The sequence below is a fragment of the Mobula hypostoma genome, chromosome 26, assembly GCF_963921235.1.
Source record: "Mobula hypostoma chromosome 26, sMobHyp1.1, whole genome shotgun sequence".
Classification (NCBI taxonomy): domain Eukaryota; kingdom Metazoa; phylum Chordata; class Chondrichthyes; order Myliobatiformes; family Myliobatidae; genus Mobula; species Mobula hypostoma.
In genome coordinates, this window is record NC_086122.1 from 32,138,222 (window position 1) to 32,200,328 (window position 62,107).

The following is a 62,107-nucleotide window of genomic DNA, read 5'->3' on the forward strand; positions in this document are numbered from 1 at the left end:
TATGATTTATAATTTTAATTTTTAGTATTTACTATCGATTTGTAATCTAGGGAGCAGGAAGCGCAAAATCAAATATCGCTATGATGATTGTATGTTCTAGTATCAATTGTTTGGCGACAATAAAGTATAAAGTATACATTAAACACAGCAACTGCTTTTGAACTAGGGAATAGTAATGCTTATACTTGTGCCATTGAGTGTAAAGGAAAGCTATCCTTCTTAAATTTATTGATGGTTTATTTTCTGTGTGAATGAAGCCCAACAGCAATTCAACTTGCCATTGGAAAGCCTTAAAGACTTGCTCTGCCCCTCTCTCTCTAGTGATGCAAACGTAAAACACCACAGTGTATTAAAGCTGAAGGTCAAAAGTAGCAAAGAGTGATTAATAATGGAACTTAGTCCTCATGACAAATAAAAATGCTGTAAGTACATAAAACTATTTTAATCTGCGCAAAGCCAAATAGGTTTGATTTTACACAAGCATTAATATTTTCTTAGCATCCCGGACGATGTTTTCATTTCTTTCTTACTTCGAGCTTTCCCATAGATTTCAACATAATTTTTACTTAAATAAACCTTCACTGCACAAAGGTCATGATGTTAATTTATTAATAATATTGAGTAATTTTAAGAATGTTGATTTTTCCATTATAGTCACAATTTAAGTCTAATATTAATAATAAAAACAGAAAATAATCAGAAGGGATGAGAAAAATAGTTAATGTTGCAGATCAAAGATTCTTTGTCAGATTGAGTTTCACAAGTCAAATATTCCTTTTGTGAACATGATAGTCTAACAGTTTACAATACATTATTCCATCTATCCTGTTACTAAAAAGGCAAGTTTTTTGGTGAAAACTGGTAGTTTTTGATATAAAGTGAATTGTTAAAAGGTTGATTTTCAAAGTTCAAAGTACATTTATTATCAGGGTATGTAACAGAGTACAACCTTAAGATTCATCTTCTTGCAGACAGCCATGAAACAAAGAAACCCCTCCCCCCCCAAGCAATAAGACCATCTGATGTGCGAAAAAAGAACAAATCACGCAAACAGCAAAGAGCGATCAAATAACACATGTTCTTTCAACGGGTTCCATTGGGTTTCTGTTGCTGCCTGCAAGAAGATGAATCTCAAGGTTGTATATAGTATACATACTTCGATAATAAATGTACTTTGAACACATTTTTCAACAAAGCATTAAACATCAAACCACAGAGTCCCCCAAAAGCTATGAGCCACCAAAGCGAGCTGAAAATGATTAACAGAATAGTTATCCACAATAAAAATTATAAATTTTGAGAATAATTTCATGAAGTATACAGGACATAGACTGAACTATCTGTGAATTCATACCAGGTCCGCCAAATGGAGCAAAAATTGTTTGCAAATATCAAGTACCCATTCCTTCAATGTGATTTATTAAGTCTGCGGACATTTTGCGAGGTCTGTCACATCCTAACATTGTGCAAATTCCTAACTATCCATGATAAAAGGAGAACACAAGCTACCCAAAATGCTGCTTTCAAGGATACGTTCAAAATGAGATCAATTCTCTTTGGTATGAAGGCTTCTCTTTCTCAGTTCCAAGTACTGCATCCAAACGTGCTGTTTCATGTTTCGAGAGGCAGCTGGTTTACACCTATTGCCTGCCTAATGAGACAGATCCAAGGAACAGATTCACTTTGTAACCAACACAAAACACTGGAGGAACTCAGGCGGTCAGGCGGCATCTATGAAAATGAATAAACAGTCGGTGTTTCGAGCCGAGACCTTTCATCAGGACTGGAAAAGGAGGAGGAAGATGCCAGAATAAAATGGTGGGGGGAGAGGAAAGAGGGAAAGCTAGAAGGTGATAGGTGAAGCCAGGTGGGTGGAAAAGGTGAATGGTTGGAGAAGAAGGTATCTAATAGGAGAGGAGAGTGGACCACAGGAGAAAGGGAAGGAGGGGGCACCAGGGGCAGGTGATGGGCATGTCAGGAGAAGTGGTAAGATGCCAGAGAGGGGAATAAAAGAAGAGGGAAGGGGGATGGGGAGGAAAAAAAATTACCAGGACCAGAAGAAAAAAATTGAAGTTTGTGCCATCGGCCTGGAGGCTACCCAGGTGGAATATGAGGATTTGCTCCTTCATCCTGAGTGTGGCCTCATCTTGGTAGATGAGGAGGTCATGGACAGACATGTCAGAATGTGAATGGGGATTGGACTTGAAATGGTTGGCCGGTGGGAAATTCCACTTTTGGCGGATGGAATGGAGGTACTTAATGATAAGGCGCTATTAACGGGGTTGCACTTGTAAATCTACAGAACTTACTGAAATAGCATAGTGATAGGTCAATTAATCAGTAAATAAATTAATAACTAACCCTTCAGCCTAATGAGACCATGAAATGATAGTGTATCCATCTACACTAATCCCATTTAATTCTTCCCATGTTCCATTCAATGCTTTACAGAGCCCCAACCACCCACTCACATCACATAAACATGGGGTCACTTTCCAATGGCCAGTTAAACTACCAACCCACAAGCCTTTTGAGATATGGGAGGAAGGCAGAATGAAGGAAACCTACACAGCTACAGGGACAAACTCCACACAAACATCATCAGAAGTCGGGATCGAACCAGGGCCCCTATCGTCAGCAAGCCCGGCATTCAAGGCCTTGTGTTTGATGTCCTCACTCATTGTCACTGGCAAGTCCTGGGGTCGGTACCCAAGATCAAAGCCCGAAGGTCAATCGGAAGCCCGGAAATTGGGGCCAGATGGACGGTGACAGAAGTCTGCCAATCCCTGCAAGTCCACTGGGGAAGTCAAAGGCCCATTTGTCTGCAAGGCCAAGCCCACTGGAGGATGGAAGTTGAAGACAGCCTGTACTGGGGTTGGAGAACTGTGTATGTGAGTGATTGGGGGGGGGGGGAATGGAACGGGGTTTGTTTTGCTATTGTTATTTTGTTGCTTGCTGTGTTCTGTGTTGTTCTACTGAACATTATGGGCATGCTACACTGGTGCGGGAATGTGCGGCAATACTTGCGGGCTGCCCTCAGTACATCCTCGAGCGTGTTGGTTGTTAACACGGACAAACCTTTTCACTGTATGGTTCAATGTACATGCAATAAATAAATCTGAATCTGGATCAAACCTGGACAGTTGGTGCTATGAGGTAGCAGTTCCACTTGCTCCAGACTGTACCACTCCAAGAGAACTTACTTGAATCGAGAAGTTTCCTGTCATTGTGAACTTTTAATGGCAACTTTCTTCCCATGGCTCGCCACTTTTTAACGACAGGTCATGGATATTTAATACTTTCCTGGTTGGCTAGAGGCTCCCAGCAAAGCCTAAAGATGTGCAAACCCTAATAAGTATACTTAAAATATCATCAATGCTATATCTACTGTATTTTAAAATTAATTCCACAGGATTTGTTGCTGCTGTTTTTCAGTTTATTACAGCTATTTATCACTCCTGTAAATAGATCTCCTAAGTAGTAACAGAACTTTCTCTAGGTCCACTTCATGTTTTTTTTAAATAACTTACTGCCCATTATGCCATTGGCACTTAGGGCAACAATGCAAGTCCTCCATCTCTGGCGGTGTTCGGGGCTTGCTTCATCATGTCAGTAGTTTCCTCTCGGTTTTCACTACTGTCAGCCGTGCAAGTCCCGGGTGGAGACTCAGGAATACCGTCACACTCAGATGTAGAAGGATTCTTCATTGCTGTTTCAGTAACAATTTTATTTTACCAGTCAGGGTTGTTATCCTGGAGCAGAACCCCCGAACCTGGAGGACCGATGGACCACTCTTAGTCTGGCCTCTACCCTTTGACCTGTTTGGCAGGGGTGACCCTACCAAGAGCCAAAGCATAAAGCCCTGACTCCAGCCAACGTAGCTCTCCGGCTCATTGAGGCACACAAACCTCCGGATCCAGTGACAAGGTTGTAGTCCTCTCGGAGTTTTTTTTAAATAACAGTTTGAAATTCTTTGGAATTAGGCAGGTGACTTTTAATAATGCACTTAACCCACAGAGATTCGCTGTCACAAAGTAAGCTCACAACCAGCACGTTATCGACAAGAAATATCCCGGTATCTTGCAGGAAATGAGGCTTTAAAACAATCTCCATTCACCATATGCTGCTTCTTTTAGAAACAGCTGATTACATTGAAGAAGCTTATCAATTAAATTTGAGATAATAAGAACTTCATTACATGATAATGTGCATGCAAGTCGGGCAATCAATTAAGTAGATTGTAAAATTGGTTCTTGGAATCTCTTTAATCAGAACAGTAAATTTAATTGAAAACACAACAGCGGCCCACATACATTCTTGGTTCAGTTCAATGTTCTAAGCTGATCTTGTCCAGATTACAAATGGATATTATTATTGGGCCCAGTACCAAATGGAAACGCCAAGGGGTCCTACCCTTCTTTTCTGCACAGTGTTACATGTCATTAGTGGGCAAAGCAGAAATCATGTCAAAATAAGATTGTGCTGATTAAGGCTATATTTATTTATTTTCAGATACTGCGTAGTATAGGTCCTTCTGGCAATTCGAGCCGTGCTGCCACTGATTTAACCCCAACCTAACCACAGGACAATTTACAATGACCAACTGACTTACTAGTTGGTATGTCTTTAGACTGCAGGTGGAAACCAGAGCACCCAGAGGAAACCTACGCGCACACGGGAAGGCGCGTACAAACTTGCTTGCAGAGGACGCCGGATCTGAACTGCGCACTCCGATGCCCCGAGCCGTAATAGCATCACGGTAACCGCTGCACTACCGTGGCGACCCTGAACATCCCGCAAAGAACCAGTCGATAACAAACGCAGAATTATAATCACAAGACCATAACCCGACAAAAGAATTAAAAGGAGGGATGAGTGAAGAATTTAAGATAAAATCACACCTAAAATTTTAGTAAACAGTTTTCGTAACAATATCAAAGAATGAGCCATGGCTTAAAAAACTAGAATGTGACAGAGACAAAACTTAGCTACTTCCTTTTAGAGAAACCAAGCACACACTTAAGGTATCCTATTGAACTTACTTATATTAATCCCACTGGCTTCACTAGGAAATAAATTATCTTTTTTATATAGTAGGCAACGGGATGTCCACTTGAAAGCAGTTGCCTCGTGTTATACATATATAGATTAAATTTCAAAGACATTAATAGGCTCCAACATTAGTATTAATACAGGCTCCATATAGGAATGCTGTGGTTACCTCCATACTACTTCAAAATTCAACAAGTTTATGGCTTAACCTTTACCTCAAGCTACCACTTTCCATCCTCCATTACCCCCCTTCCCAAGTTTCTTGCATATTCAATCACCTACCCACCTCCCTTCTGAGCATCTGCAGCCCTCTGAGGTAGACAATTCCAGAGATTCGACTCACCACCATCCAAAGTGGTCTACCCCTTATTCTTAAGATCATGACCCCTCATTCTAGACTTCTCAATCAGGAGAAACACCTTCCTCCTTAGAACTTCCTTAGTCTCATTTTCCAGATCTCTAGGGATTTATGATTGAGCATAATAAATGTGTAGATTTGGGCGGAGTTAGGATGCTCAGTGGTTGCCTCTTCTATCTCATCTGTGAAAACAGTTTAAATTCCTCCCTTTAATGCTTCGTTTTTTTTTTCTTTTCAAGGCGGTTGGGGTTCTATCGACTTCCTGGTCTGCTAGTGGCATTTCAACGCTTTTATTTGTACAGCGGGTTTGTTCCCATTCCTGGAGCTCGTCGGCCAACTGTTCTCCAACAGTCTCCAGGCGCGGCTTGGAAAATGGCGCCTGGGGAATGCGGCCCTGCGCAGCTCTGGGACGACCAATTCCGGGCTGATGTTGCTGACTCAGGCGTTGCAGGAGCATGGTGGATGCTCATATGAGCAGCCGGTGCACATCACAAGTCCTGGTTACGCGACCACTGACGCCAGGCAGACAATCTCTGAAGAGTATTGATAAAGGCTGGGGTCACCATCTTGTAAAGACACTGCGCAGAAGAAGGGAATGGCAAACCATTTCTGCAGAAAAATTTGCCACGATCAATCATGATTGCCCAGATCAATGACACAGCACGTAACAAACAAATGACTATCAGAATCAGGGTTAATACCACAGGCATAGGTCATGAAATTTGCTGTTATGTGGCAGCAGTAGATTGCAATACATAATAAAACTATATTACTGTGTGTATATATTATTTAATGTAATGTATATATGTGTGTGTGTGTGTGTGTGTGTGTGTGTGTGTGTATTGCAAAAAGAGAAAAAGAAGTAATGAGCTACTGTTTGAGAGTTCATTGCCCTTTCAGAGGGGAAGAAGCTGTTCCTGAATCGCTGAGTGTGTGCCTCCAGGCTCCTGTACCTCCTCCCTGATGGTAGCAATAAGAGGGCATGTCCTGGGTGATGGGCGTCCCTTTTGCCCTGACGATGTTCACTGACTTTTTATTTATTCCCAGCCTTTCCCATCATTCATTCAACATTTGGAATACCTTAATTTGTATCAGTTGTTCCCCCTGTCCAGCAACTCTCACGTTATCATTTTGCAATAACGCCTCGGTGTAGTTTTTAATATTTCAAATCACAATTCTTATGCAGTCAAAATTGATAGACATTAATTTTTCTGAACTTTGTGTTTTATACTAAGGCTATCTCATTCACACTTTTAGGAATGGCCCTAAGGAAAATATAGTGAAGTTATAAAAGTTCATCTTTTGGTACAATGCTGCCATCTAGTGGTAAAGGTGGCATCTGTCTTTTACCCAAACTATAAGTTCAGCAATAGTACATAATCAAACTAATATTTGAGACCAGGAATACAGACTGCTTTCTCTACTTTGCCAAATTATGGATAAATATGAATATTGTGTTAGGATATCTAAGCAAGTTCCTTTGATAGACAGAATCAAAGGCTTTGTCATAACTTTCTTTGAAGACTCAGTGTGTCATCAAACACATAGAATATTACAGCATAGCACAGACTCTTTGGCCCACATTGTCGTGCGCCTTTCTAGCTTACTCCAAGATCAATCTAATACTTCCCTCCCCCAGAGCTCTCCTTTTTTCTTTCATCCATGTGCCTATCCTGAAGCCTCTTAAATTTCACTATTGTATGTGCCTCTATCACCAACTCCAACAGTGCATTCCATGCACTTATTACTCTGTAAAAAAACCAATCTCTAAACCAATCTCTGACTCAATCCATATATTGTTATAATAGAAGTCAAACCCAACATAAAAGCATAAGGGAGGGCATATAATATAGCAAAAATTAGTGAGAAGTTAGAGGGGTTGGGAAGCTTTTAAAAACCAACAGAAGCCAACTAAAAACATCATCAAGAAGGTAAAGATGAATCAAGCTAGCCAATAATATAAAAGAGGATAGCAAAAGTTTCTTCAGTTACATAAAGTGTAAAAGAGAGGTGAGAGTGGATATTGGACCGCTGGAGAGGTAGTAAAAGGGACAAGGAAATGGTGGACAAACTGACTAAGTATTTTGTATCAGTAACTGGTGGAAGCTCCAGATGTCAGGAGTCATGAAGTGTGTGAAGTTACCATTACTAAAGAGAAGGACTTTATGATTAATTCACCATGAGTTTGCAAGTCTATTATACCTGTGTTATCTGAAATCTTTTCTGTATATGTTTATTAACAATAAGATTATTCCAATCTCTTCGTATCAACATTCTTATTTTGTTTATAACTTTGGAAAAATTAATAAAAAGATTTAAAAAAGAAAGAAAGAGAAGGACTTGGGAAACTGAAAGGTCCGAAAGTAGATAAGTCACCTGGACCAGATGGTGTACACCCCAGGGTTCTGAAAGAGGTGGCTGAAGAGACTTTGAAAGCATTAGTAATGATCTTTCAAGAATCACTAGATTCTAGAATGGTTCTGGAACACTAGGAAATTGAAAATGTCACTCCACTCTTCCAAGAAGGGAGAGCAAGGCAGATGAAAGGAAATTATATGCCAGTTACTGACCTCAGTGGTTAGGAAGACGTTGGAGTCAATTATTTAGGATGAGATCTCAGAGGCACACGATAAAATAGGCCGCAGTCAGCACGGTTTTCTCAAGGGAAAATATTGCCCGACAAACCTGTCCCCCACAAAGCCATGCTGACTATCCCTAATCAGACTGTGCTTCTCCAAATGCCTATAAATCCTGCCCTTGAGAATTCTCTCCAATAGTTGCCCACCACCGATGTAAGACTCACTGGTTTATTATTCCCAGAATTATGCCTTATGTTTTTGAACAAAGGGATAACATTTGCTGCCCTCCAATATTCTGTACTGCTTCTATGGTCAGTGAGAACACAAAGATCATCGCAAACAGTGCAGCAATCTCTTCCCTCACATCCCATAGTAACCTGGAGTATTCCTAGGGTCATACATATTCTAATAGTTTTTCAAAAGTTACAGTACATCTTCATTCAATGGTAATATATTCCAGCATATTTAGCATGCTTTACATTGTCCTCACAAACGTCAAGGTCCCTCTTACTGGTGAACACTGCAAGTATTCATTAAGGACCTTCTCTACCTCCAGCACATTTATCCCTCATCTGTCCTATCTTCACTCCAGTCATCCTTCTCTTCTTCACATATGTGTAGAATGCCTTGGGGTTTTCCTTAATTCTACTCACCAAGGCATTGTCCTGCTCCCTTCTAGCTCTTCTAACTCCATTCTTAAGCTCCTTCCTGGCTACCTTGTAACTCTAGTCTAGAGTCCTGTCTGATCTTTGCTTCCCAAATCTTATGTAAGGTTCTTGCTTTGTCACTATATGTTGCACACCTCTTGTCAACCATGTTTCCTTCACCCTACCATCACTACCATGGGATAAATCCATCCAGAAGCCTATGCAAATGCTCCCTAAACAACATCCATATTTCCCTTTTGCAATTCCCTGAGCACATCTGTTCCCAATTTATGCTCCCAATTCCTGCCTAATAGCACTTTAAGTCTCTCTCCCCCAATTAAATATTTTCCGATATTGTCTGCTCCTATCCCTCTCCAAGGCTCTGGTAAAGGTCAGGGAACTTCAGTCACCGTCTTTGAAATACTCACCCATTGAGAGATCTGACACCTGACCTGGTACATTGCCAGACATCAGATCCCTCTAGTCAGCCTGTCAGGAAGCCTTCTTGGACACAGCTAACAAATTCCACCCCTTTGAAACCTTTTGCACTAAGAAGGAGCCAATCAATATTAGGAAGCCGACCCATGACAACAACCCTGTTATTTTTGCACCTTTTCAAAATTCAGCCTCCCAATCTGCTCCTCAATGTTTTTGCTGCTATTGGGGGTGGGTATTTATAGAATACTTCCAAGAGTCATCGTCCTAGAAATATATAGCACAGAAACAAGTCCTTCGGTCCATCTAGTCTTTGCTGAACCATTTAAACTGCCTACTCCCAATGAGCTGCACTGGGACCGTAGCCCTTCATACCCCTACCATCCATGTACCTATCCAAACTTCTCTTAAACATTGTAATCAAGCTCACATACACCACTCCAGCCGACAGCTCGTTCAATACTCTCATGACTCTCTGAGTGAATGTTTCCCCTCATGTCCCCTTAAACATTTCATCTTTCACCCTTAACCCAACCTCAGTGGAAAAATCCTTATCTATACCCCTCATCAAATCTCCTCTCAATCCAAGGAAAAAAAGTCCTAACCTATTCAATCTTTCCTTATAACTCAGGTCCTCCAGACCCAGTTACATCCTTGTAAATTTTCTCTGTACTCTTTCAACCTCATGTACATCTTTTCTGTACTCATCCAATTGATTGTATTTATGCCTATCCACTGCCCTTTCCTTCCCAGTCTCTACAAATTGTATCTACCATTACACCAACTGCTCTGTCATCTGACCTATCACTCTGGTTCCCATCCCCCTGCCAATACTCTATGGATGTACTATTGAAAGTATCATCATGACACATCATGATCCAGTGGACCCCGCCCAGCATTTCACGGAAACATTTGTCCCCCCACCATCAGTAGTACATATTTGAAGCAACATCTACCAAAGATCTCCACTATGTGGGTCATGCTATGTTCTTGCAGTGATCATCAGGGAACTTCAAGAACATTTATTTTGCACACAGTACCAGCTACTTCCCTTCAATAATCTGGTTCCTGAGCCAACCTGCACAACCATGATTATCTCAGTATAGCAACATTATGACCACAATTAGACTTTTTGCTCTAATTGTGCTCTTTCTTGTATAATTTTTAACTTTTTTTCTTGCGAATGGTGTGTATCTGATGCTACGTGTCCCGGATGCTGCTTCAACTTTTCTATTGCATTTGCACATATGACAATTCAACCTCATTCATCCCATCACTGGATTGTTCCCACAACCTATGGGCTCTCCTTCAAGGGCTCTTCATCTCATGTTCTCAATACTTATTATTTCTTTTGTATTTGCAGTTTGTTCATTTGCACATTGGTGTTCGGCCATCTTGTTGGGTGCAGTCTTTCATTGATTCTATTGTGTTTCTTGTACTGAGCAAGCCCAGAAAACAAAGCTCAGGGCTGCACACATATGATTACACTTATGTACTCCAATAATAAATTTACTTTGAACTTTGAGATTTAACTTCATCATTATTTCAGGCTCCATTGCTTTCTTATGTTACACCAAAATAAAACAGTGTAATTAGTGTCTAATGAAATGTAATGTCATTTATAAAGAGTATCAGCAAATATAACATTACTCAGGAAATAAAAATAGATTTTGCATGGAAGTCAGGCAATTCCACAAATTACTGCCACCCTTCATGCTGTACAAGTTTCCATTGGGAAGTTTCTGACCAAAGCAAACTTAAATCTCACGGCTTCCTGTGATTCCTCGCATGATGCTCCAGTAATTCAATCAGCCCTCGAATTCAGCCACTGCCCGAAATAAACAACAAATATTACAAAGGAGGCAATGAATGAAGAAAAAAACTGAAAATTTTTTTCTTGAAAAGGGCCAAAGTAAATCTCAGCTACTTATTCAAACTTAGTTGTACTTTTGAGTTTAATCATTAATATAATTATAATAATCTGAATCAGCTTTAATATCACCAGTATATGTCATGAAATTTGTCCTTTGCAACAGCAATACAATGCAATACATAATAGAAAAAAATATGAATTACAAAAAAATATAAGAGTTAAATTAAAATAGTGAAGAAATTAAAAATTTTAAAAGTGAGGTAGCGTCCATGGGTTCAATATCCATTCGGAAATCTGATGGCAAAAGGGAAGAAGCTGTTCCTGAATTGTTGAACGTGTACCTTCAAACATCTGTAGCTTCTGCCCAATGGCAGCAATGAGAACAAGGCATGAGCTGAGTGATGAGGGCCTTTAATAACCGATACCACCTTTTTGAGGCATTGCTCCTTGAAGGTGTCCTGGATACTACAGAGGCTAGTGTCCATGATGCAGCTAAGTTTACAACTCTCTGCAGCTAGTCGTACCACCTACCAAACGGTGATGCAGACAGTTAGAATGATGTCCACAGTACATCTGTGAAAATTTGCAAGTGCCTTTGGTGTCACGAGTATTACATTTTATCAGTTTATACATTTTTCATAATGCCAGAGACATTGAAATAATTTGTTGTTATTAATCTAGTCATGACTTTGCCTGCTGTCAAAAATTTTTTCCAACACATTTTGTAGGTGGTTTTGGCTCCAGCACTTCCACACATTAGATTTACATCACAAAATGCCTTATTGTCAATGACTGAAACAGGCTTTGCCCAGAAAAGGCAGATTTGCCAATAGGTGGATCAGATTGACAGGAAAGTTTAACAAATTAACTCTTCAGCCTGTGGAAAAAGAAACTTGTAGCCTGGTAAGTTATCTATAAATTACAAATTTTTTTATTAAATGTGAAGGTAAACAGTGACAGAAAATTACAGATTTGCTTACAGAATTTTTAACTTCCACCTGACGTGCACAGTGATATGCTATGCTGTTTTCTTATCTGTAATAATAGTGGCAACAAACCAGCATCCACACAGAATTTAAATGTGGTGTTTACTGAATTACCAGGAAGATTGAGTTGTAGTAGGCATGGAAACTAACTTCCCCTGCTTGGGTCTATAGTTGTCAATCAACACAGAAATATTCTGCACCATTTGTTGTTTCAAAAATTAAATACAAGAGGAGACAGGCATCTGGTCTGCCAATCACAGCTGCAAACAAAATAGTGTGGGCTGAGTCACACTATAAATCAAATTTTACAATTTACCAAGTCCATTTCTTTTAATGACCATGGGATAAAATAAGCAGAATGTGTGAAGCTCTTTCTACTTACTTTGCAATTAAAACATCTTCACGGATAAGTGAATGTTTATGAATGGGCTGTTTTCCACAAGGATGAAAGCCAAGTCTGTATTATAAAGACTGTAATTCTGAGATACAAAATTTCATAATGAAATTAGAATTGTGATAGAACTCCTAACTCTAACTCAATCCACTATTATATTCAGAAACATTTTAACTTTTACTTTTGTCTTCCTTATTCCAATCAACTGATGGGCGAATATGATCCACATTCACAAAAGAAAGCACTTTCACTTTCCCTAAATATTTGGAAAATTTTATAGTTCAGTATGGAATGCACAGAAATCCAATCTAATATTTGCATTGGGTTTTAATATGGTCTTTCTACTTGGGGAGATACAAAATTACTGAAGAACAAGAAAATTGATGCAGGAGCAAGATTTACTTTCAACAATTGGCATTTGGTACATTGGACTTTATTAATCAAAGTATTGAGTATAAGAGCTGGAATGTTATGATGAGGTTGTATAAGGCACTGGTGAGGCCGAATCTGGAGTATTGTGCTCAGTTTTGGTCACCAAATTGCAGGAAGGATATTAATAAGGTTGAAAGAGTGCAGAGAAGGTTTACAAGGATGTTGCTGGGACTTGAAAAACTCAGTTACAGAGAAAGGCTGAATAGGTTAGGACTTTATTCCCTGGAGCGTAGAAGAATGAGGGGAGATCTGATAGAGGTATATAAAATTATGAGGGGTATAGATAGAGTGAATGCAAGCAGGCTTTTTCCACTGAAGCAAGGGGAGAAAAAAACCAGAGGACATGGGTTAAGGGTGAAGGGGGAAAAGTTTAAAGGGAACATTAGGGGGGACTTCTTCACACAGAGAGTGGTGGGAGTGTGGAATGAGCTGCCAGATGAGGTGGTAAATGCGGGTTCTTTTTTAACATTTAAGAATAAATTGGACAGATACATGGATGGGAGGTGTATGGAGGGATATGGTCCGTGTGCAGGTCAGTGGGACTAGGCAGAAAATAGTTTGGCACAGCCAAGAAGGGCCAAAAGGCCTGTTTCTGTGCTGTAGTTTTTCTATGGTTTCTAATAGTTAAATTTATCCAGCTCCTATAGAATTTAGAACATGGTTTGCAACTATTGTATTAAATTTCAAGAGCAATTTAAACAACAAAATTATTTTCCTCTTCTCCTGTCTCCTCATTTCACCTCCCAGAAGCCTCGAAACTTGGAAGGGAGGCAGGCCAAAATACATCTTAAATACATTGGGTCATAGCCATTTATTTTAATGAACAATTTAACTGAAAGAGTCAACTTTATAAACAGAATCTTCTTATCTCCTTCCACAGGCACCAACCCAGAAACTACTAATCTGGTGCCAATGGACGGAAAATTCAGTGGCTGAAAGAAAAATCATCTCGTGAAAATGGTCCCTATTGAAATTTTTCACAACATGAAGCTGTGTCAACTATGCATGCAACAAACATGACTGGAAAAAATCTATATTCTGTTCAGTCGTCTTTTTTTTTTCTTTCCCCACCCTAAACCCACATAAATTCTGTGAATTAATTTTATTCCATTTCTCACATTTAAAAAGCCATTTTTGACTTTTGTAAGCGTGTATTCCTGTTAACTGAACGCCATCGCACCAGGGTCACCTGTAATTGTCTGCATGTTGTGTAAACAGGATACACCATTTTAATCTGAGCAGGACAATTTTCTCAGTGCAGATCCTTGGCTGGCCTGTTTCTGCGCTGTACTTTTCTGAGTCTATGACTACTCTTAGGTTGCTCCAATACAACTGGAGCAAGTGCCAAGGGTTTTTGCTGCAAGCTCACCATAACAATTTTCTTCTTCTCCTTCAGTATAAACACAAAGGCAAAAACTGTACATAAAAATTTAATATAATTGGAATTAAGAGGAAAACATTATAAAAGGAGATGATTTGGTGCCAGACTTTATTTCCATGACAAACGAGGATTTGGTCTTGAATATGAGAGGTGATCCAAAAATAAAATTATGTATCGAACAGAAATTATAATTTAACATACAAACCAGTAAGTTTGTGTGAGTTTGTTTTATAAATATTTGCAGGGTTCTTGAATTAAAAATAAATTATGATCCATCATATATGCCTTTCATCTGGGTCACTGCTACATTTCACTTTCAAGTTTAGTTCATATTGGAAATTTTGGTTTTAAACGAGGTTCTTTAATACAACCTTTATCTTATAATGGTGCAACCCATAAATTTTCTGTATTTGAAACTCATGTGAGCACTTCCATTGATATGTCTCCTACACATGGGCACCCTTACCTTTCCTTGCTTTTAATTTGAATTGTTACCAGCTTTAAAGCCACTTTGAGAAGGAAGAATTCACATTTCTACAGATATAAAATCATAACTTTCATTCTTACCCAAGGGTAAAGTATCTCAAGTTTTTGATCAATGTTAGCGCACTCAGAATTTGCAACAATGCAGCTAAACAGGAGATGCCTAGCTAAAACCAGTATGAAATCAATGTTGATATGGCAAAGAATCGTAATGACCATTCTCTGAATTTTAAATTACAAGGGCAAAATATTATTCAAATAATAGTACAAATGGAATTTTGAAAAAAAGTAAGCTGCAACAAGAAACAAACACCATATATGTTTCAATTACTGTTACCAAATCATATCTATATCTTCCAGACAGCTCCAGAGTCCTCAACACATCAAAATAATACTCAGGCAAAGCTGCAACTGAAAGGCATAAACTGGATGTTTAGCTATTAAGCAGAATAATTTCTAGAGTGGAAAGGATTAACTTCTTTTACTTGAAAATAGAATATATCTTCTTTTTCCTCCTTTAGAGAACCTTTAATGTGTTTTCTTTTAAAAAAAAAATTCCGTACTGCCAGACATCTGTTGTTGGTACAGCAGTAATGGATTACCAGTTACTACCAGGAATAAGTAAACATACATATGTTTCTCATCAGAAAATACCAGAATCAACACTATCATACTGACAAGAGAGCTGCTGGAAAATGAGATTCTTAGCTAGAAACACTGAGGACAGATTAGGACATCAGTGTTATTTTCCAATGTGTACAGAAAACTATATTGTGAATGCTCCAACCAGCAAAGTCAGGAGAAACAAAAAAGAATTCAAGTTAAATACATCACGATAAAACCAAAGCTGTAGCAATGCATTTAAGCCTTTTCAGAACTCCAATAATGCAAGTAAAAATAAAGCTTACAGATCTAGTACTGGGAAGTAGATAAAAATGAGAACCCATAAGGCATCCATTTGTTGGAATGCTAACATAACCAATTCAAATAGTTAAAAACAAAGCAGTAGATATTTTCAAGTCTGCCCGCCTACAATTTCACCGTAGCTTTTCAGTACAGTGTTGGATCAGTCCTACGTAACACCTACAAATCTGCAGCTAGTTCTTAGAATTATAATTTTGTGACCTCATTATAATCCCATCAAGCTCAAATCACAAGAATGCACTGGAATTCATGACCCACTTCAGAAAGACTAGGTGAAGCCATCTCTAATGCTCGATTTCCGGAGTAATATCACAAAAGCAATTCATTGCACAGTCCACACAAACAGCTCGAAGGAAGACTTATGCTGAAGCATATAGACCAAAATCAATTGTTGAGTAATTGTGCACAAATAGAATCAAATTATAAGGATGCAGGCAGCTTAGCATCTTCGATCATTGCAGAAGTCGTCTGAAAACGTTGGGAAAAAAATGAACATCTCAGTGGTTTTGTCCAAAACTGCCAGAAACTACAGGTTTTTGTTTTAGCAGGTATTTGTAAATCAAATACAATAATTTCTGTTTTCCCATTTTCTAAGTTTTCCTACAGTACATTAGGTGCCATACAAGCATGACTTCAGTGCCAATAAAGTTAATGTACTAAATCACACAAGCGAAATGATCCTAATCAGAATTACATCAGTGATGTGACTGTTCAGCCATTCAGAGCAGCTTTGAAGGTAACAACCTCAGAAAGAAAACAGAGGAGTGCGCGGTGAGAAGGTGGAGGTAGTGCTCAACACTAGCTTTTAGATCATAAATAAAGGGCCATAAGGAAAAAAAATAATTGATGGTCAAATGATTTTGATAATTAAAAGAAGATGCAAATAATTAAACAAACAAACCACAAACTCAGAGCTCAAATAAGTGAAAGTGCAGAGGTATTCAACTTCACTCAAAGGGGTCCATTCATGGCTATAAATTGTTTTCCATTCCTGCACTTTAACAATCAAATGTTTCAAATAAAGTAACTTTGCAACAATCTACATTAACAGACTATCTTCAGCTTCTTACTGTCCAGGAAAAGACTGAAATGCTACTCTTCTCCTGCTGGGAGATTTTCTTCAATCCTTTTAAGGAATTTCATTCGGATTTCTGTCACATTGTCACCCTTGAGTGTGTCTTGGACAAACTTCACGTCGACGGCCATTTGAACCTGACAACACAAGAGAACACATGGTATTTTAAATTCCATCAACATTCTTCACACAGGGGGTCAGAATAGTTATTGTTTCAGAGCAAGATCAGTTAAATATGGGTCATCCTCACTATTATTTTGAATTTGATATCTATTTTTTGGCCTATTTGGTTCTCTTCTGTGATAGATCCTGGAATTTGAAATCTGCAACAGCAAAAGCAATAGACAATCCTTTGTTGACATAGCAAAAGAAAATGGAATACAGTAGGACAATATTAACAATCAAAAGATTTCAAGGTTGATTTTGATTCTAGATTAAACATGTTTCATTGCCATTTAAAAAACACACACACACACATCCCAACTTACAAGCTTTTAATTTCCTGTTCAAGATCAGATGCAAATGTTTCCATGAAGAATATTAACCAAATAATCAAATGCAATATTCAATTTTAATCAAAGAAATGACAGGAAGACTACAATGTGTGGAAGACAGCTGCAGTTCTGGTTATCTATTATAATGGAAACCAATGAGAAAATTATCAACTTCTCAGTGAACAAGGATTACATTGTTCAAAATACAAACATAAAATTCCACAATCTTTCACAAAAAAGTACCAAATGGGTCAAAACAATAGATATCAAACTCGAAACAATACTGAATGAAATGGCAAAATCTTCTTTTTTAAAAGCTAGTTTTAAGTACGGTCTATAATGACCTACCGATGCTCAACACTAAATTGAGGCGAGAAGACTGCAACTAGCGGGACACTGTCTACGCCACCCCGAGCTACCTGCCAGTCTAGAATCATATGGGAGCCCAAGCACAGGAGGATGAACCCTGGGCGCCCTCCCAAGACCATGGTCAACACGCTCCTAGAAGACAGCAGCGCGGCTAATGTAGATGAACTGAACACACTGATGAGGGAGAGGGAGAAGGGGAGAGTCCGTCATCGTGCCCGATGCCGGCCCCCTAGGCCTGAGTCAACATAGTAGAAATTTAAGTATGGTGTTAAAGGGCAAGGACAGAAAAGGGAATTTTAAAAAAAAACAAAGGATTTTGCAGTTGCTGGAAATCCAGATCAACACACAGAAAATGCTGGAGGAACTCAGAAGGTCAGGCAACATCAATGGAAGTTAATAGATCGTCGACGTTTTGGGCTGAGACACTTCTTAGGGTAAATAATATGTTGTGAAGTCCATTACAACTCTCAATGGGCAAGAACAGGCTTTAGGGTTGTAGAAGGAAGTATGGGGTAAGAAACCACAGTGAATAAAGACAGCAGTCAAAGTGAAGTGGAGATCCAGTTTAAGATGGAACTACTGAAGTCGAGAAACAGCTTACTAGTAGTTCGAAAGGCAAGAAATTTGACTAAAAACATTATTAATAATATCTTTTCTGAAGTAAATTGTGGTAAACTATCACCACAAACAATGAAGAGGATCTTGTCTTTTTTTGAGTTCCTCTAGCATTTTGTGTGCGTTGCTTGGATTTCCAGCATCTGCAGACTTTCTCTCGTTTGTGATTAGAAAGGCAGGGTAACAGGACCAGAGGAGAGGGCACAGTCTATATCACCCTGAGGCTGAGAGACTGCCCTGACTGCTGTGCTTCGTGTCTGCGGGCTTCGCCATGATGAACTGAGTCTGACTGGGCCTATTCCAGGCTGCTCCGGGTATTCAGATCCAAGGATTCAATTTGGCTCGGAATGCTGTTGCTCGCTTCTATTGTTTGCGCGATTTGTGTTTTATTTCTTTCGCTGTGGATTGGGTGGTTTTTTTTTAATTGGGTTCTTTCGGGTTTCTTGCTTTGCGGCTGCCTGTAAGCAGACAAATCCCAAGGTTTATACATACTTTGATAATAAATGTACTTTGAATTCCCCAAAAAGTAGCCACTTTGTTTGAAAGAGTATAAATCAAATCGGTAAAAGGAACATACAAAAAGAGCAGTTAGACTAACCCGTGCGTTTGGGTTAATTAAGGTTAAAAAAAATAGCTACAAGAATAAATTCAGAGTACGTTCACAATAATTTGCTAAGATAATTGAATTTAAAGCTGCCCAGTGAACAGGTCAAGTTGGATGTGGTACTGGATAATAAGGCAGGTTTAATGAAAGCCCTCAGTGGAAAAGATCCCTTAGGAAGTAGCATTCAAACGACAACTGAATTTGCATTCAGTTTGGGAGGAAGAAATTTTGGAGGAAATAGGTGTGTTTAAATTTAAATAAGGGATTTATAATTGAATAAAGGTACAGTAGACTAAAGTGGACTAGGCAGATAAATTAGCCTAAGAGGGACATTGGCAAGTACGAAGGTGCTGGGGCGGGGGGGGGGGGGGTAAACAAGTATGGAAGTGTTTAGTGGGGCATGGGCTAAAAAAGGTTGGGAAACACTGATGTTGAGCTACGCTGGTCTCATCATCTCTTTTATGCCATTTCTTTATACCCCTCTTCCTCAATCTATTTAATGTTTATCCATCTCCAATTTAAATACTTCTAATGATCTGGCTTCCACCATCTGTCACGGAAGAGAAATTCAGAGGCGGTTATGATTTCAGAATACTGGATACCAACATGAGACCATGAGGAGGAAGAATTTCTTCTTTCAGAGAGATGCAAAGCTTTGGAACTTGCCAGAGAGCACCTAGGGACACAGGGCTTATATGCATTTAATGCCCAGAGAGGTAGATTTCGAATCAGTTAGGGAATTCAAGGTTATAGGAAAAGTGTATCAAGGAGGACTTTGGATGCCAGATCAGCTATGATCCTATTGAATGGCAGAATAGGAATGAATGGTGAAATTTAAAAAATAATCAACTTCAAAAAATGCACAAGTACATTTGTATTATTTGAACTAATATTTGAACTGATTTAGCTGGTTGAGCATCAAAATATTAAATGCCAAAATTACAACTATTTCATTTCTCACCATTTCCAATGCCCCTCTCAGCAATCCACACAGCAGATTCGAGTAGATCAAACTGGAGTGGTTGTCAGGCAATTCCACAAAATCCACAAGAGGATTATTTTCCAGAATCAATGAAAATTCATCTCCTGCTGGGCTCCAGTTGGTCACACTCGGAGTTATACCCAGGTACATTTTAAATGCAACCTGTTTACAAAAAAATAAATTGCATTAAAAGGAAAATCTGAAGTTTCCATTTAAATATCCAACATCTTTCTTTCAATAACACAGATCATTAATAACAAGAAAGATTATAGACATAAGTAACCGTTCAGTTAAACTTGGAAATGCAGAAATTATAATAGAAAATACAGTGGGCACCACCGAAGTGTGGTGGTTAGTGCGAAGAAGCTAATTTAGTTCAGGTGCGGAGTTTAATCTCAGGGTCCTCTGTACAAGACCTCAGTCTGCTATGTCCCCACCCCCCCCCTTCTCTGGGAGTTCCGGTTTCCGTCCCCAGTCCAAACACATAGGCTAATTGGTCATTGTAAATTGTCCTGTGATTAGGTTAGGGTTAAAGAGTGTTGTTGCAGGGCACTGGAGCCGTGCAGCTCGAAGGGCCAGAAGAGCCTATTCCATGCAATATATCTAAATGAAATTCAATTCTGATTCTAGATTCTGTCCCTCCATCAGCACACTTTAACAATCACATCTCACCACAAATGGGTTAGCAGTGACATAAATGCAAGAGCTTGAAGCTGTTGGGCCATAAATATTAATAAGAAAATATGCCAGAATACTTGGTGCATTCTGCAGCAAGTTATGTTTTATAAAGTTAGATGAGATATTCATTGTAAAATAACCTTTCTGGCCCAGGAAATTTAGTTCCAGAAGTGACAAACAATGATCCTTCAGAAATTGGTTTAAGCCAAAGACATAAAAACTTCCTTTTCTTTAAATGTTTTATTTCTCACTCCATATTCCAGCTTTACTTTGCTCTCTGCACATAAATCTAAATTGTTTTGTTGGCATGGCACACTAGTGTAGTGCTTAGCACAATTCTATAACAGAGCCAGTGACCTGGGTTCAATTCCAAGGGGACATTTTCACATGAGGGCTTCCTCCAGGTGCTCCACTTTCCTCCTACATACGAAAGGCGTATGGGTTAGTAGATTAACTGGTCACCTGGATGTAACTGGGTGGTATGGGCTCATTGCACCAGAAGGGCCTGTTATCATGACATATCTCTAAATAAATAAAAGATGCACAAATTTCTGAGAGGATTCTTCCAACTGACTAGTTAAAGAACTCCTAGATACTTTACCTACTTAGAGACCAAAGATATTCTGTGGAGGTGCCTCACTGATTTCTAGCAAGTTCTGAAATCAAAATTCTGAAAGGCTTTGAGGGCAACACCATTTTTTGCTGCTGACCACATATATCTAGGCAAATATTTTTACAAGAATAATTAGCAAAAGATCAAGCAAGTGAGTGACCATAATCACAACCTCTCTATCTTGATAGCTGTTGGCAAGAAAATAAATCTGGAAAATGAACATATTTGGGTCATGTGGGAAAGTGTTTTGTGAAACCATTCCAGTTGCTTAGCCTCTAAACCAACTCTTAAAACCCTCAAGTGTTGGCTATATAACAAATTGCTTTAGACAAATGTCTACTGAATAAACTGCAAGCCAAAGCATTTGAACAAGACTTGCATCACGGTACACTGCAAATTAGAAATTCAACCTGAAAATTACTTCAATAATTATAGTAAATAAAATTAGGCCAACCAAGACAATTTAACATTTTGGTTGATATAGAAGTGAAGAAAATTCCATCCACAACAGGTTATTATGTGATGTTATAATAATTCCATTAACCCCCAGACAGATCTTCAAAATAGCTCAAATACTAATAAACACACAAATATAGGTAAATCCTAAAGTATTCTATACTCCTCATAGCTTTCAGCAACCGTGTTCATATACATTTTATTAAGTTATTGTTAAAATAGTTACCACATAATTAAAAACAGTGTTGCATTATTTTTATAGCAATTCATGCCAGATTGCAATTTACCTTTGCAATAACATCTGCAGTTTCACGGAAATCGTGACATCTTCCAACATTAGAACGCGCTAAAAAGTCTTCTATTAGCCTAACACCAATATTGTATCCCCTACATTGAAACACAAGGTAAATCAAACAAAATTTAGCAGAAAGTAATCCCGTTTTGGAAAACTAATGTACATTTTTGTCAGATCTGTCTTTCCCTTTGTTGCATCTCTAGTTACTTTCTGATCCTTAGGGTTCTTACAGGAGTCTGTAATGACAGTAATCTTAATTCTAAGATTTCAGTTTATTTTAGAGTACAGGCATACAAATGCTAAGCAAACCAAGTAAAGAGCTGGGAAACAATGCCAAAAGGGGACGAATGAATAAGACAAATAAAGATGGCACTTCTGAAAAATCTATGATTTTTAAAGGTAAGAGAAATTCTTTAGTTAAAAGTCTATATAATTAAAACTATTACATCACACAGGTAATGTGCTAATACTTAGCCAATGAAAAATGAGAAAGGTGATAAATCGTTAGTTTAGTCGCTATACCCCTTTCTGCCAGTGAGTGTGAAAAATACGAGTTTGTTAAAAATAACAAGTTAAAAAAACAGTGGTTTCCACCTTGGAAAGTACTGAAATAAGGTCAAATTTACTGTACATTTCTCATCAGACAGTAAGGTATTCAGAATGGTTTTTAAGATTTTTTTTTAATGTGAGTGCAAACTGTGTTCAAATTATCTTTCATTCTATGCAACCTTATAAAATGCTTTAGAACATAATACCATTACAAAGTTTTTGACAAGAACAAGCTGTTCAGCCCAACAAAGCTTGCCAAAGTCCTGTTCGCATAGTGTGTTGAGGTAACTATTGAGTTTAGATTTGAAACTCTCTAAAGTACTACTCTCAACTACACAGCTAGGTAGTTTGTTCCATGTGTCCACAACTCACTGCGTAAAGAAATGCTTCCTGATGTTAGTCTGAAATCTCCCTTTAACCAGTCTCCATTTATGGCCCCGTGTTCTTAATGATCGTTTAATTTTGAAGTGGCAGCTGGCATCTACCTTACTTACACCCTTAATGATTTTAAACACTTCTATCATGTCTTCTCTCACTCTATGTCGACTTAGGCTAAAAAGCTTTAATTCTTTCAATCTTTCTTCATAGCTCATATTCTGCAGACCTGGAATGAGTCTAGTCACCCTTTTCTGGACTCTCTCCAGTGCCTTCACACAATACGGAGACCAAAGTTATTCACAGTACTCGAGGTGTGACCTCACAAGTGTATTATACAGCTTAAGGAGAATGTCTCTAGATTTGAACTCCACTGAGCGCACTAGAAAGCCCAACATTCTGTTGGCCTTGCATTGTCTAGATGTTGATAGTGATGATTCTACCAAGCCACCCAAATCCTTTCACACAGTGCACTTTCTAACTCAAGACCCCCCCCATTGTATATTTATATCTAATATTTCTTCTTCCTATATGTAGTACTTTACATTAACTTACAATAAATTTCATCTGCCATTTATCTGCCCACATCTGGATTTTGTTTAGATCTAACTGTATTGATTCTGATGCCTGAATGTAATCAGCCCATCCTCCTAATTTTGAGTCATCTGCAAACTTTACTAGTTTGTTATGTGCTTATCCAAATCATTAATGTAAATTAAAAACAGCAGCTGGCCCAAAACTGATCCCTGCAGAACCCCACCTTACATCTTCTAGGTGTGAGGATGATCCTCTCACCATAACTCGTTCTGTTTTTGAGCCAATTCTGCACCCATTTGCACAGCTTACCCCAAATCCCTACCTCCTGTAATTTGATTATTAACCTCTTGTGGGGCACCTCGTCAGAAGTCTTCTGAAAGTCCAAATAAATATCAAGCACTCTATTGTTATCATAAATTTTAGTTGCCCCTTCATAGAATTCCAGCGCATTAGTAAAACACAATTGTCCCTTTCTGAACCCATGCTTGTTTTCTGCTAACATGCCTGTTCCTGTCAGCTGCTTTTCTTTCTCATTCTTTATTATTGCTTCCATTACCTTACCAACGATACACATTGAGCTTACTGGTCTATAGTTACCAGTCACTCAATGTTAGCCCATTTCCAATCCTAAGGGATTTCACCAGTTTTAAATGACTTTTGAAAACTACATGTTAGGGGTTTGTATACATAATCACAGACCTCTTTAAGTACCTTTGGATAGATGTCGTCTGGTGCTGGAGATTTATTAACTTCTCACCCGGATATCTTAACTAAGTCTTGATTCATCTCCCCGCATAAGCAGCCTCACGTTTAAATTCTCTTTTATTTATATGGATACTCAGCCACTTTTACAATCTTGTCTACCTTTCCCAAGTATATCCTTTAATACTATATTCATCACCATCTTCTGAGGACAGCCAGGTTTCAGTTATTGCTATATAATACATGTGCACTTGCATATAATTCCAGCTCATTTATTTTATTCTATTATTATTTTATTCTTAATGCATCTTGCATTTATACAGACAATCCATAGTCTATAACTGATGTTTCTCATCCGGTTCCAAACCATTTTTATATTTTTGAAGCCTATAATCGGTTTATGTCCTAATATGCTATTCTCCACTAAGGTGTTTAAGCAGCTGAGCCTGGCCTGTTCTGAATTTCCTGACCACCCCCCACCCCCCATCATTCCCTAGTTTAATTTATAGCGCTCCCTAATTTGGCTTCTTTACTCACTTCAAACATACTGTTTCATAATCCACACTTCTAAATTTCACCTTGGCATATCAATCACGAAACAAGGATAGAAATTTTGAATTTTCTTTCCCAATGGTGTAATGCATCACTGCCAGGAAATGTGACAACTACCTCACCTATTTTAATTGCAGTTTGTCAAAAATAGCTAACTTAATTCATCAGACTAAATTTTTCTCAAATTGCAGCAAGTTTTTTTTAATTTATTTATCCCTCCCCTGGGTTGAAATTAATTTAAGTTTACATGAAAACCAGCACCTAGTTTTTTTAAACCACTTCATAACAAAGGGATGATATGGCTGAGCAGCATATCAAGGATTATGCTTTTTGTTGTACGACGGTAATTTCACACAACCTCTGAAGCTGACTATAAACCGCAAAAAGGTACTTATCCACAAAATTTGTGATAGAACCTCCACCAAATCCCACATTCTTAACTAAATCTATTTAACAATTTATTTTAAATTTTAGATTTTCATGACAGAAGTTCATAGAAATAAAACATTCACAACAGCAGAAGCTACAACTTGTCCCTTCCCAATTAGAAGGCCAGTGTTCAGCTGACTGCTCAGTGAAGTTTGCTCATCTCTACACTGAACCGAGGCTGTGGCCTGCAACTAACGGGATCTTGCATTGGCTGCTGTCATGACTGGCTTCTTGGCTGTGAACTCACTTTCACGAACTTCAGCTCTGCATGTTTTTTGCTTACACTTTACTGTTTGCACAATTTGTTCTGTTTTTTGCACATTGGGTGTTTGATGGTCTTCTTCTATAGAAACATAGAAAACCTACAGCACAATACAGGCTCTTCGGCCCACAAAGCTGTGCCAAACATGTCCTTACCTTAGAAATTACCTAGGGTTACCCGTAGCCCTCTATTTTTCTGAGCTCCATGTACCTGTCCAGGAGTCCGTTAAAAGACCCTATTGTATCTGCCTCCACCACCATCAACGGCAGCCCATTCCCCGCGCTCAACACTCTGCGTTAAAAACATACCCCTGACATCTCCTCCGTACCTACTTCCAAGCACCTTAAAACTGTGCCCTCTCGTGCTAGCCATTTCTTTGATGGGTTCTACTAAGTTTCTTTGTTTTGTGACTGCCTGTATGGAGACAAATCTCAAGGTTATATATATTACATATACTTTGATAATAAATGTCCTTCAATACTTTGAAATCAAGCATCCAACTCTGAAAATCATGTGGTTTCAAGTTTAGACACTATAAATGTGATAAGGTTTTCAGCATCTATCATCCGTTCCTTTAGCGAGTCCCAGACCCCTTCCACCCTCACAGCAGGGAAGAAAATGTCTTTATCATCCTTCTAATTCTTAAATCCATTCCAAATTACAAGAGAAAAATTGAGGTGCAACTATACTTCAAAAATTATAACAAGTCCCAACATGTTGAGTAAAATACTCACATTTTATCCAATTGCTTATTGACATCTTCATCATTTTCATAATCTTTACATAACTGTGTGACCAGAGCTCCATAGGTCAGAGTGAAAAGCTCCGAGTTCTGTTAAGAAAAAGACGAAAGTTCAGCATCTCCAAGATCTCTACAAATCTTACCAAAGAACACTCCAAATAATTTTGTTAACAAGTTTGATTCTTGGGGGTGGAGGAGGAGAGAGGGAGGGGCTGGAGACCTAAAACAAGCTAGCTTACTAAACTCTCTCATGGGAAAAATATTAAAAACTATTTAAAATATATTATTACCCGAAACTAAAAAAAATTAAGATAATCAGGCAATAACGTTTTGTGAAAGGGACATTGTACTTGACCAATTTCTTCGCCCTTTTAGAGCAACATGTGTTGGGAAGAAGAGGGAACCAATGGAAGCTCTCAAGTGTCCTGGAAGCACTTGAGGAGGCCACAAAGTTATTGGAAAACCTAAGCATTTATAACTTTGGAGGCAACGTACAGGCAATGGACAGAACATTCCTATGAGGGGCAAGATGTAATGAGTAATCTGCAGCAGGACCCAGAGCAAGGGCCTGAACTTATAACAATTTAGCAATTACTCAGATGAGCGCAATAAAAATAGCGTTACTTAATTTGCTGATGACACAAAAGTAGGTGGGAAATTAAGTTACAAAAGGGACTACAGTTATGATAAATGAGTGGGAAAAGATCTGCTAAATAAAGTACAATGCGGAGAAGTTTAAATGTATTAATTGTGCAAAAAGAAAGATTATCCACATGGTAAGAGGTCACATGGGATAAGGCATGCATCCTAGCGATTTGAAATTAATTTAAAATGTAATAGAATACCATTTCATAATAAGAAAATGAAAACAAAAGTTGAAAGATTATGCTTCAATTTGACTGATAAGACAGAACTGGAGAAATGCATTCAGTACTGGTTTCTTTTTTTAAAAAACGGCAGCTTCTAAGTACATTGAAACAGTTTAACAAATTTGGGATGGATAAGTTGTTCTCATCATGGAAGGCTGAACAGACCGGGTTTGTCTATCCACTAGAGTTTAAAGGAATGAGAGGTTATTTAAAGAAGCACACAAGATGCCCAAGTTTCTTTACAAAATGGGTAGCACAGGATGTTCCCTCTTTTGGAAGGAACTCCACCATGGATGGTCCCAAGCCCATCTGCAAAAGGAAGAGAATTGGGCACGGGACTAGCGACCCATCCCATTAAAACCCAGTGCTGCTGAAACACCAATAGAAGCTCCAAAGAACTCATCCCTGCCAGAGGAAGGATCTTCAAAGATGGGCTACACCGGGGGGCAATCTGAAAGACTGGTTCAGGACCGAGGACTCTAACAAGCTGTTGTCAGCTGGCTCTGCCCCAGCAGAGATGATGGGCTTAACCAACCTTCTTTTGGAAGTATGGTTTGCACATTTGAGATAGATGAAGCAAAACACTCTCTCTGGAGGTTTCTGAACTCTGAAAACATCTTCCTCAAAGGGTGGAAACAGGGTCTGAGTATATCTAAAGCAAAGATACTTGAATAACAAACAGAAATGCAGAATTGAGGTTAAAAATCAAAGCAATTGTTATTGTATTAAATGTTAGAGTAGGCTTAAAGGGCTCCTACTCCCAAATCATATGTTTATAGCAGGAGACTTAAGTTATGCTAAGATTTCATAGCCTAGCCTAGATCAGTACCTCCATGCATTAGAACACTGAACAAACCCCTACTTGTGTGTTTATCTGAATCATCAAACACTTTAATAATGAAAACATGCTCATGATTTATGAGCACAAAAAAATATCTGCAGACTTTAATCTTTTGATTAATTCAAATTATTTGACCTGAACATTTTGCTATCTGCAAGAACAAATCAATTTACTTTGCAGTTCTGGCAGTAATGATTTGATGTGAACCAGCAATAATCGGGTGGCCTTGCTGACAGGCACTTTTTCCTCCTTCTCCAGTCCCAGGCCAATTTTCAGACTACAGCCTATCAAAAGTGATGCCAGATAAGACTATTTTCATGCAGTCAGCCAAGCCACAATGCACCCACTTCAATTGTTCTGAACCCAAAATCCTACACAAATTTAAAGCTTATCATGAATACATTGTGGGCCAAAAGTAACAAACATGTTTTTCTAGTAAGCTGAATTTCCCTACCCCTTTCCCAATCCCACCCAACTTCCCAAATACTCATTTTGTGGACATGCAATGTTTCTTTGTAATCAATTTTACATTTTTATAGTCAGTTCGTACAGATGTTCTTATGAATAGGAGAGATGGTAAAACTCTAAGCTGAATACAAAGTGACTATAGCCCAACAGACACTCTGGATCACTTTCAGTTGATGGACAGTAGATAACAAAAGATTGTCAAGGACTTTGAAATAATCAAACTTGTAAGGAATGGAAAATGTTTCAGTCGGAAGCAATCCGAGGTAGCATACAATTTTGTTAAACTAGTTGTGGTGTAGAACACAGTTTAGTATTGAGGAAAGGAATAAAGACAAAAATGCACCAATTGCTTTGCCAGTCAAACTACTGCCAAAACTGCATGCATTTTGAGAAATTCTTGTAAAAGGAAAAATCTGTCAGCTGCTGGTTATTATTGTGACATTACACATGGAGGTGAAATTAATGCAACTAAGGAAGTATAATAGGCTTTTGAAGCTTCAAGCAGATGATATTTACCCTATGTATACATCATCTTAAATCAACAATATCAATCAGCTTTGGTTCCCTATGTATGATAGAAATTAATCAAGTTTTACAGGTAAACAACACTATAATAGTGGATGTTTTTCATCAAGAAAAATGCTCAAAACTGAACTGAATTTAGTTAAATACATTGAAATCTAAGGAGATTTTAGGAGAACTGACTAAAATAGCATAAAATGTGCCACAGGAACTCAGCCAGTCAGACAGCATCTGTGAGGATGCTGAACGCGGATTTAAGGCAGAGGTTGATAGATTCTTAATTAGTCAGGGCATGAAGGCATACGGGGAGAAGGCGAGAGACTGGGTCTGAGAGGGAAATGGATCAGCCATGATGAAATAGCAGCGCAGACTCAATAGGCCAAGTAACTAACACGGGTTCCTTTTCCCCAGACTTCATTCAGTTCTATGTTTCTGGCCTTTCAGTGGAGGAACTCATCACCTCCTGCTACCAACCATCTTTCATAGTTGAAATCTCTGGATTTCGCAGGTGGATGTCAGGCTCCATCATCTCTTCACAGATGTAAATATTCAAAGACAATTTAATAGTTTCAGTGTGGGGAAACAAAAGCAGAAAATAGAGGATCATCACCATCTCTAAAAGGAATAACCACACTTAACCCTTACATACTGTTTGGGTCAAATTTGACCCGTTTTGACATTTGACAGCAGTAAAAACACCCTAAATGCCATTTTTTAAAGCCGAAATTTGAAGATTTTTCCTAAAGTGACCCAAAATGTGCAAAAATGAAATCAAATTTCAGCTTTAAAAAATAGCATTTAAGATGGTTTTACTGCTGTCAAATGTCAAAACGGATCAAAGTTGACCCAAACAGTATGTAAGGGTTAAATCCATTCCATAAGGACACTGATCAGTAATGAGCACTCTACCGATTTCATCCCCACTTCACCCCACATTTAGACCAGACAGGCCGACATTCTTTTACATACCTTTAGACCTGGTGCAGAAAATTCAATTTAAATTAAGCAAAGGCGTTGCCTCATTCATATTACAAGAGTTCCTCATTTCCTACAATAGTTCCAGCTAACTTAGCAAATCGGGGAAAACAGTGTTTTGACTTGAAGTTGTCAATTTCATAGAACATCGAACATAGAACAGTACATCACAGGAAAAGGCCACTCGACCCGCAATGTTGTGACAAACCTGCTCAAAAGTAAATCAAAAAACACCCAAACACGAATCCCACCTACCTATACGTCCATATCCCTCCATCTTCCTTACATCCATGTGCCTATCCAAGCGTCTCTCAAAGGTCTCTAATGTATTTGCCTCTGGCACCATACCAGGCAGAGCATTCCAGACATCCACCGCTCTCTCAGTAAAAATACTTACCCACACATCCCCTCTGAACCTAACCCCTTTCACCGTCAGTGCATGCCCTCTGGTATAGGATATTTCAACCCTGGGAAACAGATACTCCCTGTCTACTCCATCTGTGCCTCTCAAAGTCTTGTAAACCTCTGCCAGATCTCCCTTCAGCCAGAGAAAACAACCCAAGTGTATCCAGCCTCTGAGCCAAGCAGCATCCTGGTAAACCCTCATCTATGCCCCTCTCTAAAGCCTCAACATCCTTCCTACAGTGGGCTGACCAGAACTGTATGCAATACTCCAGATGTGGCCTAACCAGAGTTTTATAAAGTTGTACTTTATACTTAATAACCAAGATGAAACATTAAGTTGCACAAAAATAACAATGGAGTAAATAAGAAAGCAAAGTGAAACGTGCATTGTAGCATTCTCAAAGAAATTAATATTCCTAGCACCTACCATGAGATGCAGAGATGCAGAAGGTGAAATGAATGGCAAATACCAGTACTACAGAATGAGTGCGTTAGGCAAAAGAGACAGGAAAAAGACAGAATTGAGATTTAGTGACAATACATACAAACTGAATTTTGTATACAATGAAGAACACACAAAAAGGATGCATTACCTAGATGAAATATAACATGAGAGAAGCCAAGACTTCACAGTAATGTACTTAGCAAACTAAGTCATGGTTAATTTTTGATAACATATTAAGAATGTTTGGAGAACTTTATCTGCCTTTTCTGAATTGAAACCTTATCAAAACAGCATTTTGATTTAATAGCTTACCTTAAATGGATAAGGCTGCAAGTACATACAAAATTTAAACATTTTGATTACACAATTTAAACTGTGTTGATAGAGGTTTTCTCTGATTTGGAAAAAATCCTGACAAGCATTTCTTAGTGGAATTTTAATTATCTGTACAGGCCAACAGATTTCTGCATAGCTCATTATTCCTTTGCTTTTTGCACCATCTATTTTGCAATGTAATTTCATGCTCTTGCATTGTACAGCTGCCACAAAACAACAAAGTTCACATATCAGTGATAATAAATTTATTTCTGCTGCAGAATGATGAATATTGTATAAAGACAATGATCTGCAATAACCCACACAGAATTTGAATTTGTTGCTTTCCATTGATTTCTGCATACTTTTTCTGCTGAAAGAGATTCAAACATGAAATCAATGCTTAGAAAATGTTGTAAAACAATTCCAAAAGCAGTGTATCTTGACATGAAAAATCCAAACTGTCGAAATAATCAAGCAGAATACATTCTTAACAAACTACTTTATAATCCAAACAATCAATTCATTATTTGATTGATTCGGCAGCACGGTGACGTAGTGGTTAACACAAGAAAGCTAATGGCATGTTGGCCTTCATAACAAGGGGAGTTGAGTATATAAGTGAGACCACACCTGGAGTATTGTGTACAGTTTTGGTCTCCAAATTTGAGGAGGGACATTCTTGCTATTGAGGGAGTGCAGCGTAGGTTCACGAGGTTAATTCCCGGGATGGCGGGACTGTCATATGTTGAAAGATTGAAGAGACTGGGCTTGTATACACTGGAATTTAGAAGGATGAGAGGGGATCTAATTGAAACATATAAGATTATTAAGGGATTGGACATGCTAGAGGCAGGAAACATGATTCCAATGTTGGGAGAGTCCAGAACCAGAGGCCACAGATTGAGAATAACGGGTAGGCCATTTAGAACGGAGTTGAGGAAAAACTTTTTCACCCAGAGAGTTGTGGATCTGTGAAATGCTCTGCCTCAGAAGGCAGTGGAGGCCAGTTCTCTGGATACTTTCAAGGAGGAGTTAGATAGAGCTCTTAATGATAGCGGAGTCAAGGGATATGGGGAGAAGGCAGGAACGGGGTACTGATTGTGGATGATCAGCCATGACCACAGTGAATGATGGTGCTGGCTCAAAGGGCCGAATGGCCTACTCCTGCAACTATTGTCTATAATGCTTTACAGTAGAGGCAACCCTGGTTCAATTCCTGCCCCCTCCTGTAAGGAGTTTGCATGCTCTCCCCACGACCAAATGGGTTACTCCAGGTGCTTCCATTTCCTCCCACAGTCCAAATATGTATCAGGTTAATTAGTCATTGTAAACTGTCCCATGATTAGGCTGGAATTAAATCAGGGGATTGCTGGGCGGTGCAGTTCAAAGAGCCTATTCCGCACTATATCTCAATAAATAAATAAAAGTAATACTAAGCTAGATTTCATCAGCATAGGAAAAAAACAGAAAGGAATTATTTGTCTTGCTTGTCTGGTTGACCTTACTATCCAAAAGGTGTGACATGGAACTACATAGGCACAAGATTTACACAAAGTTGTTTTTTTTTGTCTATTAGCTGCAAGGTGACTGGTCTGCTGCATGCGACATTTCCATTAAAACGTCCTGTTTTCACTGTAAGCTCAGTCAGAAATTGGAACTTACACCACAAGTTGAATTTTCACCACAGATTCAGTCAGAAATAGGAACTGACCAGTAGCACCCCAGTAGTGTTTAGCTTTTGCAGACACTGCACAAACGTTGCCAGCATAGAAGATTTGGTATCGGTAATCAGGGCTTTTCTATTTGTTGATTATCCTAGAAAGATCCTAGTTACAGGTTTAAAGTGGTTTCTCACTAACCACCCCCCCACCCCCACCCCACCCTTATGAAGACTGCTGGTTTGCAAACTATGCTCAGTGCAGATAAACGCCTGTTTTAACGGCTAGGTGTTCCACAGTATAACAGCTATGCTGATGCTCAAAACCAAATCTTCAAATGTATTAGGCCGTTCTAACATAAAGGACTATAACTAACAGGCTTTCAATCTTCCATTACATTTTCCTTAAAAAAAAATTAAGGACTTAATTTCTCTTTTTTAATGCTGTGTTTTTGTTTTGAATCTATTCTCAATTTTAAATATTGCAAAGTTAGTGTTAATCACAAACAGTCCATTTCTTGACCATTTTTTTTACAAGAAAATCATTAATGAAAAATAAGAAAGTGTTTCAGGGGAGATAGAGATGACACAGTTTTTCAAGCAGCATCAAATTGGGTTTTAGAAATAAATACAAAAGATAAGTTTTGTCTTTATTATTTTGATACCCACTTAGACTGACCAAAATCATATTGGCTTGAATATTCACATTATATCCAGGCAAAAGCCACACATTTTTGTCTAAATCTGATTCCAATCCAAAGTGGTGGGGCAGAGACACGTCTACCAAAGGAGGTGGAAGGCGCTCCTTCCCTCCGCTTGCCCTCAGGCCACCCTTGGGCAAGGTGGAGCACCTGCTTAGCCCCCAGATCAGGGTCACATGAAGCCACAGGAGCAGTAGCCGGTGCATATCACAAGTCCTGGCTATGTGACCACTGACGCCAGGCAGACATTCTCTGAAGGGTATTGATAATGGCCGGGGTCACCCGTCTGGTAAAGACACTGCCCAGAAGAAGACAATGGCAAACCACTTCTGAAGAAAAAAAAAATTGCCGAGAACAACCATGGTCAAGACCACGATCGCCCATGTCATAGGACATGGCGCATACTGATGATCATTTCAACCAAAGCAGGTTACTGAAATATTAACAACAGGAATTCTGCAGATGCTGGAAATTCAAGCAACACACATCAAAGTTGCTGGTGAACGCAGCAGGCCAGGCAGCATCTCTAGGAAGAGGTACAGTCGACGTTTCAGGCCGAGACCCTTTGTCAGGTCTCGGTCTGAAACGTCGACTGCACCTCTTCCTAGAGATGCTGCCTGGCCTGCTGCGTTCACCAGCAACTTCGATGTGTGTTACTGAAATGTTAGTCCAATCTCATGACCCTACGTCTCCGTAATATTAGAATTCCAGTTCCTAGTGGGAAAACGTGGACCGTTCTAGCAATACTTGATCATTCACACACCAGCCGATTCACGGTGTCTTTGAAACTTGTATGCAATCATCGACTTCAAAAGTACACAAAGCTTAAGACGAAAAGTGACAAAAATTCACCACCAACTTCATTGAGGTTCAGTCAACTGGATCAGCCCGAGAGACTGAATTGGGCACCAAAGCACTTAAACGAGGTGGGTTGTCTTGCCAGTTTACCGCTACCTGTCAGCCGCTGGGAAACACTCGAGCTTTCGGTTCAGGGCCAACTCAGAAGGTGGGCCCCGAACTGGCTTCGGCCCAGTACTGAAAGACTAAACAAAGCAATATTCTTATCCCTTCTAGCCTCAATAACAGTTTAACTTCCAAACAGTGAATTACCATTTTCTTGTTCTCGGTACCTCGGTTCGTCTGTCGAGACATTTTCCTGCCAATTCAGAATTTCTAACCGTTTCGTCCAAAAAGACCTGTCCGCTGGAAGCGAAAGGAACACGAAACACGCATGCGCACAATCTTCACCCATTCACTGGTCGCTGTAGTCCCGGTAGTAACTCGCTCCCAGAGAGTGGGAGACACGAGGACTACAACAACCAGAATCCTTCTCGGCATCAGGCATGACGTAATTGTAGAACTACAACACCCAGAATTCTCACCGGTGCCGAACTTGTCCGTTGAACTCCTGGGTTGGATGGTAAATACTATAACTGGAAAGTTGAAACTAAACCATAGGCTATAAAGAGAAAAAGTTGAGAAGTTATCTGAAGGAGAGAAATGAATTTAAAGTTGTAGGTCGAAAAATTCATTAGAATTGAAATTGTCAGAGATGGTTGCAGCTGTGAAAGGGGGAAAGACATCAAAGTTCAAAGTAAATTTATTATCAAAGGACGTATATGTCACCATATTCTACCTTGAGATTCATTTATTTGCAGACATCCACAATAAAACAAAGAAAAACAACAGAATCAATGAAAAATTGCACACAAAGTTCGACAAACAACCAATGTGCAAAAGGAGACTGCAGATAATTAATAACACTGGACACAAAATAATTTTGATTAAGGAGTAAAGTTGTGTGTCTGTCTTGAAGTGGGGAGGAGGTGTGTGATTGGAAACTAGGGAAGCGGTCCCCAGAATTTTCTGACCTGACGAAGGGTCCTGGCCCGAAACGTCAACTGTACCTCTTCCTATAGATGCTGCCTGGTCTGCTGCGTTCCACCAGCAATTTTTTTGTGTGTGTTGCTTGAATTTCCAGCCTCTGCAGATTTCCTCGTGTCTGCCCAGAATTTTCTTCCCCAGATGGCTTTACCACTGGGAAGTGAGTTGCCAAATTCACCTAAACAAGTGTTTCCTAACCTTTTTTATGCCATGGACCAATACCATTAAACAAGGAACCTCTGATCATAAACAATGTCTTTATTTCATTGATGGCCCATTTCAGGCTAACGGATTAAAAAGTGTGGTGGATAAATTCTGAATGCTTCAACACCTTTTAAAAGAGGCATTTAGTATTTATCTCAGTTTTGAACTGCCCATGTGCTATAGTCACGTGGCAGTGAACAGCAAGCTTGGCCTTTCAGAGCCATGAAATTCCCTCGGATTCTGATCTTCCTGGACATCTACATCAGATGATTGATTATTGACTAGAAATCCACCTTCAGTACTATAATTCAAAGCAAACTGATTTCCAAACTCCTTAACTTGGGACCGCCTCCCGAGTTTGCAATCACACACCTCCTCCCCACTCCTTTTGCAACTGGACCCTTGACTTCCCGCCCAACAGACAGCAATCGATAAGAATTGGCAGCAACACCTCCACCACAGTTATCCTGGCTGCTGGAGCCCCTCCAGACTGTGGCCTTAGCCCCCTATTCTGCTCTCTGCACACTCACAACTGTGTGGTCAGTTTCTTTTCTAACGTCATCTACAGATTTGCAGATGGTACCACCGTAGTGGGCCGTATCTCAGATATTGTGGAGTTGGAATACAGGAAGGAAACAGAGAGTTCGAATGACATGGTGTCATGGTGTTATTATCAAAGGACGTATATGTCACCCATATTCTCTTTTCTTTTTCAATCTTTTTATTAGTTTCATAAAAATAAACATAACACGGTAGTAGTACAAAGTTATTGGGAATACATTGTTATAATTAACGTAAGTGATTATAAAGCCAGATAACACTTAAATGATAAAACTCCCAATCATATAGGATACAAATGAATAATATAAAACAAAGAAAAATATCTTTTAAAAAATCATGAAAAAGGAAAAAAAATAACCCCCCCCCCCCACAGAATTAATCAACTAAACTTAAAAAAAAAGGACATGGGCTGTTTTGTAATATCGTAAACAAAGAGAAAAAGAAAACCTTAGTGTCGACGACTCTGTTCCTCTCAACCAACATTTTGAAGAAGTAAAATAAGTTTGGAAATGGTCAAATTACATCATATGAAAATGTTGAATAAATGGCCTCCAAGTCTTTTCGAATTTAATAGAGAGGTCCTAAACAACACTTCTAATCTTTTCCAAATTTAAACACAGCATAGTTTGAGAAAACCAATGAAATGTGGTAGGAGGATTAATCTCTTTCCAATTCAGCAAAATGGATCTTCTAGCCATTAAAGTAAGAAATGCAATCGTCTGACGAGCTGAAGAGGTTAAATGATTTGATTCCATCATTGGTAACCCAAAAATAGCAGTAATTGGGTGGGGTTGTAAGTCTATATTCAAAACCGTTGAAATAATATCAAAAATATCTTTTCAATGTTTTTTCAACAAAGGACATGACCAAAACATGTGAGATAAAGAAGCTATCTCACCATATTCTACCTTGAGATTCATTTCTTTGCAGACATCCACAATAAAACAAAGAAAAACAACAGAATCAATGAAAGATTACACACAAAGATCGACAAACAACCAATGTGCAAAAGAAGACTGCAGATAATTAATTAATAACACTGGACACAAAATAATGTGACACATATGCTGTGAAAATTGTTGTGAAAATGACTATAAGTTACAAAATAGATAAATAATGCAAAAGATGAATAACAAAATAAGGTTCATAGTTGATGGACCCTTCAAAAATCTGGTGGATGAGGGGAAGAAGCTGTTCTTGTTGGTCCTCAGGTTCTCGAGCCACCTCCCTAATAATAAAATACAAAGAGGTCATGTCCTGGAGGGAGAGGGTCTTTAAAATGGATGCTGTTTTCCTGAGGCACTACCTCCTGAAGATGCTTTCAATGGTGGGAAAGGTTGTGCCCATGATGGATCTGGCTGATTCTCTACCCTTCTTCAGCCTCTTTCAATCCTGTGCATTGGCGGCTCCATACCAAACTGCGGCGCAGCCAGTCAGAATTCTCTCCTCCATATAGGTACCAAAATCCGCAACAGTCTTTGGTCACATACTAAAACTCCTCAAACCTCTAATGAAGTATAGCCACTGGTGTGCCTTCTTCATGAATCCATCAGTATGTTGGGCCCAGGATAGTTCCTCTGAGAAGTTCACGCCCAGAAACGTGAAGCTGCTCGCCCTTTCCATGGCTGACCTCTCAGTGAGGTGGTGTGTGTTGATCTTTCCCTCGATATAAGAGCTAATCATTGACTTCAGGAAGGAGGGGGTGATTGGGGAGGTTATCACCAACCCCCCTCCCCCCATTTACATCAATAGTGCTGAGGCCAAGAGAGTAGGACATTATCAATAGCCTGCTTGATACAACCATGATGGACCCACTTTCGGCCGCAGTTTGATGTTTAATGTCCCCAGAGCTGAACGCACTTTGCTATTTATGCAATTTGATCGACGTCTGCAGCTATCAGCACAGCGCTAAACTGACTGATTCAGAGGCTGTGGCTACGGCCATCAGCTCCTGGACTGGCTTTACTCGTCTCGGAGGCTTGAGGCTGTGGACTGACCTTCAGGAACTCTACAGTTTGATATTTAATTTTTTCTGTGTGTTATTCACTCACTTTTTGCTGTTTGCATGATTTGTTCTCTTTTTTTTCCGCGTGTCTGATGATCTTGTGTGTGTGGTGTTGGGGGGGGGGAGTTCCTTAAATGGGTTCTATTGTGTTTCTTTGTTTTGTGGCCGTCTGCAAGAAGATGAATACTGTACACATACTGAAGTTTCATAGTAAACATACTTTGAACTTCGATGCCTCGACCAAGAAAGTTCACTGACACCATGAGCAAGGATACTCACCAGTGCCTATCCTCCCTCAGGAGGTTAAAGAAATGTGGTGTGACCCCTTTGACCCTCACCAATTTTTGTCAATGCACCACAGAAAGCATCCTGTCCACATGCATCACAGCTTGTTACAGCAACAGCCCTGCTGTGATTACAAGAAACTGCAGAGAGCTGCGGACATGGTTCAGTACGTAATGGAAAGCAGTGTCCCCTCCATGGACTTTGTTACACTCCTCACAACCATCCAACATAACCAAAGATCCCACCCAGCCTGGGCATTCTCTCTTGTCCCCCCACACGTCGCACAGAAGGCACAGAAGACTGACAGCTCAGGGACACCAAGCTCAGGGACAGTTTCTACCCGGGCCGTTATAAGACTATTCAATGTTTCCCTAGTGCCACCTTGCACATTATTGCACTTTCTCTGTAACTGTATCTTTATTCTGCACTCTTTTATTGTTTTACCTCGTACAACCTCGATGCACCATTGTAATGAATTGATCTGTCGGGCAATATGCAAGACAGGCTTTTCGAAGTAACTTAGTAGTGGCCGTAATAACCCAATTTACCAATTTACATCATGGGCTCAAAGCAAAGGAATTGCCCTCTTACACTCACTGTTTTGCTTATGATATTGGTATGATTATGATGGGCAGCACAGTTATGTAGCAGTTAGAAGCTATAAGGAGTGTCTATGTTCTCCTTGCGGCTGTGTGGATTTCCTCTGGGTGCTCTGGTTTCCTCCCACATTCCAAAGGCATATAGTTAGGGTTAGTGAGTTGTGGGCATGCTATGTTGGCACCAGAAGCATGGCAACACTTGTGGGCCGCCCAGCACAATCCTCACTGATTTGATTTGACACAAGTTCAAGTTTAATTTTCATTCAACCATACTGTACTTGAATATCCATGAATACAGCCAAATGAAAAAGCGTTACTCCAAGGGTAAAGTGCAAAACACAGTACCAACAGTCACACGCAGCACAAAGTACAAATACCACATATAAGATAGCAAGCACATGCGGCAGTAAAATACAATAAAAATGTAGCCCTAATCCCTGAGTCCAAGAATGTTGCAGCAGTCTGCAGTCAAACACAATACAGCTTGTCTTCTGCAGAACGAACACTGGGGGCAGCACCAACTCCAGCATGGACGCTACACCACACCACCTTCAGCACTCCGCTGAGGCGCCCAACTCTGACGCCTTCCCCTGGGCAGCTGCAAACAGGCAACGCCGCGGCTTGAGGCCTTGACCTTGCTACAATGGAAGCCATGCAGCTCCCTCACCATCCACCAATAAGTCAGTGAGTCGGACTTACAGCATTCCACATTACCAATGTCCAGTAGTGTCTTGCAATCACGAGAAAAGCGACTGAGATGATAACATTGTTAAGACTGCACGCCTCCCTCATGCACTGACACCAATGATTGTCCACAGGCAGCATCATGGTCCGCACCATCCAGCTCCTTCAGTATCTCCACCAATTAGCAACTCTACTGCTAATGGGTAGACCTGCAGTACTTCAAGTTATTAATCTCCAGCAGGGTCTTGTGATCATGAAATACACGTTTAAAAAAGACAATAACACCTTTGGTTGGCCCTGTAGAGGCTGCGGTGTCCGAGCACGCCGGCATCTTAGCAGGAGACATATTACACTGCATGCTTCAATGTAAACGTGACAAATAAAGCTAATCTAGAAATAATGACATTCTCAAATCATGGTAATAAATTTTTTGTATTGAAAATCTTAAGGAGCTCAAATACAGTATTAGAAATTATAGTATCCTGTAACTTAGGAACAAATTGGACGTAGCAGATTGCAGTACTCACATTAGAGTTCAGTAGAACATGTAGTTCTGAGTTGCAGGAAGTATGGGATACAGGGAGAGATGATGAGAATTAATCTAAGGGAATTGGGGGCGTAGGAATTCACATTGAAAGGGTTGCTGGGCATTGGTGAGAGAGCACAGGTCAGGGTATTTTTAGCTTTCTTAAGGGGTACAGGGTTTTTTTTATAGGATATGATGGATAAGCAGGAATAAGGTACTAGGATGGCCAAAGATGGGAGGATAATGAGTAGGTTGGGGTGTGTGTGTGTGTGTGTGGTGTGTGAGATTGGGTGAAGGGATTTAGAATGTAAGTGTATTGCACACTCCGGAGCAGAAGGTGGCGGTGATGCACCATTAAGCTGGGTGCCAACCACCGTAAAACAAGAAGAAGAAGAAGCAAAGGGTTCAACTCTTGATTTACACCAAAAGTAATTAAAAAGCAATGTGATCATTTTTTAAATTTAATTCATGTATTTAGCGGTACAGCATGAAACAGGCCCTTCCAGCCCTTCGAGCTGCGCGGCCCAGCAACCCACCTACTTAACCCTTTGCCTAATCACAGCACAATTTACAATGGCCAATTAACCTACTAACCGGTACATCTTCCTAATGTGGGAGGAAACACATGCGCACACGGGAAGAACGTACAAACTTTCTTACACAGGACGCTGGAAATCAACTCCGAACCCCGACGACCCAAGCTGTAACAGCGTTATGCTAACTGGTACGCTACCATGGTGTCCTTAACTTTAGAACATCATGGAATCAAAGTCCAGAATCCTGGTAATAGACGGCAATACGTTCATCTTGCTGGAAACCACCTGTGCCAGCTGCATTTAAAATCCGTTTTAGTAGAAACTAACTTTGCCACTAAATGGGACTGAGAAATGCCAGCTCGAGCAGAAATGTTCTTCCTGTGAACAACCACACACGCCCGGCAGGCCCTGATGAAGCAGCAGATCGGGAGGAGAACACTGTGATACCAGAAACCTCTCCCATTGTACTCGCCCCAAGATGGTTTAGTCTGCAGCATGCACCGCCGCATGCAGAGAGCCCCCGCAGCACATGCAGTTGCACTGTTGCATCATGCTCCCAGAGTTCATGTTAAGAATCAGATCTGCAGTTTTCATTTTCAGATGCCCACCAGGCACAACATGTGTTTTCTATACAGAATATAGTGCATTAGTGAGCGACGCCGATCAATTATATAAAAATAGCATGTATGCATCCAGGGCAGCTTCAAAAGTCGATGCCTCAACAAGGCGACATCCATCATTAAGGAACCCCATCACCCAGGACATGCCCCCTTCTCATTGCTACCATCAAGGAGGAGGGACGAGAGCCTGAAGATGCACACTCAGTGTTTCAGGAACAGCTTCTTCCCCTCCTCTCTCAGATTTCTGCATGGACAATGAACCACAAATATTACCTCAGTATTTTTTTTCCTCTCTTCTTGCTCTACTTGTTTAATATATATAATAATTCAGAGTTTTTAATTACTATGTACTGCTGCCGCAAAACAACAAATTTCACAGCGTATGCTATTGACATTAAACCCGATTCTGACGTTATTCCGACACAGTATCTATAAAGATTCCTGTGCATTCTTGCAGCACTAGATGGAGCCCGCAGCTTTCGAAGCCTGAGGTGCGTCGCGCTGCCGTTTCATTGAAAGCCACATTCCCGGCCGTGCCCAGTCACAGTTAGCGCGGCGCTATCACAGCTCGGGGCAAGACAGCCGGGAGTTCAATCCCCTGGCGCCCTCCGTGAGGGGTCTGTGCGTACCGCGGGGGTTTTCTCCAGACACTTACTCCAGTTTCCTCCCACGATTCAATGACGAGCCGGGAAGGCTAATCGGTCGTTGTAAATCGTCCCGTGACCGGGTTAGGGTTAAATCGATATTGTTGGGAGTTGCTAAGTGGCCTTACGTGCTGTATCCTTTAAATAAATACACAAACTTACACAAACAATAAAGTGAGTAATGTGGCCAGAGTCCGGTAAGTCCACCTGGGGGGCCATGTCAGGCCATGTCAGATGTCCAGCAAGGTCATGCATGCACCCACAGTGGGTGTGCAGTAATAGAAATTCCACCTTCTTCAAGGATTATCTGTATTCCTGCCACCGGAGTTACCTGTATTTCTGTCACAGGGGTTCCCTGTATTCCTCACACAGGGGTTCCCTGTATTCCTCATGCAGGAGTTACCTGTATTTCTGTCACAGGGGCTATCTGTATTCCTCACACAGGGGTTACCTGTATTCCTCACACAGGAGTTACCTGTATTCCTCACGCAGGAGTTACCTGTATTCCTCACGCAGGGGTTCCCTGTATTCCTCACGCAGGGGTTCCCTGTATTCCTCACACAGGGGTTCCTTGTATTCCTCATGCAGGAGTTACCTGTATTCCTGCCACAGGGGTTCCCTGTATTCCTCACACAGGGGTTACCTGTATTCCTGTCACAGGGGTTCCCTGTATTCCTCACACAGGGGTTACCTGTATTCCTCACGCAGGAGTTACCTGTATTCCTCACACAGGGGTTCCCTGTATTCCTCACACAGGGGTTCCCTGTATTCCTCACACAGGGGTTCCTTGTATTCCTCATGCAGGAGTTACCTGTATTCCTGTCACAGGGGTTCCCTGTATTCCTCACACAGGAGTTCCTTGTATTCCTCATGCAGGAGTTACCTGTATTTCTGTCACAGGTGCTATCTGTATTCCTCACGCAGGGGTTACCTGTATTCCTCACGCAGGAGTTACCTGTATTCCTCACACAGGGGTTCCCTGTATTCCTCACACAGGGATTCCCTGTATTCCTCACACAGGGGTTCCTTGTATTCCTCATGCAGGAGTTACCTGTATTCCTGTCACAGGGGTTCCCTGTATTCCTCACACAGGGGTTCCTTGTATTCCTCATGCAGGAGTTACCTGTATTCCTGTCACAGGGGTTACCTGTATTCCTCACACAGGGGTTACCTGTATTCCTCACGCAGGAGTTACCTGTATTCCTCACACAGGGGTTCCCTGTATTCCTCACACAGGGGTTCCCTGTATTCCTCACACAGGGGTTCCTTGTATTCCTCATGCAGGAGTTACCTGTATTCCTGTCACAGGGGTTCCCTGTATTCCTCACACAGGGGTTCCCTGTATTCCTCATGCAGGAGTTACCTGTATTTCTGTCACAGGGGCTATCTGTATTCCTCACACAGGGGTTACCTGTATTCCTCACACAGGAGTTACCTGTATTCCTCACGCAGGAGTTACCTGTATTCCTCACGCAGGAGTTACCTGTATTCCTCACGCAGGGGTTCCCTGTATTCCTCACGCAGGGGTTCCCTGTATTCCTCACACAGGGGTTCCTTGTATTCCTCATGCAGGAGTTACCTGTATTCCTGCCACAGGGGTTCCCTGTATTCCTCACACAGGGGTTACCTGTATTCCTGTCACAGGGGTTCCCTGTATTCCTCACACAGGGGTTACCTGTATTCCTCACGCAGGAGTTACCTGTATTCCTCACACTGGGGTTCCCTGTATTCCTCACACAGGGGTTCCTTGTATTCCTCATGCAGGAGTTACCTGTATTCCTGTCACAGGGGTTCCCTGTATTCCTCACACAGGAGTTCCTTGTATTCCTCATGCAGGAGTTACCTGTATTTCTGTCACAGGTGCTATCTGTATTCCTCACACAGGGGTTACCTGTATTCCTCACACAGGAGTTACCTGTATTCCTCACGCAGGTGTTACCTGTATTCCTCACGCAGGGGTTACCTGTATTCCTCACGCAGGAGTTACCTGTATTCCTCACACAGGGGTTCCCTGTATTCCTCACACAGGGATTCCCTGTATTCCTCACACAGGGGTTCCTTGTATTCCTCATGCAGGAGTTACCTGTATTCCTGTCACAGGGGTTCCCTGTATTCCTCACACAGGGGTTCCTTGTATTCCTCATGCAGGAGTTACCTGTATTCCTGTCACAGGGGTTACCTGTATTCCTCACACAGGAGTTCCTTGTATTCCTCATGCAGGAGTTACCTGTATTTCTGTCACAGGGGCTATCTGTATTCCTCACACAGGGGTTACCTGTATTCCTCACACAGGAGTTACCTGTATTCCTCACGCAGGTGTTACCTGTATTCCTCACGCAGGGGTTACCTGTATTCCTCACGCAAGCGTTACCTGTATTCCTGTCACAGGCGTTCCCTGTATTCCTCACACAGGAGTTCCCTGTATTCCTCACACAGGAGTTCCCTGTTTTCCTCACACAGGAGTTCCCTGTATTCCTCACACAGGAGTTCCCTGTATTCCTCACACAGGAGTTCCCTGTATTCCTCACACAGGGGTTACCTGTATTCCTCACACAGGAGTTCCCTGTATTCCTGTCACAAGGATTACCTGTATTCAATACACAGGGATTACCTGTATTCAATACGCAGGTGTTACCTGTATTCCTTCCCCAGGAGTTCCCTGTATTCCTCACACAGGGGTTACCTGTATTCCTCACACAGGGGTTACCTGTATTCGTCACACAGGGGTTACCTGTATTGCTTACATCTTGGTATCTAGATGATTTATTCTAGTCATAACTCTTGACAAGGAGTCATTAATCCAGTTAGAAAATTTAGTACAATTAACTATGCTTTTATCTCCTGCTGATTTTTCAAAATACCTTTGCAATTCCTTTTTATTGCGTTCAACATTTTTAAAAAAGTTGCCTAAAAAACTCACAAAATTAAAAGAGGTTATTAGAAACTTATTCTGGTCACTGAAGGTATGCCAATAAATAGTCATTATGTGAAGCTACACGCAGATAAACCATTTCTTCATTATTGTGAATACTATTGCTAGGACTACACCAGCAAAGACTGAGGAATCACTTTAGATGAGTGCTAAATACTAAATTTTATTGCTCCCTGTTTTTAAATCACACAAACCTGCACTCTCCACCTTACAAAGGTCTGATTTATTTACAGCCTGTATACATAAACAGGCATTTCAGAGACTGGTGAGATGGATATTCTGGGGACTGTGGGGCTGCAGGCAGTCTGAAAACTTGGTTCACAGCCTCACTTCTGACACATGAGCTGTTTGAGTTACAGTTTTCAGAAGCAAAATCCCGTTGTAATCGGTGGAGGACACTAGTCTGAGTGGCTGAGGAATTCTCGTCTTCTTCTATCCCAAAGCCCACTACCATTCCCACTTCAATTGCTGTCAGGATATGAAGCAATCTTTTAAAGCATTGCATTACTAGGAGGGACATTGGTTATCAATTACACAATTTAAATAAGTACGTCTTTAAAAAAAAAAGCACAAGCTCTCTCAGCTGGTATAGGGTTTACTGTAAGCTAGGAGTTCAATTTTTTTTTACTGATTCTCAAAACTTATATTAGCAGCCAGCTTCAATTTTATTGATACCACTCTCAGTTGAGGTATTCAACCAAAATTCTCAAGTGCTCTGGTGGCCAGGTAAGAAGAACAGGAGAATTATTTCTGGAGAAGGATCTCGGCCCGAAATTAGGCTCAGATTCATTTATTTATCACACATACATCGAAACACACAGTGAAATGTGTCGCTTGTGTAACAACAAGAGCAGTCTATGAATGCGCTGAGGGCAGCCCGCAAGAGTCACCACACATTCCAGGGCCAACAGAATATGACCATCATGCTCAGCAGAACAACACGAGCCTCAAGATAACAGCAAAACAAGCTCCATTGCCGCCACCCACCCACCCATACACACAGACAATCCTCCAACCCCAGCACAGGCCGTCTTCAGCCTTCTGCCTCCAGCGGACTCAGAGTCGCGGCCATTGTTTCTTCAACTTCACCGGTGGACTCGCAGAGACTCTCAGGCCTCAACTTCTGATTGACGTTCATGCTTTGATCTTTGGTATTGACCTCAAGACTTGTCCCTGAACTCCAGGCCTTGAACACCAGGCTCTCTGATAACTGGGCCCTGAACACTAGGCCTCAAACTCTTCACTGACTCACTGTCATGCTCAGCAACTACACGTTTCATTGGTTGTAAATATCTTTGGGACATTCTGTAAGGACGTATATTTTGTTTTATTTGGTTTTAAATTCCAGTTTATTTATTGAACTCCCCAAAGATTCAAGGTACATTCATTATCAAAGTGTGTATACAGACCACAGGTCTGAGATTCCTCCTCCCACAGGCAGCCACCAAACAAAGAAACGCCGTGGAACCCATTCAAGAAAACATCAAGCGCCCAACGCGCGAATAAAGAACAAATAGCGCAAATGGCAAAAAGCAAGTGGACAACATATAGAATATCAAACTTCAACCCAGGAGTCGAGTAGTTTTCAGTTTAGTTCAGTTGAGCATTGCACCACGAGCCCACTCAGTCTCCAGGGCAATGCATTCTTCGCTGAAGTGCCCCAGACCGCACTGATCAGCCTAATCAAACTGCTCAAAAACAGCAAAAAGATAGAGGAATCAGGATCCAGAAACACATGCAGGGAGGAGGAGAAGATGGCAGCGCGACGCAGCTCGCAGCGGCCACTCTGGTGAATGATATCTGTTATCTGTCAAGTAGGGTGCCGTGCACAATCCTGATTTGATGGAGATGGACGTGAGAGCACGGAGGAACATCAGGCCGCTGCTACTGTGTGATCCAGAATCTCCGGAGGGGAAGGCCCGAGTTCTCGGCTTTGCTTGTTGCTCGGTGGCCGGGGCGGGGCCGAAGCACTCAGCAGAGATGGTGCTCGGTGCTCGGCGTCGGAGGGCTGGTCGGAGGCTCGAAGTTTTCAGACGAACTCAGAGTCGGCTGTGGTCGGGTGCTTCCAATGCATCGGCAAGTTTGCGGCGCTTGGAGGCAGGGAGAGTTTCTCCCTTCTACCGTCTGTGTGAGATGATAGGGCTATCGGGACTTCAGCCTTTTTTTTACCATGCCCATGGTCTGCTCTTTATCAAATTATGGTATTGCTTTGCACTGTTGTAACTATATGTTATAATTAACATACATCAAAGTTGCTGGTGAACGCAGCAGGCCAAGCAGCATCTATAGGAAGAGGTGCAGTCGACGTTTCAGGCCGAGACCCTTCAGTTAGTCCTGACGAAGGGTCTCGGCCTGAAACGTCGACTGCACCTCTTCCTATAGATGCTGCTTGGCCTGCTGCGTTCACCAGCAACTTTGATGTATGTTGCTTGAATTTCCAGCATCTGCAGAATTCCTGTTGTATATGTTATAATTATGTGGTTTTGTTAGTTTTTAGTCTTGGTTTGTCCTGTGTTTCTGTGATATTTTTCTGGAGGAACATTGTATCATTTTTTAATGCATGCATTTCTAAATGACAATAAACGAGGACTGAGTGTCCTCATAATCTAATCTAATCTAACATGAACCCCAAAGTATCCCAAAACAAGTCCACAGCCTCTCCATTCGATCTTTGTAATGTGGATTCCACTTTCCTCCAACAGCAGCCAGTGAGAGGGAGAAGAAGACTGGCCAAATGAGGCAGATGGTACTGAACACCCGCCTGAGCTCTGCTCGCATCCTCTTCGACTTCAACCTTCTCGACACCTCAATCTGAGAAAAACAATGGAGTCGATCATGGATTTGCACCTGTGACGCCTCAACGGGGTCGATCATTGGTTCGTGTCCTGTCTCCAGGCTTTCAGCCCACTGGTCCTCACACTCTGCTCCCAACTTCACCGAACTCCCTTGGAGAGCACCAGATCGCGCATTCGGTCCAAAAACACACCGCCAAGATGTAAATTACAGGTTCCAATTGCATGCAGATTAGTAGCAGAATCATATTTGAAAGAACCAAATGTGGTTTGGACTTGAACTATTTTCTCATGTTTATCAACCTAAAACTTTGGATTATTATGTCACTGGTTTATCAAGCCTCTACGTGTGAGTATTATTAATAGGAGAAGGTGGAGAAGATGGCGGCCGCTCCGAATTGATATTGTATTTGTGAAGTAGGATGCCGTGCACAATCCTGATTTGATGGAGACGGACGTGAGAAGCACGGAGGAACATTTGGAGAAACTTCCGAAACGCCTGTTTTGCTGCCGCTGCTACTGTGCGATGGAGAATCTCCGGAGGGGAAGGCCCCAAATCCTCGGCTTTGCTTATCGCCTGTTGCCGGGGCCGGGGTCGAAGCGCTCGGCAGAGATGGTGCTCGGTGCTCGGCGTCGGAGGGCTGGTCGGAGGCTCGGAGTTTTCGCGCAGACTCAAGAGTCGGACTGTGGTCGGGTGCTTCCAGGGTGCTGCATCGGCAAGTTTGCGGCGCTGGAAGCTCATGGCAGGGAGGGTTTCTCCCTTCAACCATCTGCGTGAGATGATGGGACTTTTGAGAGACTTTGTGACATTTTTTACCGAGCCCATGGTTGGTTCTTCATCAAATTACGGTATTGCTTTGCACTGTTGTAACTATATGTTATAATTATGTGGTTTTTGTCAGATTTTTTTTAGTCTTGGTTTGTCTTGTGTTTCTGTGATATCCTTCTGGAGGAACAAATCGTATCATTTCTTAATGCATGCATTACTAAATAACAATGAAAGAGGACTGCGTGTCCTCATAATCTAATCTAATCTAATCTATTTTATGGTGTAGCCAAGCATAGCAACAATTAGGAACTTCTTATCAATTTGAAACTGGACAATGATCCAGCTCTTTTAAATCCTAAGGAGAACACCGCAGCAATTCTAATATCCTCCCTCCAGTCTAAGGCACATTCCCAACTCTGTACTGATACATTGCTGAAGATGTGTTGCCAGAAGTGAGAGCACTAATGAAATCAAGCTGGGAGGGGTCGTTGTTGATGGAGAGATGGTAGCACAGCGGTGCAGGCACTGGATGTGAACCCCCGTCCTCCGGACTGCTGTGCAGAGCCAAGATGGGGCTTAACCCTCTGCTGGCGCTGCTACAGGAATGAGCTGGTCAGAGTGATCGCTCAGTGTGCAGGGAGCCTCCAAGATACAGTGCAACGTGCCTGTGCAGAACAGAGCCACCACCGCCACAGATGAGCTTCTTACCACTGGAAAACCTGTGGGTTCCAGAGAGCTGCACATCGGAACGAAGATAAGACGTGACGGCTTCCATCGTGTCCAGCAGGAGGCGGTGTGGGAAACCGCTGGATCCAGTCACAGGAAGCAGGTTCGAGCAGCTCTCAGCCATGGCCTGCACTCACCATGCTAGCTAAGGTGCACATCCCAACCACTTCAGCTTGGCTGCACCACCCAACCGTCCGATTAGGGTGTAGAGTTGTCATTTTGCTCGTACCTTCCTTGTAGTTTAACTTTCCTATGCTTGCTTGAATTTTTATATACATGCAATTGGTCAGTGAATTTTCCAGTAATCTTGGTACAGTATTTTCCTAAAGTTTTTTCTGCATCAGGTGTCACATCGCTAGAATCCGGCTATTTTATAGGCTAGTTGTTATCACTGGAATGTTGTTTATTTTATCATCTGAGTGTTCTATTTTATTTGTTTCAAGATACAGCACGGACGTTCGAGCCGAGCCACAGCAACCCACCTATTTAACCCTTTGCCTAATCGCGGGACCATTTACAAAGACCAATTAACCTACTAACCGGCATGTCTTTGGACTGTGGGAGGAAACTGGAGCACCCGGAGGAAACCCGTGCGCTCATGGGGAGGACGTAGAAACTGGCGTACAGAGGAGGCCGGAATCGAACTTCGCCAAAGAGGAATATACTTAAGAGCCGAACGGTATTGTAGATTTGCCTATATCAATTGCGCTCCGATGATGTCACCTCGACTGTTGATGAAACGTTTAACCTCCAGGCTCACGGAACAACCCAACAAACAAGCAGCCAACCCGAGCTACCAGTCTTCCGTCTCATTTGTCTAGAGTCAAGTCAAGTCAAGTCAAGTCGCTTTTTATTGTCATTTCGACCATAAGCTGCTGGTACAGTAAAAACGAAACAAGGTTCCTCCAGGACCATGGTTCTACATGAAACAACACAAAACTACGCTAGACTAAGTGAGACAACACAAGGCTACATTAGACCATGTAAAACAACACAAAAACTACACTAGACTACAGACCTACACAGGACTATATAGAGTGCACAAAACAGTGCAGGGCAGTACAGTAAATAATAATCAAGATAACAGGCACAGTAGAGGACAAATTACAATATAATAATAAACGATGTACAAACGTAGATGTCAGTCTAGACTCTGGGTACTAAGGAGTCTGATAGCTGTCACAGCATTTCATTCACCATGTTAGAAACATAGAAACATAGAAAATAGGTGCAGGAGTAGGCCATTCGGCCCTTCGAGCCTGCACCGCCATTTATTATGATCATGGCTGATCATCCAACTCAGAACCCCGCCCCAGCCTTCCCTCCATACCCCCTGACCCCCGTAGCCACAAGGGCCATATCTAACTCCCTCTTAAATATAGCCAATGAACTGGCCTCAACTGTTTCCTGTGGCAGAGAATTCCACAGATTCACCACTCTCTGTGTGAAGAAGTTTTTCCTAATCTCGGTCCTAAAAGGCTTCCCCTCTATCCTCAAACTGTGACCCCTCGTTCTGGACTTCCCCAACATCGGGAACAATCTTCCTGCATCTAGCCTGTCCAATCCTTTTAGGATCTTATACGTTTCAATCAGATCCCCCCTCAATCTTCTAAATTCCAACGAGTACAAGCCCAATTCATCCAGTCTTTCTTCATATGAAAGTCCTGCCATCCCAGGAATCAATCTGGTGAACCTTCTTTGTACTCCCTCTATGGCGAAGATGTCTTTCCTCAGATTAGGGGACCAAAACTGCACACAATACTCCAGGTGTGGTCTCACCAAGGCCTTGTACAACTGCAGTAGTACCTCCCTGCTCCTGTACTCGAATCCTCTCGCTATAAATGCCAGCATACCATTCGCCTTTTTCACCGCCTGCTGTACCTGCATGCCCACTTTCAATGACTGGTGTATAATGACACCCAGGTCTCGTTGCACCTCCCCTTTTCCTAATCGGCCACCATTCAGATAATAATCTGTTTTCCTATTTTTGCCACCAAAGTGGATAACTTCACATTTATCCACATTAAATTGCATCTGCCATGAATTTGCCCACTCACCCAACCTATCCAAGTCACCCTGCATCCTCTTAGCATCCTCCTCACTGCTAACACTGCCACCCAGCTTCGTGTCATCCGCAAACTTGGAGATGCTGCATTTAATTCCCTCATCCAAGTCATTAATATATATTGTAAACAACTGGGGTCCCAGCACTGAGCCTTGCGGTACCCCACTAGTCACCGCCTGCCATTCTGAAAAGGTCCCGTTTATTCCCACTCTTTGCTTCCTGTCTGCTAACCAATTCTCCATCCACACCAATACCTTACCCCCAATACCGTGTGCTTTAAGTTTGCACACTAATCTCCTGTGTGGGACCTTGTCAAAAGCCTTTTGAAAATCCAAATATACCACATCCACTGGTTCTCCCCTATCCACTCTACTAGTTACATCCTCAAAAAATTCTATGAGATTCGTCAGACATGATTTTCCTTTCACAAATCCATGTCCGATGACTTTGTCCGATCATTTCACCGCTTTCCAAATGTGCTGTTATCACATCCTTGATAACTGACTCCAGCAGTTTCCCCACCACCGACGTTAGGCTAACCGGTCTATAATTCCCCGGTTTCTCTCTCCCTCCTTTTTTAAAAAGTGGGGTTACATTAGCCACCCTCCAATCCTCAGGAACTAGTCCAGAATCTAACGAGTTTTGAAAAATTATCACTAATGCATCCACCATTTCTTGGGCTACTTCTTTAAGCACTCTAGGATGCAGACCATCTGGCCCTGGGGATTTATCAGCCTTCAATCCCTTCAATTTACCTAACACCACTTCCCTACTAACATGTATGTCGCTCAGTTCCTCCATCTCACTGGACCCTCTGTCCCTTACTATTTCTGGAAGATTATTTATGTCCTCCTTAGTGAAGACAGAACCAAAGTAATTATTCAATTGGTCTGCCATGTCCTTGCTCCCCATAATCAATTCGCCTGTTTCTGTCTGCAGGGGACCTACATTTGTCTTTACCAGTCTTTTCCTTTTTACATATCTATAAAAGCTTTTACAGTCCGTTTTTATGTTCCCTGCCAGTTTTCTCTCATAATCTTTTTTCCCCTTCCTAATTAAGCCCTTCGTCCTCCTCTGCTGAACTCTGAATTTCTCCCAGTCCTCAGGTGAGCCACTTTCTCTGGCTAATTTGTATGCTTCTTCTTTGGAATTGATACTATCCCTAATTTCTCTTGTCAGCCACGGGTGCACTCCTTTCCTTGATTTATTCTTTTGCCAAACTGGAATGAACAATTGTTGTAGTTCATCCATGCAACCTTTAAATGCTTGCCATTACATATCCACCGTCAATCCTTTAAGTATCATTTGCCAGTCTATCTTAGCTAATTCACGTCTCATACCTTCAAAGTCACCCCTCTTTAAGTTCAGAACCTTAGTTTCTGAATTAACTATGTCACTCTCCATCTTAATGAAGAATTCCACCATATTATGGTCACTCTTACCCAAGGGGCCTCTCACGACAAGATCGCTAATTAACCCTTCCTCATTGCTCAAAACCCAGTCCATAATAGCCTGCTCTCTAGTCGGTTCCTCGACATGTTGGTTCAAAAAACCATCCCGCATACATTCCAAGAAATCCTCCTCCTCAGCACCTTCACCAATTTGCACAGTAAGAGATCTGAAAATGTGAAAGATGTTGTATAATGTGAACACAGAACATAGAAATCTACAGCACATTACAGGCCCTTCGGCCCACAGTGTTGTGCTGACCATGTAACCTACTCTAGAAACCGCCTAGAATTTCCCTGCCACATAGCCCTCTTTTTTTCCAAGCTTTTATAAGTAATTGTTACGGATTGAGTACTCGATGATAGCATTTTTAAAGTTTGATTAAGAAACCCAGAAAGGTGACAAAAGAATAAATCAAGTGGTACAGTATATTGTACATTTATTTTCAAGATTCAGGATTGGTTAATGTCATTTCCTGTACACAAATATAAAGAAAAATGAAATAATTGTTATTCCAGATTCAACACAACACAAACAAGATAAAGATCACACTAATAATAAAAACACAAAAAATATAAATACATAAGATATACATAGATTGTATGCCCATAAAGTGACACTCGGCCGTTTATAAGGTGACGAACAGGAAATAATAAAGTAGTGGTGGAGTTAGTGGGAGGAGGTGTTAATCCGCCTTTCTGCTTGGGGAAAGTAACTGTTTGTGAGTCTGGTGGTCCTGACGTGGATGCTATGTAGCCTCCTCCCTGATGGGAGTGGGACAAACATAAGCAGGGTGTGTGGGATCCTTCATGATGATACTGGGCCTTTACTGGCACATTCCTGTCCATGCATCTTTGATAGTGGGTAGTCTGCTGCCAGTGATGTGTTAGGAAGTATTGACTACCTGCTGTAGAGCTGTCCTGTCTGCCGCAGTGCAGTTTCCGTACCAAGGAGTGATACAGCTTGTTGCAATGCTCTCTACTGTGCATCTGACGTGAGTATGGATGTGCAAAGTCCAGCTTTCGTCAGCCTCCTTAAAAGGTATAGGCATTGGCGAGCTTTTCGAATTGTTTAGGATATGTTCTGGGACCATGGGAGATTGTGTGTGCTGTGCACTCCCAGGAGTTTGAAACTCTTCGCAGTTGCCACTGCCGTGCCACCGATGAAAAGAGGGGTGTGCGTGGTGCGAGTTCCCCTGAAGTCAATAACCATCTCCTTTGTCTTGTTGACGTTGAGGAAGAGGTTATTTGCCTGGCACCGGGCCACGAGCTCTTCTACCTCCTCTCCGTAGACTGTCTCTTCATTGTTGCTGATGAGCCCCACCACTGACGTGTCATCGGCAAACTTGACAACGTGCTGGCTCGGGTGTCTGGCCGGGCAGTCGAGTGTGAGCAGAGCGTACAGCAGAGGGCTCAGCACACAGCCCTGGACAGGGGCACGCGTGTTGAGGATGATGGGGAGGGAGGAGCGGTCATGTATCCTGACTATCTGGTGTCTGTTGGTTAGGAAGTCCAACACCCGGTTGCACAGTGGTGTACTTACACCGAGAAGTTGACCAAGTTTCTGTGGGGCAACAGTGTTGAATGCCAAACTGAAATCCAGGAACAGCGTTCCGACATTAGCGTCCTTGTTTTCTAGGTGTTTGAGCCAAGTCTATGACAGATGCTAAAGCGTTTTTGTGGTAAGCACACTGGTGAGTGTCCACTATGCCAGGAATGGAGTATTTTGATATGTTTAAAGCACTTTGTGATGATTGGCATCGGCGTCACTGGATGGTAGTTATTTAGTTTTGAAGGTTTGATACAGGAATGATGTTGGCTGATTTGAAGCATGTGGAGATGGCAGCCTGAATGAGTGAAATGTTGAAGATATCCATCAGTGAGCTGGTGTATGCACTCCCTGAGTACCCGGTCTGTAAAGTTATCTGGCCAGCTGAACTTACAGGGGCTGTCCTTCCCATGCCTGCTGCTGTTACAGACAGTGGCTGTTCACCTGGGAGCAGAGTAGCTTTCGTGGCCAGCGTTGCGTTGCGTGCCTCGAAGCGAGCACGGGGGTCGTTTGGGAGTGTACGGGAGGGAGGCTTTTGTGACCTCCGTTGACACTGAAGATATGAACCAAGTTAAATCAATATTTGTGAGTTTGCTCTTGCTATGATATACTGCACTTATCAGTGACATTTTGCTCAATCAATAATGACAGCGTTACTTTGTGTCCTCAGTCTGTAAACTGTGTGGGGAATTTTCAATTGCTGGGGAAATATAGTGGATAACGGTTAATTGGGCCTCTCAAAGTCCAACCCCGCGATGCCATTGTGAGAGGTGGAAATGGCTAAGGCTGGCCAACTGGGCTCTGGGTGAGGCTGTATCGGTCAATCCCCTGTACAGGGGATACAATGGATTGCAGAAATGTTGATGAACTCCAACCGTACCATCGACTTTGTGAGAAGAGGCTCACCATCAAGTGAGCACACGACACAACATGTGGAAAGACACCAGGATCCTGCACAGCCAACAACTCTAGTCCACATCTTCCTCGGGTACCTGGGACGTGAGAACCATGGACCAGCCAGGAAAATCCAGCATCTTAGCAGATGAGATGAAAAGGTACAAACTGACAATTCTTGGACTGAGTGAGACAAGATGGACATCATCTGGAAAGACTCGACTGACAGATGGGCCGTCAGACCAATGATGCACCGCATACAGGGGGTGTGGCTTTCATGATGATATCAGAAGTTCGTAGAGCCATGATCACGTGGGAAACCATCAGTTCCAGAGTCATCACTGCTAGCTTTAAAACCAAGCACAGGAAGATAACAGCTTGAAATGCCCAATGTTACGGCCCAACAAACAGCGCTAATGAAGAAGACGAAGATGAGTTCTACCACACACTTAGTGAAGTCATCAGCAGAGGGGAGGAAAAAGACCTAACCGTTGTCACGGGAGATTCTGAAGCCAAAGTGTGCAAGGGATAATGCAGGATATGAACAGGTGATGGGGAATCACCGCCTTGGAGAAATGAACGAAAATGGGGAACGATCTGTGCTAATTTCAAGCTAGTTATTGGAGGAAGCTTATTCCCACACTAGCAAATACACAAGGCAACACAGATGTCACCACACAAAAGTAACAGAGAAGCAGATCAACCGCGTACGCATCTCAAAGAAGTTTCGCAAGATCACTCCGTGACATAAGAGTGGAAACATGGTGCAGATGCAGGATCAGACCACCATCTTCTGATGAAGCTAAAAAGTTGCACTCCAATCAGCGACTGTAGTACAATTTGAGCTACCTGAAAGATAAAGAAACAGCTCAGAGATTTGTCCTCACACTTTCCAACTGGTTCCAGGCACTTGAGGACCTTGATATCAAAGATGAATGGACTGCTGTCAAAGAGGCAATAAATGGAACTTGTGAGGAAGTTCTGGAAAAAAGGACATTTGAGCAAAAGGTGTGGATTACACTGGGAACAATGGAAACAATCAATAAAGGGAGAATGCTATAAGAAAAATACAGTAGAAGCAGAGCCAGGAACAAGAGGGCGGAGGCATGAGGGAATATGACAGAGTGCACAGGGAAGTAAGGAGAAACATCAAGAGGGACAGTAGAGAACACATCAACACTCTTGTGTCCCAAGCAGAAGAAGTCTCAGCAAATGGGAATATGAAAGAACTATATGTTGCTACCAAGAAATCATCTGGCAACCAGATCAACACCCAAGTGGAGCATAAAGATGGAAATGTCCTAACTAAAGAAGACGAACAGCTCCAACGTTGGGCACAGTAATTCAATGAGCTTCTGAACAGACCTTCTCCAGAAGGACCATCAGACTTAAATGTCAACTGTGCAAAACCAACAAAGAAGGACATCATACAGGCAATCAAGAGGCTAAAGTCAGGGAAAGCAGTTGGCCCAGACAGTGTACCACCAGTGGCTTTGAAGGCAGACCCTAAACTTTTGACAGATTTCTTATACACTTCATTCTGCAACATCTGGGACAAAGAAGAGTTGCCACAAGAGTGGAAGGAAAGTCGCATGATCAAGCTTGCAAAGAAAGGTGACTATAAAAACTACAGAGGTATGTCCTCAATGTCTGTGGTCAGAAAGGTGCTGAACAGAATTATTCGGCAACGCCTTCAACAAGCTACTGACACAACATTAAAAGACCAGCAAACTGGCTTTAGGAAAAATCACTCCTACACAGACCAGAGAGCTACCTTAAGAATATTCATAGAGCAGTCAATCAAATGGAATACTTCTCTCTCCATCAACTTCATCGACTACGGGAAAGCCTTCGATAACTTAGACAGAAACACCCTCTGGAAACATTATGAAATACATAGAACATAACATAGAATAGTACAGCACAATACAGGCCCTTCGGCCCACAATGTTGTGCTGACCCTCAAATCCTGCCTCCCATATAACCCCCCCACCTTAAATTCCTCCATATACCTGTCTAGTAGTCTCTTAAATTTCGCTGGTGTATCTGCCTCCACCACTGACTCAGGCAGTGCATTCCACGCACCAACCACTCTCTGAGTAAAAAACCTTCCTCTAATATCCCCCTTGAACTTCCCACCCCTTACCTTAAAGCCATGTCTCCTTGTATTGAGCAGTGGTGCCCTGGGGAAGAGGTGCTGGCTATCCATTCTATCTATTCCTCTTAATAGCTTGTATATCTCTATCATGTCTCCTCTCATCCGCCTTCTCTCCAAAGAGTAAAGCCCTAGCTCCCTTAATCTCTGATCATAATCCATACTCTCTAAACCAGGCAGCGTCCTGGTAAATCTCCTCTGTACCCTTTCCAATGCTTCCACATCCTTCCTATAGTGAGGCGACCAGAACTGGACACAGTACTCCAAGTGTGGCCTAACCAGAGTTTTATAGAGCTACATCATTACCCCGTGATTCTTAAACTCTATCCCTCGACTTATGAAAGCTAACACCCCATAAACTTTCTTAACTACCCTATCTACCTGTGAGGCAACTTTCAGAGATCTGTGGACATGTATCCCCAGATCCCTCTGCTCCTCCACACTACCGAGTATCCTGCCATTTACTTTGTACCCTGCCTTGGAGTTTGTCCTTCCAAAGTGTACCACCTCACACTTCTCCGGGTTGAACTCCATCTGCCACTTCTCAGCCCACTTCTGCATCTTATCAATGTCTCTCTGCAATCTTCAACAATCCTCTACACTATCTACAACACCACCAACCTTTGTGTCATCTGCAAACTTGCCAACCCACCCTTCTACCCTTCAGCAATCTGTCAATATCATCTGGAATTCCTTCAATGACGTGCCATGCAAAGTCATGTATGTGGGAACACTGTCAGAAGGCTTTAATGTCAGCACTGGGGTGAAGCAGGGATGTTTGATGGCTTCTTTCCTGTTCCTGTTGGTAACAGACTGGATAGTGAAACAGGCAACAAGTGAAAAACAAAATGGAATCCGGCGGACTATGTGACAGCAACTTGATGACCTAGCGTATGTAGATGGCATCACCCCACTGTCTATGTCTAACCAACAGATGCAAGAGAAGCCAACACTCTGACAGCTAACTTCATCATGCTGGGTCTGAGACCAAACGTAGATAAAGCGAAAGTGATGAATATAAACCACATCAGCATTAGACTCACAGTGAAGAGAGATACAACCCTGGAAGAAGTGACTTCTTTTGTCTTTCTTGGAAGCATTGAGTATATATGGTGTAACGGATGAGGATGTCAAAGCCAGAATCAACAAGACCAGAGTAGTTTTCAACATCTTGAAGAAAGTGTGGACATCTAGAGTCATATCAAGGAAAAGCAAAATCAGAATCTTCAACTCGTATGTTAAAACAGTGCTCCTATATGGCTCTGAAACCTGGAGCACAATAAAGAAGGCACTACAAAAACTGTAGGCTTTCATCAACCAGTGTCTGAGGAGGATCCTAAAACATCAGATGGACTGACCGGATACTGTGGGAGAACACCGACTGGGAATCCATAGGGATACAAATATGCAAATGGAAACGGAAATGGAGGAGGATTGGCCACACCTTGAGGTAGCCAAACAACAACATCACCAGGAAGGAGGAAAACGGGGCGTCCAAAGAACACATGAACAAGTGACGTCAAGGGCCGAAAGTAGACGATGCGGACACTCCTGGTCCATGGAGAAACTGGCTCAGGACAAGGTTTGATGGAGATAGGAGGTCTATGCTCCACTGGGAGCTAAGGGCCCAAACGAAGAAGAAGAAGAAGAAGAAGAAGAAGAAGGATATAGTTAATTGGAATACATTGGGACCAGTACATTTTGGCCAAATTAGCTGAAGTTTCATAGAAATAGTTAAAAAGGTATATAAAAGACAAGCTACTGTTTATATGAGTAACACCTGATGTATTTAAATGATGTATGGGGTATATGGGGTGTCAGGGAGGGGTAGCACCTCTGGTGGGGGAACATGTCCCGTCCTTTTCAGGGCGGTTAGTCCACCTTTGGTCCCCACCTGGCACTCAGCTCTCACCTGTGGCTCCCCGTAGCTGTTTGCATGCGACAGCGGCCACACCCCGGGCAACGGCTTCAACAAGCCGGCTAAACCAGGTGAGGGTAGCCGACGGGTCTCAAACCCTCGGTGAGATAGGGAGTTGTCTATCCCAGCGTGTGAAGACAGACTCCGGCGGACTGAGCGGACGAGACCTATGGAAGGTCCAACGGTCAAAAAGGCGGTCTCTGCAAGTGTCGTGGAACGTGTAGAGCAGGACAAGACACAGAAGACGTCCTGGTCATCCACTGCGCCTAGTCCCATCTCCAGCCGTCTAGACTCTGTCTTGCCACTGGATCCAGATGGGAATTGGGAAGAGAAAGTGAGGCTGATGCTACGCAACTCTCCCTCACTTAAATCCAAATCACGCGCTAGTCTCGACACCATCATAATGGTGTTGAGGTCCTCATCGACGTCAACGATGGACGAACAACAACCATTTAAATGAAATACAGTACAAGTAAGAACACTATCAATACTATTACAGTGTTATAAAACTTCAGGCAGATGGGGCTCATCAGCCATGGTTGGCAGCTCATCTAGGAGAAGGAAAATTCTGATCTCAAATCTCCTCTGCCTTGCAGCTGTACCCATTCATGGGGAAGGCTTCACGAATACGCCCTGAGGGAAGAGTCTGGAGCTGGAGCCCCTAAGGCAGTCCTACATTGAGTTCAACGCTGACTGGCAACTCCTGCGACACTGTTGGTACCAAACAGTATCAGTCTCTGCCGTTCCTTTGGGTTTATCAGATGCGTGGAGAGGGGGAGCTCACTACATGGTCAACAGCTTGCTCTCCATATCGTACAGCCCAGGCTCGCACATCTAGATAGCTAGGACACAACATCCATGGTCAACCCTGACTAACGGAGGCCTCTCTCACTCACTCACTCACTCACTATAAAACTGTGTATTAGTTCCAAATAGTTATCGATGGAGGAATTCATCCACTGTACACTGCTGTGTTCTTTTGATTGACTGTAAATGAACAAAATCAGCGTAGACACCTAGTGCAGATACTGGACTGCCTCCATACAATCCTCTTGACAATTGCATCCTCCAAATCTTCATTTTCATTGTAACATTCAATATGATTGTCAATACCTTCATGGTTCCTAACTTCTTCAAGTAGTGAAATTGTTTCATTTTCACTCCTGGCCATTTCTGGCATCTCCAAGCCTGAATGCTTGAAACCACAGTGAGCAAAACAGTTCTGAATTGTCTTACTGCTTATTTCTCATCAACCATCAATGACAAAAATCACTGCTTTTTGAACAAAAACACACACAGGTGATGCTATGTAAGAACTGTTCACTTGAAGCACAGCGCTGTGTCTAATGGCCAAGCAAGCACACATAACTAATGCTAGTTAGAAACTAGTGTCCCAAATAAATGAAGGGGCCTCTGGCTATTTTCTTAATTAGATTTTGTTTAAAGGTCGTCCCAAATAATTGGCTGTCCCGATTAACCGATGGCACGATTAATCAGAATCCGCTGAATTCCTTACCTGAGAAGCAAGCCACCAAGAGTCTTGATCCAGAATATCAGCTGTTTAATTCTCTCTATAGACGCTGCTTGATCTGTTGAGTTCATCTGGCATTTTGAGTGTGGCATCATCAGTAAAACATTGGTCTGTATTGAAGGGAGGAGTTGTGAGGTGTAGCCCGATGACAACTAGCTGTTCATTTCTCTAGCATGTCTGTCAATGGATAAATAGATGGACAACTCACCTATCCATTTCCAACAGGATAAATAGACTTCATATTATCTCCAATCGTCTTTCCTCCACCAGGAAAGGATCCCAGTTGTATCTCTTGACTTGTCCAGGCTCTGGCCATTTTCAATAGACTAGGAGGCCCAGCCATTCATAAATCCAATTGGCCTATTTAGGACACAGCTGGAAGAATTTAGCAGGTTGAACAGCTCCTGTGGAGGAAAAGCAATTGTCCACGTTTTCGGCCAAAACCCTGTATCAGGCCTATTGATAAGTTCTCTGGACCAGCGATATCTGAAGTCCTCTTTGTTCCAAGCATTATCAGTTTAATCAGTCTCAATCTCAAACGCCAATTACTAAAAGCACACAGTCCTTTTTTAAAAAATATATTCATTTACAGAGATGAAAATTCCCTGCCAGGCCAGCTTTCAATGCACCTTCATGGACTGACCACTAGAAGGTGCTGGTGAGTCCCAGCATTCTGTGTCAGATACTGCAAGTGCTCATAGTCTACTATACGGAAAGATCCAGGAACCTGATCGAATTGCACTGAAGGTCTGGTAAACCACCCTTCATTCATTTCCCACTGCATTGTACCTTGAGTTAGCTGGGCATTAAAGTCAGGCGCCACAGTAGCGTAGCAGTTAGTGTGTTGCTATGACAGCTCAGGGCATCGGAGTTCAGAGTTCATTCCCAGCATCCCCTATAAGGAGTCTCTGTACGTCCCACTCGTGGAATGCGTGGGTTTCCTCTGTATTCTCCGGTTTCCTCCTGCGTGCCAAAGGCTGTGCAGGTTTATTGGTCATTGTAAATTGTCCCAAAATTCGGTTCAGGTTAAATCGTGCTGCTGGGTGGTGCCATTCAAAGGCCCAGAAGGGTTTACACTATGCTGTATCTCTAAATAAAATTATACCATAATAGATGGAATTCTTCCGTATTCCACATACAGATACCAAAAGGTGGGGCGGCACAGTTAATGCCACGCTTCACAGCTGGAAGGTCAGAGTTCAAATCCCGCCACTGCCTGGAAGGAGTTTGTACGTTCTCCCCGTGACCGCGGGGGGAGGGGGTCGCGTGGCATTAAAGCCAGGTGCCGCGGTAGCGGAGCGGTTAGCGTGACGCTATGACAGCTCGGGGCATCGGAGTTCGGAGTTCATTCCCAGCGTCCGCTGCAAGGAGCCTCTGTACGTCCCGCTCGTGGAATGCGTAGGTTTCCTCCGGGTGCTCCGGTTTCCTCCCACAGTCCAATGACGTACACTTAGGGTCTGTGAGCTGTGGCACGCTAGGTTGTCACCAGAAACATGGCGACGCCTGCGGGCCGCCCAGCACAACCCTCGCTGATTTGATTTGGCGCAAACGAGGCATTTCCCCATACACGTGACAAATAGGTAAAGCTAATGGAATTCTCAGGGTGCCTGAGTTTGCTTGTCAAGTACTTGCTTCACAGGCAATACGACTGGGCAGGAATGCTTAGTCAAAGCATTCCTCATCGCCTGCTGCTGAGTGTCTCATTA

At 41.8% G+C, this 62,107-nt stretch overlaps 1 protein-coding gene across 4 annotated transcripts; it reads right to left on the reverse strand.

The window, feature by feature from the left end:
* Positions 1–11,015: 11,015 nt before the first annotated feature.
* Positions 11,016–60,466, reverse strand: trappc3 (trafficking protein particle complex subunit 3). Of its 4 annotated transcripts, none has more exons than XM_063033613.1 (5): positions 34,205–34,283; positions 25,866–25,963; positions 21,718–21,817; positions 19,663–19,845; positions 11,016–16,756 (listed from the first exon to the last, which is right to left on the reverse strand). In XM_063033613.1, coding segments are annotated over exons 2-5 (405 nt in total). In that variant the 5' UTR covers positions 25,868–25,963; positions 34,205–34,283; the 3' UTR covers positions 11,016–16,636. The 4 variants fall into 4 exon arrangements, with proteins under 4 accessions (XP_062889683.1, XP_062889684.1, XP_062889681.1 ...); XM_063033614.1 differs by lacking the exon at positions 34,205–34,283 and adding an exon at positions 60,387–60,466 and having other exon boundaries at positions 11,017–16,756; XM_063033611.1 differs by having other exon boundaries at positions 11,017–16,756; positions 34,185–34,323.
* Between the last annotated feature and the right edge of the window lie 1,641 nt (positions 60,467–62,107).

Coding starts and splice junctions, on each gene's coding strand:
- trappc3 (XM_063033611.1), bottom strand. CDS start 34,226: ATGTCTCGACAGACGAACCGAGGTACCGAGAACAAGAAAATG. Junction 21,818..25,865: donor AATAAGCAATTGGATAAAAT/GTGAGTATTTTA, acceptor GTTTCAATGTAG/GGGATACAATATTGGTGTTA. Junction 16,757..19,662: donor TGAGAGGGGCATTGGAAATG/GTGAGAAATGAA, acceptor TTGTGTTGTCAG/GTTCAAATGGCCGTCGACGT.